Raw genomic sequence first — 72,089 nt, forward strand, 5'->3', positions numbered from 1 at the left:
TTCTGCCTCTTTCTCTCTCTCTCTCCTGCCTCTCTCTCTCTCTCCTGCCTCTCTCTCTCTCTCCTGCCTCTCTCTCTCTCTCCTGCCTCTCTCCTGCCTCTCTCTCTCTCCTGCCTCTCTCTCTCTCCTGCCTCTCTCTCTCTCCTGCCTCTCTCTCACCTGCCTCTCTCTCTCTCTCTTGCCTCTCTCTCTCTTGCCTCTCTCTCTCTCTCGCCTCTCTCTCTCCCCTGCCTCTCTCTCTCTCTCTCTCCTGCCTCTCTCTCTCCTGCCTCTCTCTCTCTCCTGCCTCTCTCTCTCTCTCTCCTGCCTCTCTCTCTCTCTCTCTCTCCTGCCTCTCTCTCTCTCTCTCCTGCCTCTCTCTCTCTCTCCTGCCCCTCTCTCTCTCGCCTGCCTCTCTCTCTCTCGTCTGCCTCTCTCTCTCTCTGCCTCTCTCTCTCTCTCTCCTGCCTCTCTCTCTCTCTCTCTCTCTCTCCTGCCCCTCTCTCTCTCTCTCCTGCCTCTCTCTCTCTCTCCTGCCTCTCTCTCTCTCTTGCCTCTCTCTCTCTCTTGCCTCTCTCTCTCTTGCCCCTCTCTCTCTCTCTTGCCTCTCTCTCCCCTGCCTCTCTCTCTCTCCTGCCTCTCTCTCTCTCTCTCCCTGCCTCTCTCTCTCTCTCTCTCTCTCTCCTGCCTCTCTCTCTGTCTCCTGTCTCACTCTCTGTCTCCTGTCTCTCTCTGTCTCCTGTCTCTCCCTGTCTCTCTGTCTCCTCTCTCTCTCTCTCTCTCCCTGCCTCTCTCTCTCTCCCTGCCTCTCTCTCTCCCTTGCCTCTCTCTCTCTCTCTCTCTCTCTCTCTCTCTCCCCTGCCTCTCTCTCCCCTGCCTCTCTCTCCCCCTGCCTCTCTCTCTCTCCCCTGCCTCTCTCTCTCCCCCCTGCCTCTCTCTCTCCCTGCCTCTCTCTCTCTCTCTCTCTCTCTCTCTCCCCTGCCTTTCTCTCTCTCTCGCTCTCCCCTGCCCCTCTCTCTCGCTCTCCCCTGCCCCTCTCTCTCTCACCTGCCCCCCTCTCTCTCTCACCTGCCCCCCTCTCTCTCCCCTGCCCCTCTCTCTCTCCCCTGCCCCTCTCTCTCTCTCTCACCTGCCCCTCTCTCTCTCTCCCCTGCCCCCTCTCTCTCTCTCCCCTGCCCCTCTCTCTCTCTCTCCCCTGCCCCTCTCTCTCTCTCTCCCCTCTCTCTCTCTCTCCCCTGTCTCTCTCTCTCTCCTGTCTCTCTCCTGCCTCTCTCTCCTGCCTCTCTCTCTCTCCCTGCCTCTCTCTCTCTCCTGCGCTCTCTCTCTCTCCTGTGGCCTCTCTCTCTCTCTCCTGCGCCTCTCTCTCTCTCCTGCGCCTCTCTCTCTCTCTCTCTCTCTCTCTCCTGCGCCTCTCTCTCTCTCTCTCTCTCCTGCGCCTCTCTCTCTCTCTCTCCTGCGCCTCTCTCTTACCTTCTTCCCTCTTCTATAAATCTAAAAAGGCTTTTTACAAAATATTGTTTGTTTATTATTCTTTACATTTAATTGCATATTTAATAAAATTTAACATACAAATAAAATTCTATATTCTCATACATTTGTGTGTGTGTGTGTGTGTGTGTGTGGTCTGTTTTTTTTTTTTCTTTTTTTTTTTTTCTTTTTCTTTTATGGTTATAGGTCAGATTATATCTAAGGTCTGTATCCCACACTCATGTTACTATAAGAATATATACATTTATTATTTCTATATCACACAAGAAAGCAAACCAAAATCTCTTGAGAGTGGAGATATATTTTTTGGTGTAAATTCATTAGTCTTTGTTGAGCACCTGGTGACACTATTTATGGCAGAAGTGTGTGGCGACAACTGATGAATAATTCAAATTTATTAAGAAACATTTAACTAAAAATTGTGTTTGAAAAAAAAAAAAATAAAAAAAAAAAAAAAATATATATATATATATATATATATTATATTATAATATAATATAATATATTTTTGTGTGTGGTTTTGGACAGATGCTCTATTCACTTTATTTATCAAAATAATGAAAATGAGTTAGATCTAAAAACGTTAATCTTTTATTTCCCCCAATTACACTGACATATAATCTTGATAAAGATGCCTAACCGGTTCCCGACCAGCGTACGTCGGCAGAATGGCATGAGCAGACAAATGGGCGTACCTGTACGTCCCTTTAAATTTGCCGCCCTGCCATCGCGAGCGCGGCGGCATGCTCGTGTGCTGGCCGGGACCTCTGCGAGTCCGGTTGCAGGTCTCACGGGCATACCCGCGATTGTTTCACGGGGCAACTGAATGAGGAAATGCCGTTGTAAACAGCATCTCCCCGTTCTGCCTAGCAACTAGTGACACTGATCTGTGCTCCATGTGATCGGAGCAGAGATCAATGTTCACTAAATTAAAGCCCAGCCCCAATAGTTAGTAACACACCCCTAGGAAGACTTAACCCCTACACTGCCACCCACTGCTTAACCCCCTCACTGCCAGTGTCATTTACACAGGAATCACTGCATTTATATAGCTGGGATTGCTGTATAAATGACAATGGTCCCAAAAATGTCTCTAAAATCTCTGATGTGTCCGCTCTAAAGTTTCACTCACAAAAATCGCTGATGGCCGCCATTACTTTAAAAAAATAAAATAAATAAAAATGCCATCAAAACATCCCTTGGTTTGTAAACACTACAACTTTTGTGCAAACCAATCAATCGCTTACTGCGTGGCCTTTTTTCTTTTTTTTTCTTTTTTTTGGACACATAAGCTGAATTACCTAATCGAGGGGTGCCCAACCGCTGGTCCTCTGATGTGGCACGCCACGTCTTGCTCTGAGATGGTGGGTCAGCATGCCCAGGTCGCTTGTTCTTGACCCGCCATCTCCGAGCATCAGCGCAAAGAACTGAGCTGTTCTTAAAGGAAATAGAACCGATGTTTCCTGTATAGCGCCAACTCCTTCACAGGCGGAGTGATACCAAATGTACTCCCGCCGGTGACAGGAAGCATCAGTTCTGCTCTCTACAGCAGCCGCATGCTTCTGCTTTCTGTCACACTAATGCATTGGAACCTGCGATTTGGACGTTGGTACCAGAGCCAACCATCAGTAACAGCCAGCAGTACAAGTACCAGTCAGTGGTATCAGCTGGCATTAACCAACAGCAGTAACAGCCAGCAGTACCAGCACCTGTCCGAAGTACCAGCCCTTGAGGACAGCCAGCAGCAGCCACCAGTTATAACCAGCTGAGGGACAGCATCAACCAGCTGCAGGAATCCTGAGGAAGAAGTGAAGATCAAGGTCAGTTGAGATGCAAGAAAACAGCCGTGCATCCATGTGAAAGCAGCCTTAGGCCCCTTTCACAGGATTAGTTCGGGTCTGCCTGTCTGTTTTTCATGAGGACCCAATCTGACCCTCCATTCACCTATATAGAGCGGCAGATGTAAACAGAGTTGTATCTGCTTACAGAAGCCTATCTGTAATCCAATTTCCTTAAATAAATAAATAAAAAGACGATCTGTCCCCTTCTGTTTGGGCAGATTGGAGGGCCCTTAGGGTAGAGCGAGGTGCGTCTGTGTCTGCTCTACATATGCAGAGTGGACACAGATCTTGCAATCCGCCTGCTATGCTCATTAGTGACTTGGTAACCAGTCACAGGCCACAAAGTGGCCCTCGCTCCTCAAAAGGTTGAGCACCCCGGCCTAATCATTCTCCATTATGGAATAAAAATTACATTTTGTTTAATCCACTCACCTTCTTACTTACTCCCGGGGTCATTAAAGATCACTTTGTGTTTTGTGCAGGCATATTTTCTCTTCCCTAATTATTTTTTCAAGATTGCAACTTCATTTACAGAAATTCTATTTTGTTATTTTTTTTTTATATAGATTAAAACGCACGATTGACGGTCAGGTAAGTGTTACATATAAAATCCAGTCACTACAGCAATATAGTCTTTATAGCTGTAGACAATACAGTTTTGATTTATGATCCAGGTGCTCTTATATTATAATTGTCAAAATGTTTATTTAATTTACATTGTGTGTTTTTTTTTTTTTCTTTTAATATTTGAGTATCAACAAGAAGAAATCATTTTGAAGACATGCATTGGTGTTTATTTACAGTTGGTGGATATCTCTATTATTAAAACCTTTGATATAACTTTCTAACTTTTTTTTTTTTGTGCTTTTATAGCTATTTAAAATTGGGACAATAACAATACTAACCTAATCGTATCAGATTGTTTTTACGTTTTTTTTTTTTTTTTTGTCATACATTTTAATAAAGTTGTAAATAAATATGGATAATGTGTTTATTTGTAATGTGTTTTACATGTGACTTATTTCATTTTTTTTTTTTTCTGTTTTAACCCTTTTTAGATATGCCTAACTGCCTCATCAAAACCTGTCGTTATGGCACTGGTCGTAATCGAAGCACAACAAATATTACATTATTTTCATTTCCCAAAAATGAGGATCAAATCAAACAGTGGCTAAGAAATGCTGGAATGCACAGCACAATGGTTGAACAATTTATACCTTTGATACTGGAAGACAAAAGAGCAGACCGATTCCGAATATGTGCTGAACATTTCGAACCAAACAGCTTTATTCTTAAAGGCTTAAAAAAAAAACTTGTGCCTAATGCTGTGCCAACCATTTTTCCACCAACAACTGAAATGCAAGTGTCGGAGAGTGCATGGAAAAAAATACTTTCCAAAAAGCCTAGATTAGAGCTCTTGAGTGGTGAACCATCGACATCCTCAACACTCAAGACTGGTGAGAGTAGATGCGGTTGCCATCACTCCATGGTTCCCACCAAAACACAATGTGACGCAAGTACACAAATAGACATCTTTGATTTTCCATCATTGGAATCCGAAGATAGTTATTTCAAAGTTGCAAGTGAACGTAGCATACAACTTGATCATTCATATTCCCAGGAAGATCTAACACCACAACATGAGTCCACTCCTCGCAGTAGACCATCAGGATCAAGTTTCAGGAGAACTATTCAGTCTCCTGAGGAAAGTGAATCTTTTTTAAGACCTTCTCCTTTGCCAAACCTTACAAATGCACCAATAGATTCTCCATGTGAAAGTGTGCTAACGGGAAGAAAACGTAAACTCCGATATGAGGATGATTCAAGTTATCAGCCCTCTGACTGTGAAACTCCGGATAAATATGAAACTAGTTTGGAGGACAATGATATAGAACAAATTGAAGAACCAACATGGGAACATCCTTTACAATTTATAAAAGAAAAAAAGTATATTGTGTTTGAAAGCTGCCTTGATGCATTATTATTTAAAATGAGGTGTCCGGAAAAAGAATGCTGTTCCCGAATTAAAAATTTAGAAAAGCAATTGGTTGGAAGCATGGTAGTGGTGTTTTCCACATGCGGCGGAAAACATTGCTGTAAGCTGTGGCAAAGCCAACCGAAGATTAAACATATTGCTGCTGGAAACATTTTAATTGCAGGATCGATAGTTCTCTCTGGATCTAGTTTCACTAAATTCAATGAATTATGTGATTTCACTGGAATTGCAATGTTTGGAAAATCCTCTTTCCACATGTCACAACAACGCTTTATTTTCCCAGCAATTGACCTACACTGGAGAAAAGATCAGCAAGAGGTCAGAAACATGTTAGCTGGCAAACCCTTATTCCTGGTGGGCGATGGACAATGTGACAGCCCAGGCTTTTCTGCAAAATATTGTACATACACGTTCATGGAGCAAAGATCTAAAAAAATTGTAGACATGGAAGTTGTGCAGGTGACTCAGAGCACTTCCTCTGTGGCCATGGAGAAATTTGGCTTCCAAAAATGCTTAGACAGAATCCGTGAAGCAAATTTGGAAGTGCATATTATAGGCACAGATCGCCACACAGGAATTTGAAAACTGTTGAAAAGTCCTGAATATGAACGTATAATTCACCAATTCGACATATGGCACTATGTAAAAAATATAAAAAGAAAACTTTTACAAATTTCCAAAAAAAAGGCATACCGGCCCCTGACGCCATGGATTCCTTCAATTGTAACCCATTTTTATTGGTGCAGTCGAAACTGCAAAGGGGACGAACATGAATTTAAAATCAGATGGGAGTCAATAATGCACCATGTCATCAATGAGCACAGTTGGAAAATTGGAGAAACAGAATACAAGTGTAAACATGATGACCTAAGCATTGATGACCAACATGTGGAATGGTTGGTAAAGGGCAGCCAAGCTTATGACGCACTATCTAGAATCGTTCTGGATGCACAAATAATTAAGGACATACCTCATCTTATATACTTTTGCAAGACTGGTGCATTGGAGACATTCCACAGCATGATGCTAAAATACAGACCGAAACGAATACATTATCGCTATGATTCGATGGAGGCCCGGACTAAAATAGCAGTGTTATGCCACAACCACAACGTTACAAGAAAACCAGCAATAATTGAAAAACAATTAGAAACAGGAGAAACTGTGCAAATGCCACGCAAGAACCTTGAATTTCCACGTGGCCGTAAAAAATGGATTGTGAGAACCGTTTATGAAAAAATGTCCTCCGATCATGTCATACCCATTTTAAGTGACATGATCAGTCTCACTGAAGGCACGGTTTTTTCGACATGGAGATCCAAAAACAAATTAATGCCACAAAATATTTCTGCAGAAGAAAGACCGCCAAAATCCACTGCCGTGGAGCTACAACGCACAAGATTTCCAGATGTGAGAAAATGATTGAGTGGTGAGTAAAATTACATATGAAAATAAAACCAAAAATGTAATATAATAAAATTTAATTTAAATACAATTAATATTCAGATATTGTGATTTGTGGATACTCAATATTTTAATTTTTTTCCCATTTTTAGATCTGAAAATAAAATAAAGTCTTAGTTTCCGCGGACAAAACTTGAATCAACAATTTGTTCACTTCAAATTAAATTTATTTCAGATTCAAGGGGAGTTGGCATTGGAATGCATTTTCTGCACTTGCACCATTCCGTATTCCCAAGACGTTGTGTTTCACCTTCCTCTAGAGTTTCTGTTGATTGCAGCGTGGAAATCTTTTGTAATGGATTACATGGAAACGCTGGATCGTTTTCTGGCTCAGGATATTGTGACCATAGTTCCTCAAGCAACATTTGTCTCTGTAGCATAAACCAAAAAAAAAAAAAAAAAGTTCTTTACATAGTTATAATTATAGGTTAATAAAGAAAATGTATTTTATTACAAATTTTCATGTAATATTTATTCTTGTTTGGCAAAAATGTATTAAATAAAGATGACTTTTTTTTTTATAATTTAACCACTTCAGCCCGGACCATTTTGCTGGTCAAAGACCAGACCACTTTTTGTGATTCGGCACTGCGTCGCTTTAACTGACATTTGCGCGGTCATGCTACGTGGCTCCCAAACAGAATTGGTGTCCTTTTTTTCCCACAAATAGAGCTTTCTTTTGGTGGTATTTGATCACCTCTGCGGTTTTTATTGTTTGTGCTATAAGCAAAAATAGAGCGACAATTTTGAAAAAAAAACGCATTATTTTTGACCTTCTGTTAGAATAAATATCCCAAAAAAATATATAAAAAACATTTTTCGCTCTATTTAGGTCGATACAAATTCTTCTACATCTTTTTGGTAAAAAAAAAATCGCAATAAGCGATTATCAATTGGTTTGAGCAAAATTATAGCCTTTACAAAATAGGGTATAGTTTTATGTAGTTTTTATTAATTTTTTTTTACTAATAATGGCGGCGATCAGAGATTTTGATTGATACTGCGACATTATGGCGGACACATCGGACATTTTTGGCACATTTTTGGGACCATTGTCATTTATACAGCAATCACTGCTATATAAATGCAGTGATTCCTTTGTAAATGACACTGGCAGTGAAGGGGTTAACCAGTGGGTGGCAGTGTAGGGGTTAAGTGTTTACCTAGGGGTGTGTTACTAACTGTGGGGGGCTAGCCTTTCATTTAGTGAACACTGATCTCTGCTCCAATCACATGGAGCAGAGATCAGCATCACTTGTTGCTAGGCAGAACGGGGAAATGCTGTTTACAACGGCATTTCTCCATTCAGCCGCCCCGTGAGACGATCGCGGGTATGCCCGCGGCGATCGAGTCCGCGGTACCCGTGACCAGATTCATGGGGGTCTTGACCAGCATGCTAGCGCGTGATGGCAGGGAGGCATTAAAGATTTGACGTACCTGTACGCCCATATGCCTGCCTGTGCCATTCTGCCGACTTACATCGGCGTGTGCTGGTCGGGAACCGGTTAAATAAATAACGTTTGATAGTAATTCATCATGGTTCATTTTTTTATTTCATTGTATAATTACACATGATATATTTCATGATACAGATACATCAAGCTATTTCTATTAATGCTTACTCTCTCCTCCCACGTAGAGTTGCTAAAACTGCTAACAGAGGGGGTTTCAACTTCAATCTGAGGCAGTATCGCATCATCCTTTACTAAAAAAGTTTTTACATTAAACGATATTTTCTACTTTTCAAGAGCATTGTCAATTTTTTAATTATTTATGGACAAACACACACACACACACATTTTAGAGATTGCACTTCTAATGCCTACAGGAATGCCTTCAGAAAATAACCCCCCCTTATCCTCCTGCATTCTCACCTACCCCATCCCTTAGATGCCTACGTCAACAAAATGAGGGCTATTTATATCAAACAACGGTTTAACTGTCTTGCTTCTTTGACCACACGTCACAGTCAACGTTGGCATGAGAAATGGTCCATCCAAAAGATTTGTCTCCCCCCTCCTCCTTTACCTGAAACATTTCCATTGTCAAAGCGCAACATGCTTCAAGCATGCACATTGGGGAACTAGCTGTGAAGTTGCAAGGCTCCAATTGGAGTTATAGCTGCACTCTGCCTTCCCACAACTGTTTTTTGACAGGTACATATTTACACTTCCATCTGTCATAGCCGAGCTTTGGTACGTCAAACGTTAGAACCCCCTCCTTCTTTGCCCCCATTACATTTGGAGTGCAGAACGATTTGCACATTAGGGATATGACTGTGAATCCAAATGGATTCAATGCCATTTTCTGATACTAGTCATGGTGGCGGCAGCTACCAACAGCTGATCAGAAAAGACATTGTGTGCTCACTGGACACGTAAGTGTCCATAGATTAAAAGTCACCAGCTACTGTATTTGTAGCTGCGTACTTTACGTTTATTTTTTTCGCACACAGTGAATAAAAAAAATTAAAAGAGAATTGTGGTGTGTTTTTTTTTTTTTTTTTAACATTATATTTACCGAGGTGGATGGAGTATGTGACCGATGCTGCATCTGTCCACCAGCGTCTCAGCGTCTGCACTGAGAATAGAACGATCAAACATCGCCGAGGGGGATCTGTGATAACAAAGCCAAGCAGAGAGCTGCTGCCTGTCAGTCAGCGGCTCTCCGCTCTGTTCCTCCATGCTCAATGGAGCACTAAGCTGTGGCGGGGAGCGGTTTTCTTAGAGGCTGAGAGGGCTCGCAGTCCAAGCACCTGGCGCATCCAGTCTTTGAGTCGGGATGACACGGTGCCTGGACTGATCTGTGTGTTATCAGCAGAGAGCGGACTTCAGACCAGCTGAAAACGAGAGAAGCCCAGCCAAACAAGCTCATGCATGACTAAAATACGAAGTACAGACATGTAACTTTTACATTATAAACATTGTAATTTTTTTATTTAAATTTAAAAAGTTACTTACCATTATTTTTTTGATCAGTAAGACCTGTTATAGCTAAGAATAAAAAAAAAAATATTGTTAGATCACAAAAAAATTACAAATTAGGTTAAATGAGAACTAAATAAAATTATAATTTGTATAGTTATTAAAAAAATGTATATATGTATAGTAACGCATATATAATAAAACAAAAACGTGTTTGTATAGATATATAAATACATACTGGACACTTTATTATGTACAGCTTTCATAGCATCGTTTTGAGTGTAGAACTGGGAGAAGCCATCAGAAGATGAGAACACTGTAGCCATAAAGGGATGGACATGGTCAGCAACAATACTCAGGTAGGCCGTGGTGATTAAACCATGCTCAATTGGTACTAAGTGGCCCAAAGTGTGGCAAGAAAAATATTGCCCACACCATTACACCACCACCAGCCTGAACCAGTGATACAAGGCAGGATGCATTTATTCATGCTTTCATTTTTTTTAATGCAAATTTAAGACCCTGCATCTGCTTGTTACAACATAAAATGAGACTCATTAGACCAGTCAACATTTTTTCAATCTTCTATTGACAAAATTTGGTGATCCTGTTACAATTGTAGCCTCAATATCATCATGTACTTAGATGACTGGAGTGGCACCCAGTGTGCCCTTCTGCTGCTGTAGCCCATCTGTTTGAAGGTTCAATGTGTTGAGCATAAAGAGATGGTATTCTGCATACCTTGGTTGTAAATAGTGGTTATTTGCGTAACTGTTGCCTTTCAGAAATCTGTACCATTAAAAACTCACATATGAAGTAGGGATTTTAACACACACATAACAAATGGTCCATAATGGTGACACGCACCGCACCCCCTATCCATGCCCCTATATCTACATGCAGGTTGATGGATGCATGGATTACAATGAGGGGGTTGTTTATTTTTGTAAGCATTTGATTAGAGCCATGGGCTCTAATAGGCTTCAAGAAAGGGTGACCATGGCGCAGAGAGCACCGTGCTCAAAGCCCAGCCACTTGTGTGATATTAGCAAATTTAAAATCGTTATTGTGACACTGATTTCCTCCTGGTCAATCATGGGCAAAGGGTCCTGAGACACAACTGGGTGGGAGTCCTAACTAAGACCTGATTGGCCATGAGGAGAAGCAAACACCAGGACTCGGGGGTGATGCAGGGGTAAGCCACTGTAGCCGTGACATGGATGGGGTAAGTGCGGGACTGACAGTCAGTCAATGGGCGAGCAAAGTGGCGATCAAACGATGTTGTGTGGGTGGAGTGAGTTTGCAAGGTGGACCACCCAATTCCCCCCCAAAAAAATAAAAAATTAAGCAAAGGGAACCAATGCACATAGATGATACTCTATGAATATTTAATGAATTTTAATGTGATTATATATCTATATAACATAGAGAAAGTTGTTTGTGCAAATAGTTGTAAATTTGCAGTTTTTTGTAAAACTACCACCATCCCATCTAACACCATAACACACCACCCCCCACCCCCATTAATTAATATGCTCAGTTTGTATATCTTCAGTACATCTAGAATAAGATGCATAAATGAATTTTGTTGCTGAGATTATTTGTTTTTATTTTTTTAATGAAAAGCTGTACAGAAAAAAGTAGACACTGGGTGTAGATATACACACACACATATATAGACACACACACATAACGAGATATATATATATAACAAGATATACACACACACTCTCTCTCTCTCTCTCTCGATGCATATATAACAAGAGATATAGATATATCTATATAGATATATACATACACACACATAACAAGGTACATATATATCTATATAAATATAGATATATACACACATATCAAGATACATATATAACAAGCTATATATCTCTTGTTATGTAGATATGTCTGCACAGAAGCAAATTATTTAGTTTACAATTAGTATATTTATAAGCCTCTTACCTTTTGCTGCTGGTGTCTGTTGTTATAAATGCAGTATATTTCCTGGTTCCTGGAGGGAGGATGCGAGGAGGGGTTTGCATAGCTATGGGGCGGCAACTTCCTCTGGCACTGCCGTTGCTATGGAAACTTGACCTGAAACCTATTTCACTGCTTGTGCAGCACTGAGCATGTGCGAGATTTGCAAGGCTGAGATCCAGGAAGAAATACAGTCTGGCTTCAGATGCCCACACCTAAGATGGCCACGGTCTGCTGCAAGTTTATAAAGTTACAAAATGCTGTAATAACCTAACAAAACGGGCCTTTGATTACAGACTAACTTTACTAGAATGCTTTAAGCTTGTGTATGATAAGTGTATGATAGGTTATTTTTATTTAAAAAGTCACATTTTGGCTGGAAAACCACTTTAAGGAATAGCAGACTGTACCGCACTCAACCCTATGTACTGTAGTACCCTATACCTTACCAGTCCTTATAAGGACCTTTGTGGAACAAGTAGGTTGTGAATGATTAGCAGACTGTGAAAGGTTATGTTAAGCATCCATCTTGTTTCTGTCAGCCATCTTAATATTCACAAACTTCCATTTTACAATATGTACAGTTTGAACACCCCTTTAATTTCTCAGATAACTGTCTCAACATGAGATTCTCCTAACTCATTTGTTCTCACACACTTATCTATAACTTTCACACATTTTCCTAGCATTGCTTTAGCTACAAAAGAAATCATGTACTGTCTCTTATCTTTTTCTCATATTATTTTAGCTAGCTTAGAACAAAGAACAATAGCGTTTTGTCTTGACCAGCTGTAATCGTCTTGATGTCTACTGCGCATGTCTTATTCTGTGTAACGTGAAATTTACTATATCAATCGCTTTGTAATAACTCAATACAATTAGTTCTCGAAGGACGCCATGGTGTGTGTGTGGTTTTATTTGTCCTTTGAGAATTGATTCCAGAGCGCTCTGAATTTATACAATACATTGGATCTAAGGTCTGAGAGGTTGAAGGGACCACCCTAGACACAGGATTAACCCTTTCAGCACTGGGGGCTTGTCCCGGGATGGATGTTTATTTACCCTTAACGGACTTGGAAAGCTACTTTTAACGGCTCGGTAAGTGAATTCTATTCTTATTGAGTGAAATTGACTTGCCGGGGTCCAGGTGTGTGACTTGGCTTCCATCCCACAGAGATTGCTGTTGGGTTATAGAACCTCTCATAAGTATAGATAAGTTGACCGGTCATGACCTTAGGGGTCATATAGTGTTTTGGGGACACTTGTAAAGGTCTCGGTGACCTTAGAAGAATAGGTTTTGGTGACCTAGGAAAATTTACAGAGTACTCTAGAGTTTTAGTTCTGTTCGGGACAGAACTGGTGACTGATGATCAATGTATTGTGTAAACTTTGTGTATGATTGTATAACTGCTTCGCTTTAAAAGTATCACGCTGAATGAATTGCGCTGAGTGTGTATATGTGGACTGCTATTTTGTTTCCAGAACCAAAAGGCATACTTGGTGAGTAGTATTCCTGGAGGTTATAAAGTTACAATTTGGGTAAAGCTATTTTGGGAAAGGTAAACAGATTAATGTACATTGCAAGTTAATTTCATAGAAGATTTAAATTTGTGTGAAACAAAACAGCAGCTCCATGAGCAAGATTGTGTGTTTATTGTATGTCTGAAATACTCTTGAACTTGTTCCAAATTTATTCTGTTACAGTCTTGAAGTGATTGTAGCTGTATTAGTATAAAAAAGTATCACGGACAGTACTGATATTTTTTGGTAAAGGAATCTAAGTTGAGGTATTGTCTAATTGTCTGATTCACACCGTTGTCTGATTGTCTGCACAGTTAGGTGGCAGTCAAGCATGATAAATTGTTTTGTTTTCATAGGAAAATTAAATGGAGCAATACCTAGTTAACCCTTGGGTGGATCATATGGCAGGATGGACAGAAAGCCGGTTTGGGCATTGTGTCAATTTTGGATCCATTATTGATCCAGACTTTCCTGAGTAATCTCAAACCCCATTTAGTGGTCCCAGTCAAACGAATGATTACTGAATGGTCAACACTTTCTAGAACTGACTTTGGCAAAGCTCTTTCACAGAAAGATGCAGCAGGTTGTTTTGATATACCAAAGCCGTCCCCTGTCTCCACACAACATTTCCAAGGGAATACGAAGGGGAACTTTAGAGGCAGAGGAAATTTTAAAGGCAGAAATGGAAGAGGGACGAGTCGCTCTAGAGACAATGGATGTTTCAATTGCGGTGCTGAGGATCACTGGGTGAGTCAGTGTCCTCACCCCACCCCTCCTCAGACTCCCGATTCCAGCTCTGTCCCTAACCAGACACAACAACCACAGGCATCCATCCAACAAGGTCCAACATTTCCAATCAAATGGGGAAATCAACAACAATGATGGGGCCCGGAGGGTAGTGTCCCAGCTTTTCCTTTTGTCTCAGATGATTTCACTGACAGTCCAATGGTTGCTATTTCAATAAATGGGAGACTCCTCCCCTATCTCGTTGATAGCGGGGCCACTAGGAGTACTATTTGTGAAGATCATTTCAGAGGCAAGTGGGAACCAGCGGAACCCTCTTTGGGAATTAATGGGATACTGACAAAAACATATAGGACTCCACCCCTACCAATAGAAGATGATGAAGGGTACACCATATGCACACACTCTTTTAGGATAATACCAAGGTGTCCTGTAAATTTGTTGGGAAGAGACTTGTTTGGGCCACTAGGAATCACAATTAGAACCAACTCAGAAGGAGGTCTAGACATTTCCTCAGATAAAATCACTATAGTAGCATGCAAACCAGGTTTTTTGATGCTGTCACAAGAAAATAGTGAAGGAGATTTTGAGGATATAGACCCCCAGGTCTGGTCTACATCAGATCTGGATGTAGGACTTGTTTCATGCACACCATACAAGGCCACTCTCAAAGAAGGTGCATTTCCTATTTATCACAAACAGTATCCACTCTCTAAAGAAAAGATGGATGGCATAGTGCCAATGGTGAAAAAGTTTCTGCAGGATGGAATCCTGGAAGAAATTATTTCTCCATACAACACACCTGTTAACCCTGTAAAGAAGCCGGATGGCTCCTTCAGATTTGTACAGGACTTGAGAGCCATAAATGACCTCATAGTCCCAATAGCACCCATTGTACCTGATGTTCCATCACTACTGTCCTCCATTCCAGCAACAGCCAAATGTTTTACTGTAATTGATTTAAAGAATGCTTTTTTCTCTGTCCTTGTAGACAAGGAGACAAGGCCACTCTTTGCTTTTACTGTGTCGATTGACCAACACAATCACCAGTTTACCTGGTGTAGAATGCCCCAGGGATATATAGACTCACCTGTGGTCTATTCTATAGTACTCCAAGCCACCCTCAGGCCTTGGACTGCCCCTCATGGTTCTGTACTGTTGCAATATGTTGATGATCTTTTGATTTGTAGTTCTTCAGAGGAGGACTGCCGAGCTGATAGACTATCCTTATTGAAATGGTTACATATGTGTGGTCACAAAGTGTCTAAGAAAAAATTACAATGGTGTAAACAGGAGGTTGAGTACCTAGGGTTTGTGCTGTCTCCGGGAGTTAGGAAAGTCAGTCACAAAAGAACTGTTGCTAGAGTGGGTCTGCCCCGCCCACTTACCAAGAAAGACCTGCTAACCTTTCTTGGAATGATTGGTTACTGCCGCCAATGGATACCTGACTGTTCTTTCTATGACAATATATTGAGACAAGCAACCCTCTCTGAAATGTCTGACATTGTAAAATGGTCTGATGAAATGTTAAATGCTTTTACCATGTTGAAAAGTGCAATGGTTACCAGCCCGAGCCTCGGCCTCCCTGATTTTAGCAAAATGTTTTACTTGTTTGCTAGGGAAAATTGCAGAACCATGGCAGGAGTACTGGCCCAGGAACATGGTGGGAGACTGCGCCCTGTAGCTTTTTTCTCAAAGGTGGTTCCAGTACAGGTGCAAGGCATGCCTGCTTGTCTCAGAGCATTGGCTTATTCTTCTATGGTTGTAGAGTTGGCAGCACCATTTACCTTGGGCCATAAAACTACTTTACACACCTCACACAACGTTACCACACTCCTCAAAACTTTACATACTCAGCATATGTCAGCACAAAGATTGAGTGGGTATGAAGTCATCCTCCTGTCCAATCCAAACCTGAAAATAAAAAGTTCAAACATAAACTCTGGCCCAGCTCCAATTTTGAATGCCTTATTAGGTCTTAAAGGAGAACAGGATGACTTACCACCACCTCATGACTGTACACAATCAATACATCAGGACACTTCACCTAGAGCAGATATGCTTTCAGTACCAATTCCTACTGCACAAACAGTTTTTGTTGATGGCTCTTGCAGCAGACCGAGTGATAATGTCTATCATGCAGGATATGCTGTTGTCCAACTGCCGGATACTGTCCTCGAGGCTAATCCAATACCCTATCAGTCTGCACAAGCTGCTGAATTGATAGCATTAACCCGTGCATGCCGGCTGTTTGCAGGAAAAGAGGTAAACATTTACACTGATTCCAGGTATGCTCATGGTGTGGTTTGGGACCATGGTGCAATATGGCTTCGCAGAGGATATGTGGCAGCAGATGGAAAGAGCATCTCACACTCTGACCTAGTCACAGCATTACTAGATGCAATTCAGTTGCCTTCAAAACTAGCTATCATGCACTGTAAGGCACATACAGGCCAAATGACTGATATAGCCAAAGGTAATGCACTAGCTGACAGAATAGCTAAAGAAGCTGCATCTACACAAAAGGCAAACATTCAAATGCTCATGCTAACACCTCAGCCATGTTCCCTGAAAGAGACACATTGGCTCACGGAACTACAGGCTTTTGCCACCCCTGATGATATTGCGCAGTGGAACTGTGATGGGATGGTACAAAAGGATCCTAAAACAGGATTAATCTGCAAAGAGGGGAAGCCGTGTATTCCTGTTGCTAGCACCCCCCCTGTTCATTGCACAATACCATAGACTGGGTCACAAGGGATGGCAGGCCACATGTGAACTTCTAGATGCAGATTTTTTCATTGCAGGATTACCTAATCTAGTCAAAGCTTTTGTAAGGAGATGTGTCACTTGCATTAGGAACAATCCAACAAACCCAAAGAAATCAAAGCATGAACATCTTGAATACCCAACAACACCATTTACCCATTTACAGATAGACTTTACATATATGCCCAAAGAAGGAAAGAAACAACAATATCTTTTGGTTATAGTGGACATGTCACACTGGCCAGAAATTTTTGTCACCAACAATGAAAATGCACAAACTGTAGTGAAGATCCTCACACAGGAAATTATTCCTAGATGGGGATGTCCATTGCAAATAAATTCAGACAATGGCCCAGCTTTCACAGCTAAAATTTGCCAAGATCTTGTAAAAGTACTAAAAATAGACTGGAAATTTCACCTCCCCTACCATCCACAGAGTTCAGGAATTGTAGAGAGAATGAATAGAACAATTAAAGACAGGATAAGGAAAGCTACGGGTGGGAATTTTGGCTAGTGGAAAAAGGTTCTCCCAGCTGTATTAGCTGAAATCAGAATGACCCCTCACAGTGTGACGGGTTTTTCCCCCTTTGAGGTACTCATGGGTAGGCCATTCCCCACACCGTGAGCTAATCAACCCTTGATGGTAGAGAAAGGTGATTTGGAACAAATACAGGAGGAATATGTAAAAAAACTGATTGAAACTCTTGATATTGTTGAAAGAAGAGTTGCTCGCACCTCTCCTTCTTCTTCACAGGTACCAACCCACCCGTTCCAGGTCGGTGATCAAGTTGTGGTCCAGAGGCTTCAGAAAGGTCGAAAGCCGCAAGAGGTTCCATTCGGACCAGTGACCAAAGTGGTAGCCGTCACCAGGACCGCCATCCTTACAGAGGAAAGTCCTACTTGGATCCATGCCAGCAGAGTAAAGAAGGTTGATCTAAGCCCAGGAATTCAAGAAAGGCTGAAAAGAGGTGAAGCAGGTGTTTTAAGTCCTCAAAAGACAAGCACAGACATAAAGGACAGTGATGTCACTCATTTCACCACAGACTTCTGGGAAGGCCTTTTGCCTTCTGGTGATGTTTCTACTTCTGATCTTTGTCCCAGTGTAGATAATAACTAACTGTATCTTTCATCCTGAAGACTTAGGTGCCTTGAAACTCATATGTGGTAAAAGCGAAATACACACCAACCATACTGACTTTCACCACAGAAATCGCAGTAAAAGAGATGTTTCTAATGAATTGATCAAAGAAACAAGTTTTTCTGGAAAAATGTTACTGTTAAAATTTAAATATGCTTACGCTAGAAAGTCAGGATATGAAAAATGCTGGATTTGTAGTAAGTTTCACCCAGAAACTGCTAAGATCCAACTTTTAGCTGTCCTTCTAAACCTCAAGTCATTATTGGAAAATACTGTAGTCTTAAGCATTAAGAATGTCTCGGAAGAGTACCGCAATCAGAGTATTATGTTTTAACTTTAGGAAAGACACATGAACCTGAGTGGTGTGTTCAGTTAGGCAATACATCCAACGGAATAGGTATGTGTTCCAAGTCTGTATTTAACATTTCAAAGGGTATTCCCTTCCACACCAGTAACATTATCATAGGTCATATGTGTAGTTACAAAAATCAATCCCTTAACAACACCATTAGTGAACTTACTACATACAGGAACACAACCTCTGGGATACTTGTGAGTAAACTTGTTAGTGCTGCATTTGAGGCTGGAACTGAGCCCCAACGTAGTTCTCTAAGAAGTTTTTCATTGGGAAACAATACATACGTATGCTGTGCTAAAATTTGTTACCCATGGATCCCCGCAGGAGTGAAAGGATGGTGTTATTTAGCACAGTTGGTACCAGTCATGTCAGCCCTAGGCCAGAATCAGGAACATCACATACAAGTGACTTCAAGTCCAGTATATAGGTAATTATGGATGGAACCCCTTTTCTAGTTTGGGTTTAGGTGGAATGTTTTCATGGTTAAATGACATAGTGATTATGATTATCATAGTACTATTGTTAGGATTGATAGGCTACCTGATTTTCAAGCTTATTCTACTTTGTATTAGCAAGTGTACTACACCATACCAACCTTCTCACGCATATACACAATATCTGCAGCTTTATGTAAATGAATATAACAAACGTAGCAAGAACCGTAGATTTCAGGAGGCTGCGGATCTGTAGAAAGTCATTCCATGACTTAAGAGGCGGTTGAAAGGTTATGTTAAGCATCCATCTTGTTTCTGTCAGCCATCTTAATATTCACAAACTTCCATTTTACAATATGTACAGTTTGAACACCCCTTTAATTTCTCAGATAACTGTCTCAACATGAGATTCTCCTAACTCATTTGTTCTCACACACTTATCTATAACGTTCACACATTTTCCTAGCATTGCTTTAGCTACAAAAGAAATCATGTACTGTCTCTTATCTTTTTCTCATATTATTTTAGCTAGCTTAGAACAAAGAACAATAGCGTTTTGTCTTGACCAGCTGTAATCGTCTTGATGTCTACTGCGCATGTCTTATTCTGTGTGACGTGAAATTTACTATATCACTATTAAACTGACTGTCCCTGCAGCACACAGCGTCCTGTCCCTCTCTCTACACTGACAAAAGACAGGCTGCTGCAAAAATCAGTATCACAGCAGTGCCTCAAACCTATATCCTGAACTACACCTTACACCTATACCAGTCCTGAAAATAACTTTTGTGGACCAAATAGCTAGCGATTTGGGTCACTGCAGTCTCTCCCTGCTCCACACAGCAACCTCTCCCTATAGTGACAGAAGAAAGAATGTAAAATGGCCGCCGGATCGGGTCTATTTATAAGTTAGGGGGAATGTCCAAGTGTCCATGTGCTGTAATGTCTCAATTGGCTGTCCTGTACCCCATGATGGATGTGTCATCATAGGTCAAAGTTCTTTTACACAGTAAACACGGAAGTCCGCCGGGCGAACGGCGGCAATAGTCCGCCGATCGGGCGGACGGCGAACAGCCGAAATTCGTCGCGAAACGACCGCCAGGCGATCTGTTCGCCATCCCTAAAGGAGACACCAGTGGAGGAAAATACAGAGACTGGTGTTTGTAGATGCCGCCCTATACACACCACTGATCCCCGAGCCTTTACATTTGCATAACATCCACCCCACTGACTGCTCTGTACACACTCAGCCCGCCCATTACATGGCACAGTAAATAGTTCCTTCGCTGTCTGCAACTTTCAGGACAGGATGATATGATATCAGCGTTCAGTTCAGCAGTTCCTGATAACCCCCGAGCTCCCGGGAATGTCCCCCCTCCCCTGATCACAGCACAGCAGGTTGGAAGCAGAGGATGTGGGTGAGTGATCAGCAGGCCCGGACTGGCCATAGGGCACACCGGGCATTTGCCCGGTGGGCCGCGGACCGCCGGGCCGCATGTCATCTCGGCACTGTGAAGCTGGTCCTGGAACAAGCTCCGCGGCCGGCTCCGCGGCCGACTCCGCGGAGACGGCCGCTTTTATTTCTGCCAGAGTCCCGGCCTGGGCTGGGCTGTGGGCTGGGCTGCTCCTTGTGCCAGCGCCGCTCACCACAGCCATCTCCACGGCCATCCGGCCAGCCTTTCACCTTAGGAGGAAGTGAAGAGGTCATGTGACCGAAGGGGGAGGAGTTGGAGGAGACCTCATCTGCCTAGTGTCGTAAAAGGACCTGCAACTGCTAGAAAGGTAAGTGACACTATTGCCCGCCTGTATATATGTATATTTCCTGACGCATCATGGCAGCACACACACTGGGTTGTGACTCCGCCTCCACAACCTGATAGGACTGGTTAGCTATAAGATTTGAAGAGGAGTCCACCGTTGCATTCTCCTTTTTTTCCTCACCTGAATAGGTCATTACCTTTTGTGATCGGTTAGCATGGAACCCCTTACCGCACTACCCCAGCTAGGTTCAGCCTCTCCTACCTGGAAGTCCCTGTCCGTACGGTCTCTAAATGAGCCATAATGCTGGGAGCCCCACTCTGGTGGTCTCAGGGGCAAAATTACAAATCAGCTGACTTTTAAGAGAAAAAACCTTAAAAAGGTTTTAATAATTGCAGCGGTCTCCCCCCTCCTATCTGTTGTGCTTCCACTTACCTCCCAGGCATGCCTCCCTTTCTGCCTACTTTCCGTTTTTAGTTTTTCAGTTTTCTTCTCTTTTTTTTCCTCTTTTTTTCCCCTCTGGGCACGCTGAGCCCTGTAGTTCCACGGCGCTGTGACCTCTCCATCATGGCGGTTCCGTTCGGACACTCAGCGCTCAGGAAGTGACGTTTTCCCCTTGCCCTCTGCATTTGCCAGCATCCAAGATGGCGCAGGACGGCGCGGCCGGCCAGTGCGCATGCGCGGCGGTGACGTCACTCCTCCGGCGACGGCGGGCTATTTAAAAAATGTCATTTTCGTTTTGGAGTGCTGTTTGTGCTTTTCACATCATCTACCATCCTGATCTCTGCACACAGCCTGCTGCCTTGCAAGACAAGTCCTTCTGATCTCTGGTAAGCCTTTTTTCTATCATCTTTATGTACTTTGCCATTAATTTCTGTGTCTGCACCTTTTGCCCATACTCTGCATTGGCTCTTACACTGAAACCCCTGGTCACAGGCGTACTCTATTCTTCCCTATGGAGACCGCTGCCTTAGTAGACCATCCTAGAACACACAAGGTAAGGGGACGTATGGATTGGTAAGTAGTGAAGAGGAGAAAAAGAGAGCACTGCCACTAATACCTTTCATTTTGGTAGCTCTGGCAGGTCATCGGGGTCACCCCATTCTAAAAGAAAGGAACGTTCCCCCTCAAGACACTCTCACTCTCGGCGAAGTCGGTCAAGGTCTTCCCGTCATCGCAGAGAAGCGTCATCCTCACACCAAGAGGAGCACCATACCCGCCCTGCGGTTAATACCTGCTGGGTCGGTGGAGCGCAAGCATTACCTAGTAAGCTTGTCTGCCAAATCTGTCTGGAGGAAGCAACTCGAGACAAGGAAGCTGACGCTAGAGAAGCCTCCAATATTATAAGAGACTCAGTTAAAGAAACAATCCTACAGGTGACAGCTTATGATCCAATCAGGTCATCTAACTCAGCCTCAACCTCTCACACCCCTCAGGATCCAGATGACTCCCCAGAGGAAGAGGATCCCCTGGCCCCTACAGTTTTCGACTTTGCATTAATAAACCCATTTGCGAAATCGGTTAAGGAGGCGATCGGTTGGGAGGAAGAGAGAGACGTCCCACCTAAGTTACGGAAATACTTCCCTAACCAAAAAAAAAAAAAAAAGACCCTGAGGTCTTCCCCTTTATTGAAGAGCTAGAGGAGCTCATAAAAGATGAAGGGCAAAAACCAGAAAAGAAGTCCGGCTTAAACAACAGATTAGCGAAGCTCTATCCCCTAAAAGAGCCAGCAGTGAACCCTCTTATCTCCGCTCCTGTGGTAGACTCCTCACTGATGCGCTTAGCGCGCCATATAACCCTACCAATAGAAGACGCCGTAACCTTTAAGGATGTGATGGATCGCAAAATCGATCTCGACCTTAAGAAAGCCTACTCAGCACAGCGGTCGGTAGAGCCATCACCTCCTGGACGTCTGGCGTTGAAAAATTAATTGTAGAAGCAGCAGACCAAGACAAAATTATTTCAGCTCTGCAGGAACTCAGCCTTGCGGGTGACTTCGTAGCAGAGGTGGCGGTGGACGTTATACGGTCCTCAGCAAGAGCAATGCTAGCCTCAGTAACTTCCAGAAGAGCTCTCTGGCTAAAACCTTGGGTTGCTGATGCAACTTCCAAATCCAGCTGGCGTAAGATCCCTTATGATGGCACTAACCTTTTTGGTTCAAAACTAGATTCCGCAATATCAAAGGTCACGGGGGGAAAATCGGGTCTAATACCGTCGGACAGAAGATCCAAGCAACAGAAAAATCCGCCCCTCAGACGTCACCTTCCAGAAAGGTACCGGGACGTAAGATCTTATAGACCCGGGAAAGAATTCAAACGGAATTGGCGAAGCACACAACCCTCTTTTGTGAGAGTCCAAAAATCAAAGACAACCATGCCAGAGACCAACAAAAATCTTTTTGATGCCACGCATGCCCAGCCCGCAATAGTAGGTGCGAGGCTGAGGCTATTTGCCCAAGTATGGATAGACAAAATAAAGGAACCCTGGGCGATATCCACCGTTCAGCAAGGTCGCAGGTGGAAGTTCAAGCGAAAACTGCCAAAAAAACACTACAGACCTACCAAACTACCCTTTTCGCGCCTGAAACGAAAGCTTTTGGTCAGATACATTATGGAGTTGCTCCAGAAGCAAGCAATCATAGAAGTTAAACAGGAACAGAGAGGAGAGGGGTTTTACTCCCCTTTTCTTGGTGTCAAAGAAAACAGGAGACCTGAGGCCCGTGTTGGATTTAAAAAAAGTTAAACCAAATGATTCTAGTCGAATCATTCGGGATGGAGAGTCTCCAATCAATATTACTAACAGGGGAGAAAGATTGGATGCTCTCGGTCGATTTGTCCGACACATTCCAGTGCATCAAACCTTTCAAAAGTACCTACACTTTGCGATAGGCAGGCAACACTTTCAATTCAAAAGCCTCCCATTTGGGATATCAACCGCACCCAGGACCTTCACAAAGGTGTTACTTACGGTTATAGCACTATTGCGAGAAAGGGGTCTAAGAGTCCTACACTATTTCGACGATATTCTCCTTCTAGCAGACAATCGGGAAACACTTCTACGACATCGTTCAATTCTGATTTCCACGCTCCAGCAATTCGGGTGGATAGTGAATTGGAGGAAGACCAGCCTGGTCCCAGTACAGAAGATGGTCTTCCTAAGAGCCGAATCGGACACCAGATCCAACACAGTAGGGCTTCCCCAGGAGAAACTTCATCCTCTTGTCCGCAAAGTGAGAAAGCTACTATCAGTAGACCACCTGTCTGCAAGAAAATGCTTAAGCGTTCTGGGCTCAATGTCATCAACCTTTCTAATGGTTCAGTGGTCTCAATGGAACTCGAGGGTATTCCAGAATTTGTTCCTAAAACAATGGAACGGGGTGTCAATGTCACAACAAATAACAATCACCAGGACAGTCAAGGAGTCAGTACGTTGGTGGACTCAAACCAGCAATTTAACACGCTGTCGTCCCATCGTTCATCCACTCCCAGAAATAGTAACGTCTGATGCCAGTTACCTTGGCTGGGGAGCGTATCATCTAGATCGGGGAGCACAGGGCCACTGGCCCTTCTGTCCACAAGGGATAGTCTCAAACGTTCTGGAACTCAGGGCTGCATGGCAAGCACTTCTAACTTTCAGTCCCCTCCTCTCAGGGAAGAGTGTCCTCCTGCGTATGGACAACACAGTGGCTGTGAATTATGTCCACAGGCAAGGGGGCACCAGAAGCAAGGTCCTAATGCAGGAGGTGCGACCTATAATCGAGTGGCCTCAAGTCTACCTGACGGATCTGAAGGCAGTATACGTACCCGCGATTCACCTTTACTCTTCTGACACGCAAATGGGGTGTTCCCGATATGGATCTGGCAGCAACTCCAGCGAATCGCAAATGCACTCGCTTCTTAGCAAGGACCGCCTATCCAGCAGCAACAGGGATCGACTGTCTCCACCATCCTTGGGAGTTTCGCCTAGGTTACATATTCCCTCTGGTGCCCTTGATAGCCAGGTTTCTGGCCAGACTGAGGACTTCGTCTTCCACGGTAATAGCAGTGTTGCCCTTCTGGCCCAGAAGACCATGGTTTCCGACCATCCTGCAATTGAACACAGAAGAGCCTCTCCCACTTCCGCTGTTCCCAGACTTGCTCTCACAAGGGAAATTTCTACACCCGTCACCAGAGCGATTACACCTGACGGCTTGGAAACTGAAAGGGAAAGGTTGCTAGATCAGGGTTGTTCATTAAGAGTAATATCCACCTTACAACAAGCAAGGAAGAAATCGACAAACAACATATATAATAAGATTTGGAAAAAAATTTCCGCAATAGCCCAACTACAGTCCTGGAACCCCCTTTCTCCATCAGTCTCTCAGGTGTTAGAATTTCTACAACTAGGTCTAGAGAAAGGTTTAAGGTCAAGCACCTTAAAAGTTCACGTCTCTGCCATATCCGCAATGACAGGAATCAAGTGGGCTTTAAACCCCCTCATCATTCAGTTTCAGAAAGCATGCCTAAAAATAAGGCCTCCTAGAAAACCAATTTTTCCGACCTGGGACCTGTCGATCGTCCTGGAAGCTTTAACAAAAGAACCTTTCTCGACGAGGGGATCAATATCCCTATGGGACTTGACACTAAAACTATCATTTCTAGTTGCAATCACATCGGCCAAAAGGGTCTCCGAGCTGCAAGCTCTATTAATCAAAGAACCACACGTAGTTTTTTCCCGGACAGGGTCGTACTCAGACCTTCGGAACAGTTTGTGCCAAAGGTAGCATCTAGCTTCCACTTTAATCCGGAGATCAATCTTCCTGTTTTTCTCAACACAGACGGAAATCCACACCCTCTGGACGTGAAGTCTGCAATATCTGCCTACCTGGAGGCTACCGCTCCATTCAGGAAGTCAGAAAACCTCCTGGTCATACCGCATGGCGCCAAAAAAGGTCAAGCGGCTTCTTCAAGGACAATATCCTCATGGTTGATTAAAGTCATCAAGAAAGCATATCTAGTTCAACACCTTCCAATACCGGAAAACCTGAAAGCGCATTCAACGAGGGCGATGGCGGCCTCATGGGCAGCGTACAGCAGAGTATCACCAGAGACTATTTGTAAGGCAGCAACTTGGTCATCAAAAACCACATTCATGTCACACTATAGAATAGACCCGGCTCAATTAACTACGGTTGAGTTCGGGAAACCAATTATTCAATCAAACTCATCCATATCTTGTACTTGAGTAAATAAAAAACTTCTGAAAGGCACCCTCCCATGTAGCGAGTTATGTCCCAGTTTGTGTGCTGCCATGATGCGTCAGGAAAACGGAAAATTGTATACTCACCTTTCCGTAATTTTTCTTTCCTGACGCATCCCATGGCAGCACACAGATCCCACCCCTCTAAGGTGATAGTTACTGAGAATGCAACGGTGGACTCCTCTTCAAATCTTATAGCTAACCAGTCCTATCAGGTTGTGGAGGCGGAGTCACAACCCAGTGTGTGTGCTGCCATGGGATGCGTCAGGAAAGGAAAATTACGGAAAGGTGAGTATACAATTTTCCGTTTTTTTAATGCATCTTTGCTGATAATGTGTTTTTTTATTTTATTTTTTAATCATGCCTGCCAATGTCTTTTTTTTTTTTTTTTTCATGCCTGCCAATGTTTTTTTTTTTTTGTTTTTTTTTATCATGCCTGCCAATGTGTTTTTTGTATCTTGGCTGATAGTGTTTTTTTTTTCATGCCTGGCAATGCTTTAAACTGATCTTAATAAAAAATAAGAGTGGTCAGTCTCTCTTAGAGATCCGTATCACACTGGTCATCTCCTATATTAGATGCGCAGTCTCTGGTCATCTCCTGTATTAGATTCGCAGTCTCTGGTCATCTCCTGTATTAGATCCATAGTCTCTGGTCATCTCCTGTAATTGATCTGCAGTCTCTGGTCATCTCCTGTTTTAGATCCGCAGTCTCTGGTCATCTCCTGTATTAGATCCGCAGTCTCTGGTTATCTCCTGTATTAGATCCACAGTCTCTGGTCATCTCCTGTATTAGATCCGCAGTCTCTGGTCATCTCCTGTATTAGATCCGCAGTCTCTGGTCATCCCCTGTATTAGATCCATAGTCTCTGGTCATCTCCTGTAATAGATCCGCAGTCTGTGGTCATCTCTTGTATTAGATTCGCAGTCTCTGGTCATCTCCTGTAATAGATCCGCAGTCTCTGGTCATCTCTTCTATTCGATTTGCAGTCTGTGGTCATCTCCTGTATTAGATCCGCAGTCTGTGGTCATCTCCTGTAATAGATCTGCAGTCTCTGGTCATCTCTTGTATATGATGACTGTGAAGGGGGAGGAGCCAAAGCAGACACCTGCTGCTGAGTCCTGGCAGAACACCGGATAACAGAAAACGTGAGTTCCGCGTCGTGCTCTGCGCTCACCCCCTTATAACCTGGATAGGAGGAGCGATGGGGGTGGCTGCATATAGAACAATCATTCTCTCCATCTTCCTCCTGCAGTATCAGAATGCCTGTGAGAGGTAGAGGAGAAGCAGGAGACTGCAGGAGGAAGATGAAGAGAATGATTGTTCTATATGCAGCCACCCCCACCCCTCCTCCTTTCCTGCTTATTACTGCTGCCCCCCCCCCCCCCCGGGCTCTCTACACCACCCATACTCTTTGCCTTCTCGTGCTCTCTGCCACCCCCCCAGTGCAATCCACCTCAACCATGCCCGCTGCATCCCCCAGTGCGATGGACCTCCCCCATGCCCTCTGCCACACCCCCCCAGTGCAATCCACCTCACCCATGCCCTCTGCCACCCCCCCAGTGCAATCCACCTCACCCATGCCCTCTGCCACTCCCCGTGCAATCTACCTCACCCATGCTCTCTGCCACCCCCCCCAGTGTGCTCCACCTCCCCATGCCCTCTGCCACCCACCCAGTGCAATCCACCTCCCCCATGCTCTCTGCCACCCCCCCCCCTGTGCAATCCACCTCAACCATGCCCTCAGCCACCCCCCAGTGCAATCCACCTCCCCATGCCCTCTGCCAACCCCCCAGTGTGCTCCACCTCCCCATGCTCTCCACCGCCCCCTCCCTATGTTCTCCACCACCCTCCCTGTGCTCTCCACCTACCCAATGCTCTCTGCCACCCTCCCTGTGCTCGCCACATCCCCCATGCTCTCCACCACCCTTCCTGTGCCCTCCATCTCCCCCTATGCTCTTTGCTGCCTCCCTGCGCTCTCCACCCCCCCCATGCTCTCCGCCGCACTTCCTGCACTCTCCACCTCCCCCCATGCTCTCCACCGCCCCCCCTGTGCTCTCCACCACCCTTGCTGTGCTCTCCACCTCTCCCCATCCTCTCTGCTGCCCCCTGTCCTCTCCACCTCCCACATGCTCTCCGCTGCCCCTTGTGCTCTTCTCTTCCTCCCTGTGCTCTTGCCCCACCCCATGTTCTCAAGATTCTTCCCTGTGCTCTCCATACCCCCATGCTCTTTCCTGGTCCCACCTCACCCCCCCCCCCCCCACACCTTTGCTGGGTTCCCCCCTCCCCTCTCTCAGGGGATTTGTCAGAGTGGAGAGTGGAGAAGGGGCCGGTTACCATGTCATGGGCTGCTCAATCCAAAATGCCCGGGCCTATCTTTTGTCCCTGTCCGGGCCTAGTGATCAGTGTCCAGCTACACAATGCTACTACTGATATCGGTACTGTACAGGGCAGTCAGTATGTCAGCTCTGTTTATGTTTCTTTCTTCTGCTGGTGACCAGGCTGCTGCCCACTACTAGTCCATTTGGATTCTCCTGGTTATTGCTGATACTAGTGCAGCATTTACTAGAACTGGGCTGTGTTTTCCTTCACTTGCAGCATCTGAAAATTTGTCTTTTTCTCCTCTCCCTTCCACCAGCAGTCAGCAGCTGCAGGAAGAAAATATAGCCAATCATTTCTAATAAATGCTGCCCCCCCCAGAGGTCTGCACACCCGCTGTGCCCATTATGAGGGGTTCCCACCATCCCTGTGCTGATTTCTGGGGTCTGTACACCCGCTGTGCCCATAATGCGGGGTTCCCACCATCCCTGTGCTGATTTCTGGGGTCTGTACACCTTCTGTGCCCATTATGAGGGTTCCCACCATCCCTGTGCCGAGTTCCCGGGTCTGTACACCCGCTGTGCCCATTATGAGGGTTCCCACCATCCCTCTGCTGAGTTCCCAGGTCTGTACACCTGCTGTGCCCATTATGAGGGGTTCCCACCGGTAGGCTGCACTGATGGAGATGGCACTGCATATAGGTATCACTCAGTGCCCATGGGCACTGATAGGTGGCACTGATGGGCCTGCACTGATTATCAGTGCCTTAAATTATCTGTGTACATATCCCCTGTACAGGGCCAGCACTACCTATAGACAAGGTAGGCGCCGGCATAGAGCACACATCAATCCGGGGTGCCGTACCGATACCCCACCACCACCTCCGGGCTCAGTGACTGACTCCACCCCCAAAATGGTAGCAATCTATAAAAAGGTGGGGTATACATGGGCAGGGCAAAAGGGGTGGAGTCAGGTGTGGAGCCAAAGGGGCGGCAAAGTGAGGTTTCGCCTAGGGTGTTAAAAATCCTTGCACCAGCCCTGGGTACATAATCACTGCTGGAGAGGTTGTAAGGAAAAGGGAACCTTCCTCCATATCTGGTGGACATGTCCCAGGATCAGGGTATTCTGGGAGGAAAGGCCCCATGGATCAAGAGGATGTCAAAGGAGCATATAGAGTTAACAAAACAACACCTTGAGGAATATACACCACACCCTAAGTATCGACACATGTAATCGAGGGGCCAGGATGGAGCGAGAGACAGTACACCTGCCTAGAGGAGATACAAACCATACCTATACTGTTTACAGTATTTTATTTAGCCTCATGAAGTACGGTGCACTGACACACCTTACACATGTGAGTACCCCGGCAGGGGGAATGTTTTTTAACTTTTCTATTAAATTTTGAAAAACGCTATTGCACTTTTAGTCTTTTTCCTTTTTTCATGCGCTTCTGAGATCATTGCATTGAGGATACTACTGATCTAGTAACAGCTGAGAACCCTATAGTGGTTCATACACGTGTTTTGACTCAGTGTAAAAGCTGGTCACACACTCTGAGGTGAGCTTATTACCATAAGGGGTTCCCAGATTTCACCTGTGCATGATTCAGAGCCACGGTTGGATGTAACAAGCATGTTAATAGTATGATCACTGAAGATCACGTCACCTGCATCTAGTCTCACATCAATCAACATTTTGTGTTTCTTATCACAGCCTAGGACAGGCTGCCACAAAGAACAGTTTTTTAATAATATAGAGCAGTGATGGCGAACCTTGGCACCCCAGATGTTTTGGAACTACATTTCCCATGATGCTCGGCTACACTGCAGAGTGCATGAGCATCATGGGAAATGTAGTTCCAAAACAGCTGGAGTGCCAAGGCTCGCCATCACTGATATAGAGACACTTGTATGGTTTATGCACTTGAACCTTTTTATAAGTTTTTTATTTATACATGTTTGCTATCACATATGTATGCATTTAGCACTTTTTTCATCCAATATTATTATTATTATTATTGATATTTTATTTCCTGGTGTGTTATTGTGCATGGCACCTTGTAACTCTAAGGGGTCCATATAACCTCACAGAGTTTTATTGGCACTTGTGCACTTTATATTTAGTTGTGCATTTTGATTGTGCGTTTACAGATTTTGTGCACATTATTTGTTTTGCTATATTTTGCACTTGCACTTTACACCAGTTGTATGTTTACTATTTTATGCACATTATTATATTCTTGTGGATCTATAACTATAGATTAAGATACAGATTATTCAGTGCATAACCATTCCAGCGCAGCATATATTCAATTTTGGTTTCGAGCATATAGAGTTAACACCGGAACACTTCTTGTTCCATGGGACTATGGTGGCTATAAGGACATATAAAAACCAGTTTAATACCACACTTATTACATGCGGTGAGGAGGTTGATACCAAGACACTGGAAAGACACTGGAGAGACACTGGAAACAAGTCACAAGACCAACATTGGGAGAATGGAAAAAGGAGCTGGATGAAATGAGAGAGGCAGAAAGGTGGATCTATAAGACCAGAGATAAACAGGATAAATTTGTGGAAAATACAGGAAGAATGGGGAAACAATGCCCAAAAGATAGAAATAAAAAACATTGCCAAAAAACAGGATTAGAGCCTAAAGAGAAATTTGATATAGAGAAAGAATAAGGAATCGAACCACAACATGAGCTTTGGTGTTTTTAATTTTATTTCCCTAGTAATATTAAGGTAAAGATGGGATTACATGATGTATGGCGGTGATGGAGGGAGGCTCCCCCCGTGGCAGCAGTCGGTGTTATCATCTTTTTCTCCCCTTACGGGTTTTTTTTTTTGCCTTAAGAGAGGGAAAAACGGATCACTATCAATAACACATATGAGCACAACATGGAAGGTTTTTGCTGTGTAAAGGGAAGAAGGGAAGAAGGAGAGGGAGGGGGGAGGAGGAGGGAGGAAATTCTTTTTTTTCCTCCTTTTTTCTCTTTTTTAATTTTTTTATTCAGGCACTTAAATAAAGACACACACGTAATACAAACCTGTAAGGAGAAGAGAGGGAAAGAAAAGGAGGGGAGGAGGGGAAGGGAAAGAAGGAAAGGGGGGAAAGAAAAAGAAAAGAAAAGGGGAGATTTATGAACTGGCACATATAAAATAATAGATGTAAATTAACAGATTTATTTTCTTCACAAACACATAAAGGAAGAAATTTGTATAGATTGCACAATTTTTTTTTCTTTTAAGGAGGGAGGGGGGAGTACGGATGGGCGAAGCTGGGGGAGCCATTCTCCAATACCCAAGATTGATATATGTTAGATGACGTGTATTGATAATTTCGTCTTACTCATTTATTATATGTATTGCTTGTATGGATATATCATGCAAACGACAAACATAATAGGGGGAAAAAATGTTTAATAAAGTTTGAATTATAAAAAAAAGAGAGGGGGGAGGGGGAGTGAGAGGGAAAGGGAGCAGAGAGAGGGAGGAAGGGGGAGAGCGAGATCTCTAGCCCCGTTCCTGTCTGCAGCCCCTCCTGTGTACCATTTCCCAGTCTGCAGTGCCTGTCTGTGGGAAGCTGTGTGTGATGCTTGGTACGGTACGTTCCATGCAAGTGAGGCTGAGAGCAGCAGAAGGGGGGGGGGCGAGAGTGTGGGAGGGCAAGAGCACTGGGGCAGTGGAGAGCAGGGGGCGGAGAGCTGGAGAGCATTAAGGGGGTGCACTGGCAAGAGTGGAGAGCCTGGCAGGGGCAGAGAGCACGAGGGGGGGGGGGTAATGGAGAGCATAGGGGCCTGAGAGTATTGGGGGAGGGGCAGAAGAGCATAGGGAGGGTTGGGGGGAGAGCACCGGGGGAGCTGGATAGCACAGTGTGGTGGAGAGCATGGGGGGGAGCCAGAGAGCACAGGGGTGGTGCGGGGAGTTGGAAAGCACTGGGGGAGCTGGATAGCATAGTGGGGTGGAGAGTATGGGGGGAGCCAGGGAGAAAAGTGGGGGATGGAAAGCACAAGGGGGAGCTTCAGAGCACTGTGGGGGCTGGAGAGCATGGGAGTAAGTTGAAAGTACTGGGGGGAACTGGACAGCAAAGGGGGAAGAGAGCACTGGGGGTGCAAGTAGAACTGAGAGGGGTTAGGGAGCACAGGGGGAACAGAGAGCTCTGGGGGGGGGCTGGAGAGCACTGTCGGGGGGAGCTAGGGAGAACGGGGGGTCAGAGAGCACTGGGGGGAGAGTATGGGGGAGACAGGGAGGACCAGAGAGCACTGTGGGGGGATATCAGTGTATCAGGGGTACGTGCAGGCGGTGAGGGCATACATAAACCACCCCAAGACAATGGAGCCAAAATGATGAATATAATTTGATAGGGACACACTACAGTGCCAATATTCGATGCCTAAAGAAAAGTTACATAAAGCAATGTATCAAAATTGAATTGATACACTAAAAAGCAAAATAACATCTATCAGAAAGAGTTGGTGGAATACTGGAGTCTATGCAAGTAACAAAACAGTGGAATGAAAATCCATACAGCCACAACCCTATGGGGTGTGGTATGTAAAAAGTAATAAACAGCAAAGACATATGCAATTCCACCAAATCAGAACAGGAACAAGAATCAGAACAGAAAAAACTGACGACTATAATGATGTATAAATTAACCTGTTTGTAGCTTGCATCAATCTTAGCAAAGGCAATTTGGCGCTGTAGAAAGATGTAACGTCTCTAATGAAAGGCTCCCCAATTGTGTCAGTGGAGGCGAATGGATACCCAACCAGCTTAAAAGTAGGGATGGCCGAACTGTTCGCCCGACAGTCGTTTTGTGGCGAATTCCGGCTGTTCGCCATCCGCCCGATCGGCGGACTATTGGCGCAGTTCGCCCGGTGGACTTCCGTGTTTACTGTGTAAAAGAACTTTGACCTATGATGACACATCCATCATGGGGTACAGGACAGCCAATTGAGACATTACAGTACATGGACACTTGGACATTCCCCCTAACTTATAAATAGACCCGATCCGGCGGCCATTTTACATTCTTTCTTCTGTCACTATAGGGAGAGGTTGCTGTGTGGAGCAGGGAGAGACTGCAGTGACCCAAATCGCTAGCTATTTGGTCCACAAAAGATCTTTTCAGGACTGGTATAGGTGTTTGGTGTAGTTCAGGATATAGGTTTGAGGCACTGCTGTGCTACTGATTTTTGCAGCAGCCTATCTTTTGTCAGTGTAGAGAGAGGGACAGGACGCTGTGTGCTGCAGGGACAGTCAGTTTAATCATTAGATGTTACTATTAGGTCCACAAAAGTGCTATTCAAGTTATTATTCCAGCAGCCTCTGTTTTGTCAGTTTAAATAGAGACAGGCAGGAAGCTGTGTGTGAGGCAGTGAGGGACAGTCAGTTTAATCAGTAGCTGTTACTATTAGGTCCACAAAGGTTCTTTTCAGGACTGGAATGGTAATAGGCTTGTACACGTATAATATTCTTTCTTCCAAATATAGAAAGAATATTATACTTGACTGCTGCCCTTCTGCTGCAGTAGTCCTTTATCAGTATAGGGACTGAGGTACAGTCTGCTAATCATTCACAACCTACTTGTTCCACAAAGGTCCTTTATAAGGACTGGTAAGGTATAGGGTACTACAGTACATAGGGTTGGGTGAGGTACAGTCTGCAATTCCTTAAGGACTGGTATAGGTCCACAATACATAGGGTTGAGGTGCACTACTGCTGACTGCTGCCCTTCTGCTGCAGTAGTCCTTTATCAGTATAGGGACTGAGGTACAGTCTGCTAATCATTCACAACCTACTTGTTCCTCAAAGGTCCTTATAAGGACTGGTAAGGTATAGGGTACTACAGTACATAGGGTTGAGTGAGGTACAGTCTGCTATTCCTTAAGGACTGGTATAGGTCCACAATACATAGGGTTGAGGTGCACTACTGCTGACTGCTGCCCTTCTGCTGCAGTAGTCCTTTATCAGTATAGGGACTGAGGTACAGTCTGCTAATCATTCCCAACCTACTTGTTCCACAAAGGTCCTTTATAAGGACTGGTAAGGTATAGGGTACTACAGTACATAGGGTTGGGTGGGGTACAGTCTGCTATTCCTTAAGTACTGGTATAGGTCCACAATAAATAGGGTTGAGGTGCACTACTGCTGACTGCTGCCCTATACTACAGCAGTCCTTTATCAGTATAGGGACTGAGGTAAAGTCTGCTAATCATTCACAACCTACTTGTTCCACAAAGGTCCTTATAAGGACTGGTAAGATATAGGGTACTACAGTACATAGGGTTGGGTGAGGTACAGTCTGCTATTCCTTAAGGACTGGTATAGGTCCACAATACATAGGGTTGAGGTGCACTACTGCTGACTGCTGCCCTTCTGCTGCAGTAGTCCTTTATCAGTATAGGGACTGAGGTAAAGTCTGCTAATCATTCACAACCTACTTGTTCCACAAAGGTCCTTATAAGGACTGGTAAGGTATAGGGTACTACAGTACATAGGGTTGGGTGAGGTACAGTCTGCTATTCCTTAAGGACTGGTATAGGTCCACAATACATAGGGTTGAGGTGCACTACTGCTGACTGCTGCCCTTCTGCTGCAGTAGTCCTTTATCAGTATAGGGACTGAGGTACAGTCTGCTAATCATTCACAACCTACTTGTTCCACAAAGGTCCTTATAAGGACTGGTAAGGTATAGGGTACTACAGTACATAGGGTTGAGTGAGGTACAGTCTGCTATTCCTTAAGGACTGGTATAGGTCCACAATACATAGGGTTGAGGTGCACTACTGTTGACTGCTGCCCTTCTGCTGCAGTAGTCCTTTATCAGTATAGGGACTGAGGTACAGTCTGCTAATCATTCACAACCTACTTGTTCCACAAAGGTCCTTATAATGACTGGTAAGGTATAGGGTACTACAGTACATAGGGTTGAGTGAGGTACAGTCTGTTATTCCTTAAGGACTGGTATAGGTCCACAATACATAGGGTTGAGGTGCACTACTGCTGACTGCTGCCCTTCTGCTGCAGTAGTCCTTTATCAGTATAGAGACTGAGGTACAGTCTGCTAATCATTCACAACCTACTTGTTCCACAAAGGTCCTTTATAAGGACTGGTAAGGTATAGGGTACTACAGTACATAGGGTTGGGTGGGGTACAGTCTGCTATTCCTTAAGTACTGGTATAGGTCCACAATAAATAGGGTTGAGGTGCACTACTGCTGACTGCTGCCCTATACTACAGCAGTCCTTTATCAGTATAGGGACTGAGGTAAAGTCTGCTAATCATTCACAACCTACTTGTTCCACAAAGGTCCTTATAAGGACTGGTAAGATATAGGGTACTACAGTACATAGGGTTGGGTGAGGTACAGTCTGCTATTCCTTAAGGACTGGTATAGGTCCACAATACATAGGGTTGAGGTGCACTACTGTTGACTGCTGCCCTTCTGCTGCAGTAGTCCTTTATCAGTATAGGGACTGAGGTACAGTCTGCTAATCATTCACAACCTTCTTGTTCCACAAAGGTCCTTATAAGGACTGGTAAGGTATAGGGTACTACAGTACATAGGGTTGGATGAGGTACAGTCTGCTATTCCTTAAGGGCTGGTATAGGTCCACAATACATAGGGTTGAGGTGCACTACTGCTGACTGCTGCCCTTCTGCTGCAGTAGTCCTTTATCAGTATAGGGACTGAGGTACAGTCTGCTAATCATTCACAACCTACTTGTTCCACAAAGGTCCTTTATAAGGACTGGTAAGGTATAGGGTACTACAGTACATAGGATTGGGTGAGGTACAGTCTGCTATTCCTTAAGGACTGGTATAGGTCCACAATACATAGGGTTGAGGTGCACTACTGCTGACTGCTGCCCTTCTGCTGCAGTAGTCCTTTATCAGTATAGGGACTGAGGTACAGTCTGATAATCATTCACAACCTACTTGTTCCACAAAGGTCCTTATAAGGACTGGTAAGGTATAGGGTACTACAGTACATAGGGTTGAGTGAGGTACAGTCTGTTATTCCTTAAGGACTGGTATAGGTCCACAATACATAGGGTTGAGGTGCACTACTGCTGACTGCTGCCCTTCTGCTGCAGTAGTCCTTTATCAGTATAGGGACTGAGGTACAGTCTTCTAATCATTCACAACCTAATTGTTCCACAAAGGTCCTTTATAAGGACTGGTAAGGTATAGGGTACTACAGTACATAGGGTTGGGTGAGGTACAGTCTGCTATTCCTTAAGGACTGGTATAGGTCAACAATACATAGGGTTGAGGTGCACTACTGCTGACTGCTGCCCTTCTGCTGCAGTAGTCCTTTATCAGTATAGGGACTGAGGTACGGTCTTCTAATCATTCACAACCTACTTGTTCCACAAAGGTCCTTTATAAGGACTGGTAAGGTATAGAGTACTACAGTACATAGGGTTGGGTGAGGTACAGTCTGCTATTCCTTAAGGACTGGTATAGGTCCACAATACAGAGGGTTGAGGTGCACTACTGCTGACTGCTGCCCTTCTGCTGCAGTAGTCCTTTATCAGTATAGGGACTGAGGTACAGTCTGCTAATCATTCACAACCTACTTGTTCCACAAAGGTCCTTATAAGGACTGGTAAGGTATAGGGTACTACAGTACATAGGGTTGAGTGAGGTACAGTCTGCTATTCCTTAAGGACTGGTATAGGTCCACAATACATAGGGTTGAGGTGCACTACTGCTGACTGCTGCCCTTCTGCTGCAGTAGTCCTTTATCAGTATAGGGACTGAGGTACAGTCTGCTAATCATTCCCAACCTACTTGTTCCACAAAGGTCCTTTATAAGGACTGGTAAGGTATAGGGTACTACAGTACATAGGGTTGGGTGGGGTACAGTCTGCTATTCCTTAAGTACTGGTATAGGTCCACAATAAATAGGGTTGAGGTGCACTACTGCTGACTGCTGCCCTATACTACAGCAGTCCTTTATCAGTATAGGGACTGAGGTAAAGTCTGCTAATCATTCACAACCTACTTGTTCCACAAAGGTCCTTATAAGGACTGGTAAGATATAGGGTACTACAGTACATAGGGTTGGGTGAGGTACAGTCTGCTATTCCTTAAGGACTGGTATAGGTCCACAATACATAGGGTTGAGGTGCACTACTGCTGACTGCTGCCCTTCTGCTGCAGTAGTCCTTTATCAGTATAGGGACTGAGGTACAGTCTGCTAATCATTCACAACCTACTTGTTCCACAAAGGTCCTTATAAGGACTGGTAAGGTATAGGGTACTACAGTACATAGGGTTGGGTGAGGTACAGACTGCTATTCCTTAAGGACTGGTATAGGTCCACAATACATAGGGTTGAGGTGCACTACTGCTGACTGCTGCCCTTCTGCTGCAGTAGTCCTTTATCAGTATAGGGACTGAGGTACAGTCTGCTAATCATTCACAACCTACTTGTTCCACAAAGGTCCTTATAAGGACTGGTAAGGTATAGGGTACTACAGTACATAGGGTTGAGTGAGGTACAGTCTGCTATTCCTTAAGGACTGGTATAGGTCCACAATACATAGGGTTGAGGTGCACTACTGCTGACTGCTGCCCTTCTGCTGCAGTAGTCCTTTATCAGTATAGGGACTGAGGTACAGTCTGCTAATCATTCACAACCTTCTTGTTCCACAAAGGTCCTTATAAGGACTGGTAAGGTATAGGGTACTACAGTACATATGGTTGGATGAGGTACAGTCTGCTATTCCTTAAGGACTGGTATAGGTCCACAATACATAGGGTTGAGGTGCACTACTGCTGACTGCTGCCCTTCTGCTGCAGTAGTCCTTTATCAGTATAGGGACTGAGGTACAGTCTGCTAATCATTCACAACCTACTTGTTCCACAAAGGTCCTTATAAGGACTGGTAAGGTATAGGGTACTACAGTACATAGGGTTGGGTGAGGTACAGTCTGCTATTCCTTAAGGACTGGTATAGGTCCACAATACATAGGGTTGAGGTGCACTACTGCTGACTGCTGCCCTTCTGCTGCAGTAGTCCTTTATCAGTATAGGGACTGAGGTACAGTCTGCTAATCATTCACAACCTACTTGTTCCACAAAGGTCCTTATAAGGACTGGTAAGGTATAGGGTACTACAGTACATAGGGTTGAGTGAGGTACAGTCTGCTATTCCTTAAGGACTGGTATAGGTCCACAATACATAGGGTTGAGGTGCACTACTGCTGACTGCTGCCCTTCTGCTGCAGTAGTCCTTTATCAGTATAGGGACTGAGGTACAGTCTGCTAATCATTCCCAACCTACTTGTTCCACAAAGGTCCTTTATAAGGACTGGTAAGGTATAGGGTACTACAGTACATAGGGTTGGGTGGGGTACAGTCTGCTATTCCTTAAGTACTGGTATAGGTCCACAATAAATAGGGTTGAGGTGCACTACTGCTGACTGCTGCCCTATACTACAGCAGTCCTTTATCAGTATAGGGACTGAGGTAAAGTCTGCTAATCATTCACAACCTACTTGTTCCACAAAGGTCCTTATAAGGACTGGTAAGATATAGGGTACTACAGTACATAGGGTTGGGTGAGGTACAGTCTGCTATTCCTTAAGGACTGGTATAGGTCCACAATACATAGGGTTGAGGTGCACTACTGCTGACTGCTGCCCTTCTGCTGCAGTAGTCCTTTATCAGTATAGGGACTGAGGTACAGTCTGCTAATCATTCACAACCTACTTGTTCCACAAAGGTCCTTATAAGGACTGGTAAGGTATAGGGTACTACAGTACATAGGGTTGGGTGAGGTACAGACTGCTATTCCTTAAGGACTGGTATAGGTCCACAATACATAGGGTTGAGGTGCACTACTGCTGACTGCTGCCCTTCTGCTGCAGTAGTCCTTTATCAGTATAGGGACTGAGGTACAGTCTGCTAATCATTCACAACCTACTTGTTCCACAAAGGTCCTTATAAGGACTGGTAAGGTATAGGGTACTACAGTACATAGGGTTGAGTGAGGTACAGTCTGCTATTCCTTAAGGACTGGTATAGGTCCACAATACATAGGGTTGAGGTGCACTACTGCTGACTGCTGCCCTTCTGCTGCAGTAGTCCTTTATCAGTATAGGGACTGAGGTACAGTCTGCTAATCATTCACAACCTTCTTGTTCCACAAAGGTCCTTATAAGGACTGGTAAGGTATAGGGTACTACAGTACATATGGTTGGATGAGGTACAGTCTGCTATTCCTTAAGGACTGGTATAGGTCCACAATACATAGGGTTGAGGTGCACTACTGCTGACTGCTGCCCTTCTGCTGCAGTAGTCCTTTATCAGTATAGGGACTGAGGTACAGTCTGCTAATCATTCACAACCTACTTGTTCCACAAAGGTCCTTATAAGGACTGGTAAGGTATAGGGTACTACAGTACATAGGGTTGGGTGAGGTACAGTCTGCTATTCCTTAAGGACTGGTATAGGTCCACAATACATAGGGTTGAGGTGCACTACTGCTGACTGCTGCCCTTCTGCTGCAGTAGTCCTTTATCAGTATAGGGACTGAGGTACAGTCTGCTAATCATTCACAACCTACTTGTTCCACAAAGGTCCTTATAAGGACTGGTAAGGTATAGGGTACTACAGTACATAGGGTTGAGTGAGGTACAGTCTGCTATTCCTTAAGGACTGGTATAGGTCCACAATACATAGGGTTGAGGTGCACTACTGCTGACTGCTGCCCTTCTGCTGCAGTAGTCCTTTATCAGTATAGGGACTGAGGTACAGTCTGCTAATCATTCACAACCTACTTGTTCCACAAAGGTCCTTATAAGGACTGGTAAGGTATAGGGTACTACAGTACATAGGGTTGAGTGAGGTACAGTCTGCTATTCCTTAAGGACTGGTATAGGTCCACAATACATAGGGTTGAGGTGCACTACTGCTGACTGTTGCCCTTCTGCTGCAGTAGTCCTTTATCAGTATAGGGACTGAGGTACAGTCTGCTAATCATTCACAACCTTCTTGTTCCACAAAGGTCCTTATAAGGACTGGTAAGGTATAGGGTACTACAGTACATAGGGTTGGATGAGGTACAGTCTGCTATTCCTTAAGGACTGGTATAGGTCCACAATACATAGGGTTGAGGTGCACTACTGCTGACTGCTGCCCTTCTGCTGCAGTAGTCCTTTATCAGTATAGGGACTGAGGTACAGTCTGCTAATCATTCACAACCTACTTGTTCCACAAAGGTCCTTATAAGGACTGGTAAGGTATAGGGTACTACAGTACATAGGGTTGAGTGAGGTACAGTCTGCTATTCCTTAAGGACTGGTATAGGTCCACAATACATAGGGTTGAGGTGCACTACTGCTGACTGCTGCCCTTCTGCTGCAGTAGTCCTTTATCAGTATAGGGACTGAGGTACAGTCTGCTAATCATTCCCAACCTACTTGTTCCACAAAGGTCCTTTATAAGGACTGGTAAGGTATAGGGTACTACAGTACATAGGGTTGAGTGAGGTACAGTCTGTTATTCCTTAAGGACTGGTATAGGTCCACAATACATAGGGTTGAGGTGCACTACTGCTGACTGCTGCCCTTCTGCTGCAGTAGTCCTTTATCAGTATAGGGACTGAGGTACAGTCTGCTAATCATTCACAACCTACTTGTTCCACAAAGGTCCTTTATAAGGACTGGTAAGGTATAGGGTACTACAGTACATAGGGTTGGATGAGGTACAGTCTGCTATTCCTTAAGGGCTGGTATAGGTCCACAATACATAGGGTTGAGGTGCACTACTGCTGACTGCTGCCCTTCTGCTGCAGTAGTCCTTTATCAGTATAGGGACTGAGGTACAGTCTGCTAATCATTCACAACCTACTTGTTCCACAAAGGTCCTTTATAAGGACTGGTAAGGTATAGGGTACTACAGTACATAGGATTGGGTGAGGTACAGTCTGCTATTCCTTAAGGACTGGTATAGGTCCACAATACATAGGGTTGAGGTGCACTACTGCTGACTGCTGCCCTTCTGCTGCAGTAGTCCTTTATCAGTATAGGGACTGAGGTACAGTCTGCTAATCATTCACAACCTACTTGTTCCTCAAAGGTCCTTACAAGGACTGGTAAGGTATAGGGTACTACAGTACATAGGGTTGAGTGAGGTACAGTCTGCTATTCCTTAAGGACTGGTATAGGTCCACAATACATAGGGTTGAGGTGCACTACTGCTGACTGCTGCCCTTCTGCTGCAGTAGTCCTTTATCAGTATAGGGACTGAGGTACAGTCTGCTAATCATTCCCAACCTACTTGTTCCACAAAGGTCCTTTATAAGGACTGGTAAGGTATAGGGTACTACAGTACATAGGGTTGGGTGAGGTACAGTCTGCTATTCCTTAAGGACTGGTATAGGTCCACAATACATAGGGTTGAGGTGCACTACTGCTGACTGCTGCCCTTCTGCTGCAGTAGTCCTTTATCAGTATAGGGACTGAGGTACAGTCTGCTAATCATTCACAACCTACTTGTTCCACAAAGGTCCTTATAAGGACTGGTAAGGTATAGGGTACTACAGTACATAGGGTTGAGTGAGGTACAGTCTGTTATTCCTTAAGGACTGGTATAGGTCCACAATACATAGGGTTGAGGTGCACTACTGCTGACTGTTGCCCTTCTGCTGCAGTAGTCCTTTATCAGTATAGGGACTGAGGTACAGTCTGCTAATCATTCACAACCTTCTTGTTCCACAAAGGTCCTTATAAGGACTGGTAAGGTATAGGGTACTACAGTACATAGGGTTGGATGAGGTACAGTCTGCTATTCCTTAAGTACTGGTATAGGTCCACAATAAATAGGGTTGAGGTGCACTACTGCTGACTGCTGCCCTATACTACAGCAGTCCTTTATCAGTATAGGGACTGAGGTAAAGTCTGCTAATCATTCACAACCTACTTGTTCCACAAAGGTCCTTATAAGGACTGGTAAGATATAGGGTACTACAGTACATAGGGTTGAGTTAGGTACAGTCTGCTATTCCTTAAGGACTGGTATAGGTCCACAATACATAGGGTTGAGGTGCACTACTGCTGACTGCTGCCCTTCTGCTGCAGTAGTCCTTTATCAGTATAGGGACTGAGGTACAGTCTGCTAATCATTCACAACCTTCTTGTTCCACAAAGGTCCTTATAAGGACTGGTAAGGTATAGGGTACTACAGTACATAGGGTTGGATGAGGTACAGTCTGCTATTCCTTAAGGGCTGGTATAGGTCCACAATACATAGGGTTGAGGTGCACTACTGCTGACTGCTGCCCTTCTGCTGCAGTAGTCCTTTATCAGTATAGGGACTGAGGTACAGTCTGCTAATCATTCACAACCTACTTGTTCCACAAAGGTCCTTTATAAGGACTGGTAAGGTATAGGGTACTACAGTACATAGGATTGGGTGAGGTACAGTCTGCTATTCCTTAAGGACTGGTATAGGTCCACAATACATAGGGTTGAGGTGCACTACTGCTGACTGCTGCCCTTCTGCTGCAGTAGTCCTTTATCAGTATAGGGACTGAGGTACAGTCTGATAATCATTCACAACCTACTTGTTCCACAAAGGTCCTTATAAGGACTGGTAAGGTATAGGGTACTACAGTACATAGGGTTGAGTGAGGTACAGTCTGTTATTCCTTAAGGACTGGTATAGGTCCACAATACATAGGGTTGAGGTGCACTACTGCTGACTGCTGCCCTTCTGCTGCAGTAGTCCTTTATCAGTATAGGGACTGAGGTACAGTCTTCTAATCATTCACAACCTAATTGTTCCACAAAGGTCCTTTATAAGGACTGGTAAGGTATAGGGTACTACAGTACATAGGGTTGGGTGAGGTACAGTCTGCTATTCCTTAAGGACTGGTATAGGTCAACAATACATAGGGTTGAGATGCACTAATGCTGACTGCTGCCCTTCTGCTGCAGTAGTCCTTTATCAGTATAGGGACTGAGGTACAGTCTGCTAATCATTCACAACCTACTTGTTCCACAAAGGTCCTTATAAGGACTGGTAAGGTATAGGGTACTACAGTACATAGGGTTGAGTGAGGTACAGTCTGCTATTCCTTAAGGACTGGTATAGGTCCACAATACATAGGGTTGAGGTGCACTACTGCTGACTGCTGCCCTTCTGCTGCAGTAGTCCTTTATCAGTATAGGGACTGAGGTACAGTCTGCTAATCATTCACAACCTTCTTGTTCCACAAAGGTCCTTATAAGGACTGGTAAGGTATAGGGTACTACAGTACATAGGGTTGGATGAGGTACAGTCTGCTATTCCTTAAGGACTGGTATAGGTCCACAATACATAGGGTTGAGGTGCACTACTGCTGACTGCTGCCCTCCTGCTGCAGTAGTCCTTTATCAGTATAGGGACTGAGGTACAGTCTGCTAATCATTCACAACCTACTTGTTCCTCAAAGGTCCTTACAAGGACTGGTAAGGTATAGGGTACTACAGTACATAGGGTTGAGTGAGGTACAGTCTGCTATTCCTTAAGGACTGGTATAGGTCCACAATACATAGGGTTGAGGTGCACTACTGCTGACTGCTGCCCTTCTGCTGCAGTAGTCCTTTATCAGTATAGGGACTGAGGTACAGTCTGCTAATCATTCCCAACCTACTTGTTCCACAAAGGTCCTTTATAAGGACTGGTAAGGTATAGGGTACTACAGTACATAGGGTTGGGTGAGGTACAGTCTGCTATTCCTTAAGGACTGGTATAGGTCCACAATACATAGGGTTGAGGTGCACTACTGCTGACTGCTGCCCTTCTGCTGCAGTAGTCCTTTATCAGTATAGGGACTGAGGTACAGTCTGCTAATCATTCACAACCTACTTGTTCCACAAAGGTCCTTATAAGGACTGGTAAGGTATAGGGTACTACAGTACATAGGGTTGAGTGAGGTACAGTCTGCTATTCCTTAAGGACTGGTATAGGTCCACAATACATAGGGTTGAGGTGCACTACTGCTGACTGTTGCCCTTCTGCTGCAGTAGTCCTTTATCAGTATAGGGACTGAGGTACAGTCTGCTAATCATTCACAACCTACTTGTTCCACAAAGGTCCTTATAAGGACTGGTAAGGTAGAGGGTACTACAGTACATAGGGTTGGGTGAGGTACAGTCTGCTATTCCTTAAGGACTGGTATAGGTCAACAATACATAGGGTTGAGATGCACTAATGCTGACTGCTGCCCTTCTGCTGCAGTAGTCCTTTATCAGTATAGGGACTGAGGTACAGTCTGCTAATCATTCACAACCTACTTGTTCCACAAAGGTCCTTATAAGGACTGGTAAGGTATAGGGTACTACAGTACATAGGGTTGAGTGAGGTACAGTCTGCTATTCCTTAAGGACTGGTATAGGTCCACAATACATAGGGTTGAGGTGCACTACTGCTGACTGCTGCCCTTCTGCTGCAGTAGTCCTTTATCAGTATAGGGACTGAGGTACAGTCTGCTAATCATTCACAACCTTCTTGTTCCACAAAGGTCCTTATAAGGACTGGTAAGGTATAGGGTACTACAGTACATAGGGTTGGATGAGGTACAGTCTGCTATTCCTTAAGGACTGGTATAGGTCCACAATACATAGGGTTGAGGTGCACTACTGCTGACTGCTGCCCTCCTGCTGCAGTAGTCCTTTATCAGTATAGGGACTGAGGTACAGTCTGCTAATCATTCACAACCTACTTGTTCCTCAAAGGTCCTTACAAGGACTGGTAAGGTATAGGGTACTACAGTACATAGGGTTGAGTGAGGTACAGTCTGCTATTCCTTAAGGACTGGTATAGGTCCACAATACATAGGGTTGAGGTGCACTACTGCTGACTGCTGCCCTTCTGCTGCAGTAGTCCTTTATCAGTATAGGGACTGAGGTACAGTCTGCTAATCATTCCCAACCTACTTGTTCCACAAAGGTCCTTTATAAGGACTGGTAAGGTATAGGGTACTACAGTACATAGGGTTGGGTGAGGTACAGTCTGCTATTCCTTAAGGACTGGTATAGGTCCACAATACATAGGGTTGAGGTGCACTACTGCTGACTGCTGCCCTTCTGCTGCAGTAGTCCTTTATCAGTATAGGGACTGAGGTACAGTCTGCTAATCATTCACAACCTACTTGTTCCACAAAGGTCCTTATAAGGACTGGTAAGGTATAGGGTACTACAGTACATAGGGTTGAGTGAGGTACAGTCTGCTATTCCTTAAGGACTGGTATAGGTCCACAATACATAGGGTTGAGGTGCACTACTGCTGACTGTTGCCCTTCTGCTGCAGTAGTCCTTTATCAGTATAGGGACTGAGGTACAGTCTGCTAATCATTCACAACCTACTTGTTCCACAAAGGTCCTTATAAGGACTGGTAAGGTAGAGGGTACTACAGTACATAGGGTTGGATGAGGTACAGTCTGCTATTCCTTAAGGACTGGTATAGGTCCACAATACATAGGGTTGAGGTGCACTACTGCTGACTGCTGCCCTCCTGCTGCAGTAGTCCTTTATCAGTATAGGGACTGAGGTACAGTCTGCTAATCATTCACAACCTACTTGTTCCTCAAAGGTCCTTACAAGGACTGGTAAGGTATAGGGTACTACAGTACATAGGGTTGAGTGAGGTACAGTCTGCTATTCCTTAAGGACTGGTATAGGTCCACAATACATAGGGTTGAGGTGCACTACTGCTGACTGCTGCCCTTCTGCTGCAGTAGTCCTTTATCAGTATAGGGACTGAGGTACAGTCTGCTAATCATTCCCAACCTACTTGTTCCACAAAGGTCCTTTATAAGGACTGGTAAGGTATAGGGTACTACAGTACATAGGGTTGGGTGAGGTACAGTCTGCTATTCCTTAAGGACTGGTATAGGTCCACAATACATAGGGTTGAGGTGCACTACTGCTGACTGCTGCCCTTCTGCTGCAGTAGTCCTTTATCAGTATAGGGACTGAGGTACAGTCTGCTAATCATTCACAACCTACTTGTTCCACAAAGGTCCTTATAAGGACTGGTAAGGTATAGGGTACTACAGTACATAGGGTTGAGTGAGGTACAGTCTGCTATTCCTTAAGGACTGGTATAGGTCCACAATACATAGGGTTGAGGTGCACTACTGTTGACTGCTGCCCTTCTGCTGCAGTAGTCCTTTATCAGTATAGGGACTGAGGTACAGTCTGCTAATCATTCACAACCTACTTGTTCCACAAAGGTCCTTATAATGACTGGTAAGGTATAGGGTACTACAGTACATAGGGTTGAGTGAGGTACAGTCTGTTATTCCTTAAGGACTGGTATAGGTCCACAATACATAGGGTTGAGGTGCACTACTGCTGACTGCTGCCCTTCTGCTGCAGTAGTCCTTTATCAGTATAGAGACTGAGGTACAGTCTGCTAATCATTCACAACCTACTTGTTCCACAAAGGTCCTTTATAAGGACTGGTAAGGTATAGGGTACTACAGTACATAGGGTTGGGTGGGGTACAGTCTGCTATTCCTTAAGTACTGGTATAGGTCCACAATAAATAGGGTTGAGGTGCACTACTGCTGACTGCTGCCCTATACTACAGCAGTCCTTTATCAGTATAGGGACTGAGGTAAAGTCTGCTAATCATTCACAACCTACTTGTTCCACAAAGGTCCTTATAAGGACTGGTAAGATATAGGGTACTACAGTACATAGGGTTGAGTTAGGTACAGTCTGCTATTCCTTAAGGACTGGTATAGGTCCACAATACATAGGGTTGAGGTGCACTACTGCTGACTGCTGCCCTTCTGCTGCAGTAGTCCTTTATCAGTATAGGGACTGAGGTACAGTCTGCTAATCATTCACAACCTTCTTGTTCCACAAAGGTCCTTATAAGGACTGGTAAGGTATAGGGTACTACAGTACATAGGGTTGGATGAGGTACAGTCTGCTATTCCTTAAGGGCTGGTATAGGTCCACAATACATAGGGTTGAGGTGCACTACTGCTGACTGCTGCCCTTCTGCTGCAGTAGTCCTTTATCAGTATAGGGACTGAGGTACAGTCTGCTAATCATTCACAACCTACTTGTTCCACAAAGGTCCTTTATAAGGACTGGTAAGGTATAGGGTACTACAGTACATAGGATTGGGTGAGGTACAGTCTGCTATTCCTTAAGGACTGGTATAGGTCCACAATACATAGGGTTGAGGTGCACTACTGCTGACTGCTGCCCTTCTGCTGCAGTAGTCCTTTATCAGTATAGGGACTGAGGTACAGTCTGATAATCATTCACAACCTACTTGTTCCACAAAGGTCCTTATAAGGACTGGTAAGGTATAGGGTACTACAGTACATAGGGTTGAGTGAGGTACAGTCTGTTATTCCTTAAGGACTGGTATAGGTCCACAATACATAGGGTTGAGGTGCACTACTGCTGACTGCTGCCCTTCTGCTGCAGTAGTCCTTTATCAGTATAGGGACTGAGGTACAGTCTTCTAATCATTCACAACCTAATTGTTCCACAAAGGTCCTTTATAAGGACTGGTAAGGTATAGGGTACTACAGTACATAGGGTTGGGTGAGGTACAGTCTGCTATTCCTTAAGGACTGGTATAGGTCAACAATACATAGGGTTGAGGTGCACTACTGCTGACTGCTGCCCTTCTGCTGCAGTAGTCCTTTATCAGTATAGGGACTGAGGTACGGTCTTCTAATCATTCACAACCTACTTGTTCCACAAAGGTCCTTTATAAGGACTGGTAAGGTATAGAGTACTACAGTACATAGGGTTGGGTGAGGTACAGTCTGCTATTCCTTAAGGACTGGTATAGGTCCACAATACAGAGGGTTGAGGTGCACTACTGCTGACTGCTGCCCTTCTGCTGCAGTAGTCCTTTATCAGTATAGGGACTGAGGTACAGTCTGCTAATCATTCACAACCTACTTGTTCCACAAAGGTCCTTATAAGGACTGGTAAGGTATAGGGTACTACAGTACATAGGGTTGAGTGAGGTACAGTCTGCTATTCCTTAAGGACTGGTATAGGTCCACAATACATAGGGTTGAGGTGCACTACTGCTGACTGCTGCCCTCCTGCTGCAGTAGTCCTTTATCAGTATAGGGACTGAGGTACAGTCTGCTAATCATTCACAACCTACTTGTTCCACAAAGGTCCTTTATAAGGACTGGTAAGGTATAGGGTACTACAGTACATAGGGTTGGGTGGGGTACAGTCTGCTATTCCTTAAGTACTGGTATAGGTCCACAATAAATAGGGTTGAGGTGCACTACTGCTGACTGCTGCCCTATACTACAGCAGTCCTTTATCAGTATAGGGACTGAGGTAAAGTCTGCTAATCATTCACAACCTACTTGTTCCACAAAGGTCCTTATAAGGACTGGTAAGATATAGGGTACTACAGTACATAGGGTTGAGTTAGGTACAGTCTGCTATTCCTTAAGGACTGGTATAGGTCCACAATACATAGGGTTGAGGTGCACTACAGCTGATTGCTGCCCTTCTGCTGCAGTAGTCCTTTATCAGTATAGGGACTGAGGTACAGTCTGCTAATCATTCACAACCTACTTGTTCCACAAAGGTCCTTATAAGGACTGGTAAGGTATAGGGTACTACAGTACATAGGGTTGGGTGAGGTACAGTCTGCTATTCCTTAAGGACTGGTATAGGTCCACAATACATAGGGTTGAGGTGCACTACTGCTGACTGCTGCCCTTCTGCTGCAGTAGTCCTTTATCAGTATAGGGACTGAGGTACAGTCTGCTAATCATTCACAACCTTCTTGTTCCACAAAGGTCCTTATAAGGACTGGTAAGGTATAGGGTACTACAGTACATAGGGTTGGATGAGGTACAGTCTGCTATTCCTTAAGGACTGGTATAGGTCCACAATACATAGGGTTGAGGTGCACTACTGCTGACTGCTGCCCTTCTGCTGCAGTAGTCCTTTATCAGTATAGGGACTGAGGTACAGTCTGCTAATCATTCACAACCTACTTGTTCCTCAAAGGTCCTTATAAGGACTGGTAAGGTATAGGGTACTACAGTACATAGGGTTGAGTGAGGTACAGTCTGCTATTCCTTAAGGACTGGTATAGGTCCACAATACATAGGGTTGAGGTGCACTACTACTGACTGCTGCCCTATACTGCAGCAGTCCTTTATCAGTATAGGGACTGAGGTACAGTCTGCTAATCATTCCCAACCTACTTGTTCCACAAAGGTCCTTTATAAGGACTGGTAAGGTATAGGGTACTACAGTACATAGGGTTGGGTGAGGTACAGTCTGCTATTCCTTAAGGACTGGTATAGGTCCACAATACATAGGGTTGAGGTGCACTACTGCTGACTGCTGCCCTTCTGCTGCAGTAGTCCTTTATCAGTATAGGGACTGAGGTACAGTCTGCTAATCATTCACAACCTACTTGTTCCACAAAGGTCCTTATAAGGACTGGTAAGGTATAGGGTACTACAGTACATAGGGTTGAGTGAGGTACAGTCTGCTATTCCTTAAGGACTGGTATAGGTCCACAATACATAGGGTTGAGGTGCACTACTGTTGACTGCTGCCCTTCTGCTGCAGTAGTCCTTTATCAGTATAGGGACTGAGGTACAGTCTGCTAATCATTCACAACCTACTTGTTCCACAAAGGTCCTTATAATGACTGGTAAGGTATAGGGTACTACAGTACATAGGGTTGAGTGAGGTACAGTCTGTTATTCCTTAAGGACTGGTATAGGTCCACAATACATAGGGTTGAGGTGCACTACTGCTGACTGCTGCCCTTCTGCTGCAGTAGTCCTTTATCAGTATAGAGACTGAGGTACAGTCTGCTAATCATTCACAACCTACTTGTTCCACAAAGGTCCTTTATAAGGACTGGTAAGGTATAGGGTACTACAGTACATAGGGTTGGGTGGGGTACAGTCTGCTATTCCTTAAGTACTGGTATAGGTCCACAATAAATAGGGTTGAGGTGCACTACTGCTGACTGCTGCCCTATACTACAGCAGTCCTTTATCAGTATAGGGACTGAGGTAAAGTCTGCTAATCATTCACAACCTACTTGTTCCACAAAGGTCCTTATAAGGACTGGTAAGATATAGGGTACTACAGTACATAGGGTTGAGTTAGGTACAGTCTGCTATTCCTTAAGGACTGGTATAGGTCCACAATACATAGGGTTGAGGTGCACTACTGCTGACTGCTGCCCTTCTGCTGCAGTAGTCCTTTATCAGTATAGGGACTGAGGTACAGTCTGCTAATCATTCACAACCTTCTTGTTCCACAAAGGTCCTTATAAGGACTGGTAAGGTATAGGGTACTACAGTACATAGGGTTGGATGAGGTACAGTCTGCTATTCCTTAAGGGCTGGTATAGGTCCACAATACATAGGGTTGAGGTGCACTACTGCTGACTGCTGCCCTTCTGCTGCAGTAGTCCTTTATCAGTATAGGGACTGAGGTACAGTCTGCTAATCATTCACAACCTACTTGTTCCACAAAGGTCCTTTATAAGGACTGGTAAGGTATAGGGTACTACAGTACATAGGATTGGGTGAGGTACAGTCTGCTATTCCTTAAGGACTGGTATAGGTCCACAATACATAGGGTTGAGGTGCACTACTGCTGACTGCTGCCCTTCTGCTGCAGTAGTCCTTTATCAGTATAGGGACTGAGGTACAGTCTGATAATCATTCACAACCTACTTGTTCCACAAAGGTCCTTATAAGGACTGGTAAGGTATAGGGTACTACAGTACATAGGGTTGAGTGAGGTACAGTCTGTTATTCCTTAAGGACTGGTATAGGTCCACAATACATAGGGTTGAGGTGCACTACTGCTGACTGCTGCCCTTCTGCTGCAGTAGTCCTTTATCAGTATAGGGACTGAGGTACAGTCTTCTAATCATTCACAACCTAATTGTTCCACAAAGGTCCTTTATAAGGACTGGTAAGGTATAGGGTACTACAGTACATAGGGTTGGGTGAGGTACAGTCTGCTATTCCTTAAGGACTGGTATAGGTCAACAATACATAGGGTTGAGGTGCACTAATGCTGACTGCTGCCCTTCTGCTGCAGTAGTCCTTTATCAGTATAGGGACTGAGGTACAGTCTGCTAATCATTCACAACCTACTTGTTCCACAAAGGTCCTTATAAGGACTGGTAAGGTATAGGGTACTACAGTACATAGGGTTGAGTGAGGTACAGTCTGCTATTCCTTAAGGACTGGTATAGGTCCACAATACATAGGGTTGAGGTGCACTACTGCTGACTGTTGCCCTTCTGCTGCAGTAGTCCTTTATCAGTATAGGGACTGAGGTACAGTCTGCTAATCATTCACAACCTACTTGTTCCACAAAGGTCCTTATAATGACTGGTAAGGTATAGGGTACTACAGTACATAGGGTTGAGTGAGGTACAGTCTGTTATTCCTTAAGGACTGGTATAGGTCCACAATACATAGGGTTGAGGTGCACTACTGCTGACTGCTGCCCTTCTGCTGCAGTAGTCCTTTATCAGTATAGGGACTGAGGTACAGTCTGCTAATCATTCACAACCTACTTGTTCCACAAAGGTCCTTATAAGGACTGGTAAGGTATAGGGTACTACAGTACATAGGGTTGAGTGAGGTACAGTCTGCTATTCCTTAAGGACTGGTATAGGTCCACAATACATAGGGTTGAGGTGCACTACTGCTGACTGCTGCCCTTCTGCTGCAGTAGTCCTTTATCAGTATAGGGACTGAGGTACAGTCTGCTAATCATTCCCAACCTACTTGTTCCACAAAGGTCCTTTATAAGGACTGGTAAGGTATAGGGTACTACAGTACATAGGGTTGGGTGGGGTACAGTCTGCTATTCCTTAAGTACTGGTATAGGTCCACAATAAATAGGGTTGAGGTGCACTACTGCTGACTGCTGCCCTATACTACAGCAGTCCTTTATCAGTATAGGGACTGAGGTAAAGTCTGCTAATCATTCACAACCTACTTGTTCCACAAAGGTCCTTATAAGGACTGGTAAGATATAGGGTACTACAGTACATAGGGTTGAGTTAGGTACAGTCTGCTATTCCTTAAGGACTGGTATAGGTCCACAATACATAGGGTTGAGGTGCACTACTGCTGACTGCTGCCCTTCTGCTGCAGTAGTCCTTTATCAGTATAGGGACTGAGGTACAGTCTGCTAATCATTCACAACCTTCTTGTTCCACAAAGGTCCTTATAAGGACTGGTAAGGTATAGGGTACTACAGTACATAGGGTTGGATGAGGTACAGTCTGCTATTCCTTAAGGGCTGGTATAGGTCCACAATACATAGGGTTGAGGTGCACTACTGCTGACTGCTGCCCTTCTGCTGCAGTAGTCCTTTATCAGTATAGGGACTGAGGTACAGTCTGCTAATCATTCACAACCTACTTGTTCCACAAAGGTCCTTTATAAGGACTGGTAAGGTATAGGGTACTACAGTACATAGGATTGGGTGAGGTACAGTCTGCTATTCCTTAAGGACTGGTATAGGTCCACAATACATAGGGTTGAGGTGCACTACTGCTGACTGCTGCCCTTCTGCTGCAGTAGTCCTTTATCAGTATAGGGACTGAGGTACAGTCTGATAATCATTCACAACCTACTTGTTCCACAAAGGTCCTTATAAGGACTGGTAAGGTATAGGGTACTACAGTACATAGGGTTGAGTGAGGTACAGTCTGTTATTCCTTAAGGACTGGTATAGGTCCACAATACATAGGGTTGAGGTGCACTACTGCTGACTGCTGCCCTTCTGCTGCAGTAGTCCTTTATCAGTATAGGGACTGAGGTACAGTCTTCTAATCATTCACAACCTAATTGTTCCACAAAGGTCCTTTATAAGGACTGGTAAGGTATAGGGTACTACAGTACATAGGGTTGGGTGAGGTACAGTCTGCTATTCCTTAAGGACTGGTATAGGTCAACAATACATAGGGTTGAGGTGCACTAATGCTGACTGCTGCCCTTCTGCTGCAGTAGTCCTTTATCAGTATAGGGACTGAGGTACAGTCTGCTAATCATTCACAACCTACTTGTTCCACAAAGGTCCTTATAAGGACTGGTAAGGTATAGGGTACTACAGTACATAGGGTTGAGTGAGGTACAGTCTGCTATTCCTTAAGGACTGGTATAGGTCCACAATACATAGGGTTGAGGTGCACTACTGCTGACTGCTGCCCTTCTGCTGCAGTAGTCCTTTATCAGTATAGGGACTGAGGTACAGTCTGCTAATCATTCACAACCTACTTGTTCCTCAAAGGTCCTTACAAGGACTGGTAAGGTATAGGGTACTACAGTACATAGGGTTGAGTGAGGTACAGTCTGCTATTCCTTAAGGACTGGTATAGGTCCACAATACATAGGGTTGAGGTGCACTACTGCTGACTGCTGCCCTTCTGCTGCAGTAGTCCTTTATCAGTATAGGGACTGAGGTACAGTCTGCTAATCATTCCCAACCTACTTGTTCCACAAAGGTCCTTTATAAGGACTGGTAAGGTATAGGGTACTACAGTACATAGGGTTGGGTGAGGTACAGTCTGCTATTCCTTAAGGACTGGTATAGGTCCACAATACATAGGGTTGAGGTGCACTACTGCTGACTGCTGCCCTTCTGCTGCAGTAGTCCTTTATCAGTATAGGGACTGAGGTACAGTCTGCTAATCATTCACAACCTACTTGTTCCACAAAGGTCCTTATAAGGACTGGTAAGGTATAGGGTACTACAGTACATAGGGTTGAGTGAGGTACAGTCTGCTATTCCTTAAGGACTGGTATAGGTCCACAATACATAGGGTTGAGGTGCACTACTGCTGACTGTTGCCCTTCTGCTGCAGTAGTCCTTTATCAGTATAGGGACTGAGGTACAGTCTGCTAATCATTCACAACCTACTTGTTCCACAAAGGTCCTTATAAGGACTGGTAAGGTATAGGGTACTACAGTACATAGGGTTGGATGAGGTACAGTCTGCTATTCCTTAAGGACTGGTATAGGTCCACAATACATAGGGTTGAGGTGCACTACTGCTGACTGCTGCCCTCCTGCTGCAGTAGTCCTTTATCAGTATAGGGACTGAGGTACAGTCTGCTAATCATTCACAACCTACTTGTTCCTCAAAGGTCCTTACAAGGACTGGTAAGGTATAGGGTACTACAGTACATAGGGTTGAGTGAGGTACAGTCTGCTATTCCTTAAGGACTGGTATAGGTCCACAATACATAGGGTTGAGGTGCACTACTGCTGACTGCTGCCCTTCTGCTGCAGTAGTCCTTTATCAGTATAGGGACTGAGGTACAGTCTGCTAATCATTCCCAACCTACTTGTTCCACAAAGGTCCTTTATAAGGACTGGTAAGGTATAGGGTACTACAGTACATAGGGTTGGGTGAGGTACAGTCTGCTATTCCTTAAGGACTGGTATAGGTCCACAATACATAGGGTTGAGGTGCACTACTGCTGACTGCTGCCCTTCTGCTGCAGTAGTCCTTTATCAGTATAGGGACTGAGGTACAGTCTGCTAATCATTCACAACCTACTTGTTCCACAAAGGTCCTTATAAGGACTGGTAAGGTATAGGGTACTACAGTACATAGGGTTGAGTGAGGTACAGTCTGCTATTCCTTAAGGACTGGTATAGGTCCACAATACATAGGGTTGAGGTGCACTACTGTTGACTGCTGCCCTTCTGCTGCAGTAGTCCTTTATCAGTATAGGGACTGAGGTACAGTCTGCTAATCATTCACAACCTACTTGTTCCACAAAGGTCCTTATAATGACTGGTAAGGTATAGGGTACTACAGTACATAGGGTTGAGTGAGGTACAGTCTGTTATTCCTTAAGGACTGGTATAGGTCCACAATACATAGGGTTGAGGTGCACTACTGCTGACTGCTGCCCTTCTGCTGCAGTAGTCCTTTATCAGTATAGAGACTGAGGTACAGTCTGCTAATCATTCACAACCTACTTGTTCCACAAAGGTCCTTTATAAGGACTGGTAAGGTATAGGGTACTACAGTACATAGGGTTGGGTGGGGTACAGTCTGCTATTCCTTAAGTACTGGTATAGGTCCACAATAAATAGGGTTGAGGTGCACTACTGCTGACTGCTGCCCTATACTACAGCAGTCCTTTATCAGTATAGGGACTGAGGTAAAGTCTGCTAATCATTCACAACCTACTTGTTCCACAAAGGTCCTTATAAGGACTGGTAAGATATAGGGTACTACAGTACATAGGGTTGAGTTAGGTACAGTCTGCTATTCCTTAAGGACTGGTATAGGTCCACAATACATAGGGTTGAGGTGCACTACTGCTGACTGCTGCCCTTCTGCTGCAGTAGTCCTTTATCAGTATAGGGACTGAGGTACAGTCTGCTAATCATTCACAACCTTCTTGTTCCACAAAGGTCCTTATAAGGACTGGTAAGGTATAGGGTACTACAGTACATAGGGTTGGATGAGGTACAGTCTGCTATTCCTTAAGGGCTGGTATAGGTCCACAATACATAGGGTTGAGGTGCACTACTGCTGACTGCTGCCCTTCTGCTGCAGTAGTCCTTTATCAGTATAGGGACTGAGGTACAGTCTGCTAATCATTCACAACCTACTTGTTCCACAAAGGTCCTTTATAAGGACTGGTAAGGTATAGGGTACTACAGTACATAGGATTGGGTGAGGTACAGTCTGCTATTCCTTAAGGACTGGTATAGGTCCACAATACATAGGGTTGAGGTGCACTACTGCTGACTGCTGCCCTTCTGCTGCAGTAGTCCTTTATCAGTATAGGGACTGAGGTACAGTCTGATAATCATTCACAACCTACTTGTTCCACAAAGGTCCTTATAAGGACTGGTAAGGTATAGGGTACTACAGTACATAGGGTTGAGTGAGGTACAGTCTGTTATTCCTTAAGGACTGGTATAGGTCCACAATACATAGGGTTGAGGTGCACTACTGCTGACTGCTGCCCTTCTGCTGCAGTAGTCCTTTATCAGTATAGGGACTGAGGTACAGTCTTCTAATCATTCACAACCTAATTGTTCCACAAAGGTCCTTTATAAGGACTGGTAAGGTATAGGGTACTACAGTACATAGGGTTGGGTGAGGTACAGTCTGCTATTCCTTAAGGACTGGTATAGGTCAACAATACATAGGGTTGAGGTGCACTACTGCTGACTGCTGCCCTTCTGCTGCAGTAGTCCTTTATCAGTATAGGGACTGAGGTACGGTCTTCTAATCATTCACAACCTACTTGTTCCACAAAGGTCCTTTATAAGGACTGGTAAGGTATAGAGTACTACAGTACATAGGGTTGGGTGAGGTACAGTCTGCTATTCCTTAAGGACTGGTATAGGTCCACAATACAGAGGGTTGAGGTGCACTACTGCTGACTGCTGCCCTTCTGCTGCAGTAGTCCTTTATCAGTATAGGGACTGAGGTACAGTCTGCTAATCATTCACAACCTACTTGTTCCACAAAGGTCCTTATAAGGACTGGTAAGGTATAGGGTACTACAGTACATAGGGTTGAGTGAGGTACAGTCTGCTATTCCTTAAGGACTGGTATAGGTCCACAATACATAGGGTTGAGGTGCACTACTGCTGACTGCTGCCCTCCTGCTGCAGTAGTCCTTTATCAGTATAGGGACTGAGGTACAGTCTGCTAATCATTCACAACCTACTTGTTCCACAAAGGTCCTTTATAAGGACTGGTAAGGTATAGGGTACTACAGTACATAGGGTTGGGTGGGGTACAGTCTGCTATTCCTTAAGTACTGGTATAGGTCCACAATAAATAGGGTTGAGGTGCACTACTGCTGACTGCTGCCCTATACTACAGCAGTCCTTTATCAGTATAGGGACTGAGGTAAAGTCTGCTAATCATTCACAACCTACTTGTTCCACAAAGGTCCTTATAAGGACTGGTAAGATATAGGGTACTACAGTACATAGGGTTGAGTTAGGTACAGTCTGCTATTCCTTAAGGACTGGTATAGGTCCACAATACATAGGGTTGAGGTGCACTACAGCTGATTGCTGCCCTTCTGCTGCAGTAGTCCTTTATCAGTATAGGGACTGAGGTACAGTCTGCTAATCATTCACAACCTACTTGTTCCACAAAGGTCCTTATAAGGACTGGTAAGGTATAGGGTACTACAGTACATAGGGTTGGGTGAGGTACAGTCTGCTATTCCTTAAGGACTGGTATAGGTCCACAATACATAGGGTTGAGGTGCACTACTGCTGACTGCTGCCCTTCTGCTGCAGTAGTCCTTTATCAGTATAGGGACTGAGGTACAGTCTGCTAATCATTCACAACCTTCTTGTTCCACAAAGGTCCTTATAAGGACTGGTAAGGTATAGGGTACTACAGTACATAGGGTTGGATGAGGTACAGTCTGCTATTCCTTAAGGACTGGTATAGGTCCACAATACATAGGGTTGAGGTGCACTACTGCTGACTGCTGCCCTTCTGCTGCAGTAGTCCTTTATCAGTATAGGGACTGAGGTACAGTCTGCTAATCATTCACAACCTACTTGTTCCTCAAAGGTCCTTATAAGGACTGGTAAGGTATAGGGTACTACAGTACATAGGGTTGAGTGAGGTACAGTCTGCTATTCCTTAAGGACTGGTATAGGTCCACAATACATAGGGTTGAGGTGCACTACTACTGACTGCTGCCCTATACTGCAGCAGTCCTTTATCAGTATAGGGACTGAGGTACAGTCTGCTAATCATTCCCAACCTACTTGTTCCACAAAGGTCCTTTATAAGGACTGGTAAGGTATAGGGTACTACAGTACATAGGGTTGGGTGAGGTACAGTCTGCTATTCCTTAAGGACTGGTATAGGTCCACAATACATAGGGTTGAGGTGCACTACTGCTGACTGCTGCCCTTCTGCTGCAGTAGTCCTTTATCAGTATAGGGACTGAGGTACAGTCTGCTAATCATTCACAACCTACTTGTTCCACAAAGGTCCTTATAAGGACTGGTAAGGTATAGGGTACTACAGTACATAGGGTTGAGTGAGGTACAGTCTGCTATTCCTTAAGGACTGGTATAGGTCCACAATACATAGGGTTGAGGTGCACTACTGTTGACTGCTGCCCTTCTGCTGCAGTAGTCCTTTATCAGTATAGGGACTGAGGTACAGTCTGCTAATCATTCACAACCTACTTGTTCCACAAAGGTCCTTATAAGGACTGGTAAGATATAGGGTACTACAGTACATAGGGTTGAGTTAGGTACAGTCTGCTATTCCTTAAGGACTGGTATAGGTCCACAATACATAGGGTTGAGGTGCACTACTGCTGACTGCTGCCCTTCTGCTGCAGTAGTCCTTTATCAGTATAGGGACTGAGGTACAGTCTGCTAATCATTCACAACCTTCTTGTTCCACAAAGGTCCTTATAAGGACTGGTAAGGTATAGGGTACTACAGTACATAGGGTTGGATGAGGTACAGTCTGCTATTCCTTAAGGGCTGGTATAGGTCCACAATACATAGGGTTGAGGTGCACTACTGCTGACTGCTGCCCTTCTGCTGCAGTAGTCCTTTATCAGTATAGGGACTGAGGTACAGTCTGCTAATCATTCACAACCTACTTGTTCCACAAAGGTCCTTTATAAGGACTGGTAAGGTATAGGGTACTACAGTACATAGGATTGGGTGAGGTACAGTCTGCTATTCCTTAAGGACTGGTATAGGTCCACAATACATAGGGTTGAGGTGCACTACTGCTGACTGCTGCCCTTCTGCTGCAGTAGTCCTTTATCAGTATAGGGACTGAGGTACAGTCTGATAATCATTCACAACCTACTTGTTCCACAAAGGTCCTTATAAGGACTGGTAAGGTATAGGGTACTACAGTACATAGGGTTGAGTGAGGTACAGTCTGTTATTCCTTAAGGACTGGTATAGGTCCACAATACATAGGGTTGAGGTGCACTACTGCTGACTGCTGCCCTTCTGCTGCAGTAGTCCTTTATCAGTATAGGGACTGAGGTACAGTCTTCTAATCATTCACAACCTAATTGTTCCACAAAGGTCCTTTATAAGGACTGGTAAGGTATAGGGTACTACAGTACATAGGGTTGGGTGAGGTACAGTCTGCTATTCCTTAAGGACTGGTATAGGTCAACAATACATAGGGTTGAGGTGCACTAATGCTGACTGCTGCCCTTCTGCTGCAGTAGTCCTTTATCAGTATAGGGACTGAGGTACAGTCTGCTAATCATTCACAACCTACTTGTTCCACAAAGGTCCTTATAAGGACTGGTAAGGTATAGGGTACTACAGTACATAGGGTTGAGTGAGGTACAGTCTGCTATTCCTTAAGGACTGGTATAGGTCCACAATACATAGGGTTGAGGTGCACTACTGCTGACTGCTGCCCTTCTGCTGCAGTAGTCCTTTATCAGTATAGGGACTGAGGTACAGTCTGCTAATCATTCACAACCTTCTTGTTCCACAAAGGTCCTTATAAGGACTGGTAAGGTATAGGGTACTACAGTACATAGGGTTGGATGAGGTACAGTCTGCTATTCCTTAAGGACTGGTATAGGTCCACAATACATAGGGTTGAGGTGCACTACTGCTGACTGCTGCCCTCCTGCTGCAGTAGTCCTTTATCAGTATAGGGACTGAGGTACAATCTGCTAATCATTCACAACCTACTTGTTCCTCAAAGGTCCTTACAAGGACTGGTAAGGTATAGGGTACTACAGTACATAGGGTTGAGTGAGGTACAGTCTGCTATTCCTTAAGGACTGGTATAGGTCCACAATACATAGGGTTGAGGTGCACTACTGCTGACTGCTGCCCTTCTGCTGCAGTAGTCCTTTATCAGTATAGGGACTGAGGTACAGTCTGCTAATCATTCCCAACCTACTTGTTCCACAAAGGTCCTTTATAAGGACTGGTAAGGTATAGGGTACTACAGTACATAGGGTTGGGTGAGGTACAGTCTGCTATTCCTTAAGGACTGGTATAGGTCCACAATACATAGGGTTGAGGTGCACTACTGCTGACTGCTGCCCTTCTGCTGCAGTAGTCCTTTATCAGTATAGGGACTGAGGTACAGTCTGCTAATCATTCACAACCTACTTGTTCCACAAAGGTCCTTATAAGGACTGGTAAGGTATAGGGTACTACAGTACATAGGGTTGAGTGAGGTACAGTCTGCTATTCCTTAAGGACTGGTATAGGTCCACAATACATAGGGTTGAGGTGCACTACTGCTGACTGTTGCCCTTCTGCTGCAGTAGTCCTTTATCAGTATAGGGACTGAGGTACAGTCTGCTAATCATTCACAACCTTCTTGTTCCACAAAGGTCCTTATAAGGACTGGTAAGGTATAGGGTACTACAGTACATAGGGTTGGATGAGGTACAGTCTGCTATTCCTTAAGGACTGGTATAGGTCCACAATACATAGGGTTGAGGTGCACTACTGCTGACTGCTGCCCTCCTGCTGCAGTAGTCCTTTATCAGTATAGGGACTGAGGTACAGTCTGCTAATCATTCACAACCTACTTGTTCCTCAAAGGTCCTTACAAGGACTGGTAAGGTATAGGGTACTACAGTACATAGGGTTGAGTGAGGTACAGTCTGCTATTCCTTAAGGACTGGTATAGGTCCACAATACATAGGGTTGAGGTGCACTACTGCTGACTGCTGCCCTTCTGCTGCAGTAGTCCTTTATCAGTATAGGGACTGAGGTACAGTCTGCTAATCATTCCCAACCTACTTGTTCCACAAAGGTCCTTTATAAGGACTGGTAAGGTATAGGGTACTACAGTACATAGGGTTGGGTGAGGTACAGTCTGCTATTCCTTAAGGACTGGTATAGGTCCACAATATATAGGGTTGAGGTGCACTACTGCTGACTGCTGCCCTTCTGCTGCAGTAGTCCTTTATCAGTATAGGGACTGAGGTACAGTCTGCTAATCATTCACAACCTACTTGTTCCACAAAGGTCCTTATAAGGACTGGTAAGGTATAGGGTACTACAGTACATAGGGTTGAGTGAGGTACAGTCTGCTATTCCTTAAGGACTGGTATAGGTCCACAATACATAGGGTTGAGGTGCACTACTGTTGACTGCTGCCCTTCTGCTGCAGTAGTCCTTTATCAGTATAGGGACTGAGGTACAGTCTGCTAATCATTCACAACCTACTTGTTCCACAAAGGTCCTTATAATGACTGGTAAGGTATAGGGTACTACAGTACATAGGGTTGAGTGAGGTACAGTCTGTTATTCCTTAAGGACTGGTATAGGTCCACAATACATAGGGTTGAGGTGCACTACTGCTGACTGCTGCCCTTCTGCTGCAGTAGTCCTTTATCAGTATAGAGACTGAGGTACAGTCTGCTAATCATTCACAACCTACTTGTTCCACAAAGGTCCTTTATAAGGACTGGTAAGGTATAGGGTACTACAGTACATAGGGTTGGGTGGGGTACAGTCTGCTATTCCTTAAGTACTGGTATAGGTCCACAATAAATAGGGTTGAGGTGCACTACTGCTGACTGCTGCCCTATACTACAGCAGTCCTTTATCAGTATAGGGACTGAGGTAAAGTCTGCTAATCATTCACAACCTACTTGTTCCACAAAGGTCCTTATAAGGACTGGTAAGATATAGGGTACTACAGTACATAGGGTTGAGTTAGGTACAGTCTGCTATTCCTTAAGGACTGGTATAGGTCCACAATACATAGGGTTGAGGTGCACTACTGCTGACTGCTGCCCTTCTGCTGCAGTAGTCCTTTATCAGTATAGGGACTGAGGTACAGTCTGCTAATCATTCACAACCTACTTGTTCCACAAAGGTCCTTATAAGGACTGGTAAGGTATAGGGTACTACAGTACATAGGGTTGAGTGAGGTACAGTCTGCTATTCCTTAAGGACTGGTATAGGTCCACAATACATAGGGTTGAGGTGCACTACTGCTGACTGCTGCCCTTCTGCTGCAGTAGTCCTTTATCAGTATAGGGACTGAGGTACAGTCTGCTAATCATTCACAACCTTCTTGTTCCACAAAGGTCCTTATAAGGACTGGTAAGGTATAGGGTACTACAGTACATAGGGTTGGATGAGGTACAGTCTGCTATTCCTTAAGGACTGGTATAGGTCCACAATACATAGGGTTGAGGTGCACTACTGCTGACTGCTGCCCTCCTGCTGCAGTAGTCCTTTATCAGTATAGGGACTGAGGTACAATCTGCTAATCATTCACAACCTACTTGTTCCTCAAAGGTCCTTACAAGGACTGGTAAGGTATAGGGTACTACAGTACATAGGGTTGAGTGAGGTACAGTCTGCTATTCCTTAAGGACTGGTATAGGTCCACAATACATAGGGTTGAGGTGCACTACTGCTGACTGCTGCCCTTCTGCTGCAGTAGTCCTTTATCAGTATAGGGACTGAGGTACAGTCTGCTAATCATTCCCAACCTACTTGTTCCACAAAGGTCCTTTATAAGGACTGGTAAGGTATAGGGTACTACAGTACATAGGGTTGGGTGAGGTACAGTCTGCTATTCCTTAAGGACTGGTATAGGTCCACAATACATAGGGTTGAGGTGCACTACTGCTGACTGCTGCCCTTCTGCTGCAGTAGTCCTTTATCAGTATAGGGACTGAGGTACAGTCTGCTAATCATTCACAACCTACTTGTTCCACAAAGGTCCTTATAAGGACTGGTAAGGTATAGGGTACTACAGTACATAGGGTTGAGTGAGGTACAGTCTGCTATTCCTTAAGGACTGGTATAGGTCCACAATACATAGGGTTGAGGTGCACTACTGCTGACTGTTGCCCTTCTGCTGCAGTAGTCCTTTATCAGTATAGGGACTGAGGTACAGTCTGCTAATCATTCACAACCTTCTTGTTCCACAAAGGTCCTTATAAGGACTGGTAAGGTATAGGGTACTACAGTACATAGGGTTGGATGAGGTACAGTCTGCTATTCCTTAAGGACTGGTATAGGTCCACAATACATAGGGTTGAGGTGCACTACTGCTGACTGCTGCCCTCCTGCTGCAGTAGTCCTTTATCAGTATAGGGACTGAGGTACAGTCTGCTAATCATTCACAACCTACTTGTTCCTCAAAGGTCCTTACAAGGACTGGTAAGGTATAGGGTACTACAGTACATAGGGTTGAGTGAGGTACAGTCTGCTATTCCTTAAGGACTGGTATAGGTCCACAATACATAGGGTTGAGGTGCACTACTGCTGACTGCTGCCCTTCTGCTGCAGTAGTCCTTTATCAGTATAGGGACTGAGGTACAGTCTGCTAATCATTCCCAACCTACTTGTTCCACAAAGGTCCTTTATAAGGACTGGTAAGGTATAGGGTACTACAGTACATAGGGTTGGGTGAGGTACAGTCTGCTATTCCTTAAGGACTGGTATAGGTCCACAATACATAGGGTTGAGGTGCACTACTGCTGACTGCTGCCCTTCTGCTGCAGTAGTCCTTTATCAGTATAGGGACTGAGGTACAGTCTGCTAATCATTCACAACCTACTTGTTCCACAAAGGTCCTTATAAGGACTGGTAAGGTATAGGGTACTACAGTACATAGGGTTGAGTGAGGTACAGTCTGCTATTCCTTAAGGACTGGTATAGGTCCACAATACATAGGGTTGAGGTGCACTACTGTTGACTGCTGCCCTTCTGCTGCAGTAGTCCTTTATCAGTATAGGGACTGAGGTACAGTCTGCTAATCATTCACAACCTACTTGTTCCACAAAGGTCCTTATAATGACTGGTAAGGTATAGGGTACTACAGTACATAGGGTTGAGTGAGGTACAGTCTGTTATTCCTTAAGGACTGGTATAGGTCCACAATACATAGGGTTGAGGTGCACTACTGCTGACTGCTGCCCTTCTGCTGCAGTAGTCCTTTATCAGTATAGAGACTGAGGTACAGTCTGCTAATCATTCACAACCTACTTGTTCCACAAAGGTCCTTTATAAGGACTGGTAAGGTATAGGGTACTACAGTACATAGGGTTGGGTGGGGTACAGTCTGCTATTCCTTAAGTACTGGTATAGGTCCACAATAAATAGGGTTGAGGTGCACTACTGCTGACTGCTGCCCTATACTACAGCAGTCCTTTATCAGTATAGGGACTGAGGTAAAGTCTGCTAATCATTCACAACCTACTTGTTCCACAAAGGTCCTTATAAGGACTGGTAAGATATAGGGTACTACAGTACATAGGGTTGAGTTAGGTACAGTCTGCTATTCCTTAAGGACTGGTATAGGTCCACAATACATAGGGTTGAGGTGCACTACTGCTGACTGCTGCCCTTCTGCTGCAGTAGTCCTTTATCAGTATAGGGACTGAGGTACAGTCTGCTAATCATTCACAACCTTCTTGTTCCACAAAGGTCCTTATAAGGACTGGTAAGGTATAGGGTACTACAGTACATAGGGTTGGATGAGGTACAGTCTGCTATTCCTTAAGGGCTGGTATAGGTCCACAATACATAGGGTTGAGGTGCACTACTGCTGACTGCTGCCCTTCTGCTGCAGTAGTCCTTTATCAGTATAGGGACTGAGGTACAGTCTGCTAATCATTCACAACCTACTTGTTCCACAAAGGTCCTTTATAAGGACTGGTAAGGTATAGGGTACTACAGTACATAGGATTGGGTGAGGTACAGTCTGCTATTCCTTAAGGACTGGTATAGGTCCACAATACATAGGGTTGAGGTGCACTACTGCTGACTGCTGCCCTTCTGCTGCAGTAGTCCTTTATCAGTATAGGGACTGAGGTACAGTCTGATAATCATTCACAACCTACTTGTTCCACAAAGGTCCTTATAAGGACTGGTAAGGTATAGGGTACTACAGTACATAGGGTTGAGTGAGGTACAGTCTGTTATTCCTTAAGGACTGGTATAGGTCCACAATACATAGGGTTGAGGTGCACTACTGCTGACTGCTGCCCTTCTGCTGCAGTAGTCCTTTATCAGTATAGGGACTGAGGTACAGTCTTCTAATCATTCACAACCTAATTGTTCCACAAAGGTCCTTTATAAGGACTGGTAAGGTATAGGGTACTACAGTACATAGGGTTGGGTGAGGTACAGTCTGCTATTCCTTAAGGACTGGTATAGGTCAACAATACATAGGGTTGAGGTGCACTACTGCTGACTGCTGCCCTTCTGCTGCAGTAGTCCTTTATCAGTATAGGGACTGAGGTACGGTCTTCTAATCATTCACAACCTACTTGTTCCACAAAGGTCCTTTATAAGGACTGGTAAGGTATAGAGTACTACAGTACATAGGGTTGGGTGAGGTACAGTCTGCTATTCCTTAAGGACTGGTATAGGTCCACAATACAGAGGGTTGAGGTGCACTACTGCTGACTGCTGCCCTTCTGCTGCAGTAGTCCTTTATCAGTATAGGGACTGAGGTACAGTCTGCTAATCATTCACAACCTACTTGTTCCACAAAGGTCCTTATAAGGACTGGTAAGGTATAGGGTACTACAGTACATAGGGTTGAGTGAGGTACAGTCTGCTATTCCTTAAGGACTGGTATAGGTCCACAATACATAGGGTTGAGGTGCACTACTGCTGACTGCTGCCCTCCTGCTGCAGTAGTCCTTTATCAGTATAGGGACTGAGGTACAGTCTGCTAATCATTCACAACCTACTTGTTCCACAAAGGTCCTTTATAAGGACTGGTAAGGTATAGGGTACTACAGTACATAGGGTTGGGTGGGGTACAGTCTGCTATTCCTTAAGTACTGGTATAGGTCCACAATAAATAGGGTTGAGGTGCACTACTGCTGACTGCTGCCCTATACTACAGCAGTCCTTTATCAGTATAGGGACTGAGGTAAAGTCTGCTAATCATTCACAACCTACTTGTTCCACAAAGGTCCTTATAAGGACTGGTAAGATATAGGGTACTACAGTACATAGGGTTGAGTTAGGTACAGTCTGCTATTCCTTAAGGACTGGTATAGGTCCACAATACATAGGGTTGAGGTGCACTACAGCTGATTGCTGCCCTTCTGCTGCAGTAGTCCTTTATCAGTATAGGGACTGAGGTACAGTCTGCTAATCATTCACAACCTACTTGTTCCACAAAGGTCCTTATAAGGACTGGTAAGGTATAGGGTACTACAGTACATAGGGTTGGGTGAGGTACAGTCTGCTATTCCTTAAGGACTGGTATAGGTCCACAATACATAGGGTTGAGGTGCACTACTGCTGACTGCTGCCCTTCTGCTGCAGTAGTCCTTTATCAGTATAGGGACTGAGGTACAGTCTGCTAATCATTCACAACCTTCTTGTTCCACAAAGGTCCTTATAAGGACTGGTAAGGTATAGGGTACTACAGTGCATAGGGTTGGATGAGGTACAGTCTGCTATTCCTTAAGGACTGGTATAGGTCCACAATACATAGGGTTGAGGTGCACTACTGCTGACTGCTGCCCTTCTGCTGCAGTAGTCCTTTATCAGTATAGGGACTGAGGTACAGTCTGCTAATCATTCACAACCTACTTGTTCCTCAAAGGTCCTTATAAGGACTGGTAAGGTATAGGGTACTACAGTACATAGGGTTGAGTGAGGTACAGTCTGCTATTCCTTAAGGACTGGTATAGGTCCACAATACATAGGGTTGAGGTGCACTACTACTGACTGCTGCCCTATACTGCAGCAGTCCTTTATCAGTATAGGGACTGAGAGTTTTGTCACAGGGTCATTTAAAAAATGACAGGCAGAGGAAGAGGCAGGCCCTTCTGCAGGGGTGGTAGGGGTAGGGCAGGAGCAACAGGCTTGAGCCAAAGTGGGAAGTTGCAGAAGGTGCGTTCAATTACTTTAAAGGACGCACCAGACTTGGTTGAGTGGCTCACTCAGCCTTACTCTTCTGCACCCTCCTCATCCTCTCGATCTGCACCCTCTTCTTCACGCTCTGCTATGTGCACCCCCAAAGACACTACCACCAACAACACCACCACATACCTTCCGCTTGAGTCACAGGAATTATTTTCCGATCCATATCAAGACATTTCTGATGCGCAGCCACTCTTGGTATTGGATCAGGAAGAGGAGGTAGCAACAACCGCCACTCAGCAATCTGACGACAGTACCCAGATCAGCCCAAGAAGGAGGTTGGTCCCCGCTGTTGCTGCCTACTCCGAGATCTCTACTTATAGTGGTGGGGAAGGTGACGTCAATGATGACGTGTCTAGTGATGTTACGTGGGTGCCCACAAGAGAGGAAGAGGAGTGGAGTTCAGAGGGAGATATGGACCAGCAGATAGGGAGGAGAAGCAGGAATAACTTACATTGCACAGGAGGGACAAAGCAGACTGCAAATGTATCAGGAGCAAGTCATCGACCATGTACGGTCACATCTGGCGCTCCCAGGACACCGGTACATGGCTCTGCAGTGTGGGGTTTTTTAACGTGTCCGCTGCTGACAATAGCGTTGCTATCTGCAATCTTTGCAGTCAACGCATTAGTCGCGGTAAGCCCAACACTCACCTAGGGACGACCGCCTTAAGAAGGCACATGAGCAGCCATCACCGAGCCCAGTGGGAGCAAAGGAAAACACAAAGCCACACTCCAGGCTCTCACCGTCCTGCCTCGTCTTCTACTTCTCCTTCTCCTCTCTCCTCACAATTGTCCTCCACTCCACCTTCCATCACGCCAAGCTCACGTTTTTCTGCAAAAAGGCAGGCTACCGTGGGCCTAATGTTTGAGTGTAAAAAAATGATGACGCCGGATAACCCTCTTGCCCAACGGTTGACGGCTGGCTTGTCAGAACTCATAGCCCGCCAACTACTGCCATATAAACTGGTGGACTCGGAGGCCTTTCGCAAATTTGTGGCCATTGGAACACCACATTTGAAGGTCCCAGGAAGGAAGTATTTCTCACAGAAGGGCATCCCATAGCTATATGACCATGTTCAGCGGCAAGTGAATGTATCTCTGGCACACAGTGTCGGTGCCAAGATACATCTGACCACAGACACGTGGTCTAGCAAACACGGGCAGGGAAGGTATACAACTTTTACTGCCCACTGGGTGAACCTTCTGACGGCCGTCAAGCATGTAACCCGTGGCACCCGTGTAGATTTGGTTTTACCGCCACGGATTGCATGCAGGCCTGCCTCTTCTTCTCCTCCTCCTCCTCCTACTCCATCCTCCTCCCTCTCCTCCTCGGCTGACTCCGCCCAAGCTCCCTAGAACCTATTCGACATGTCAGGTGAGATGTTGCCATGCCGTGCTGCGTCTGTTGTGCCTGGAAGCCAAGAGCCACACTGGCCCGGCACTCCTTTCAGCTTTGCGTTCACAGGCAGGTCAGTGGCTAACACCGCTCAATTTGACAGTTGGTAAAGTGGTGTGTGACAACGGTGCCAATCTGCTTAGCGCATTGAAACAGGGCAAAATTACGCACGTGCCATGCATGGCACACGTCTTAAACTTGGTCGTGCAGTGATTCGTTGTCAAATACCCTGGGTTCCAGGACATCTTGCGGCAGGCAAGGAAAATCTCGGACCATTTCAGAAGATCTTATACGGCCATGGCTCGCCTTGCTGACATTCAGCGGCGACACAATCTGCCAGTCAGACGTCTTATTTGCGATTGCCCGATGCGATGGAACTCAACCTTCTATATGCTTGATAGGCTGCTCCAGCAGAAACGTGCAGTTAACGTCTACCTGTATGAACTCTGCGGTAGAACAGGTTCTGGGGAGCTGTTTTTTTTTTCCCCGCTCCAGTGGCTGCTCATGCGCGACGCATGCAGACTTCTGCGCCCATTTGAGGAGATCATCAAACTGGTCAGTCGCAGCCATGGCGCCAACAGTGACATGGTACCTTATGCCTTCTTTATGGAGCGTGCATTGCGTCGTGTCATTGATCAAGCTGTGGAGGAGCAGGAGCGGGAAGATGAGGAAGTCGCAATGCTGGATGAATTCCCAGGGGGGGCTACTCTATCTGAGACAAGTGAACAACAGGAGTCTGAAGAGGAGTCAGAGGAGGATGGTGCCAGGGCGGATGAGGAGGAGCAAGAAGAGCATGCTTTAAACCTTTCTGGGATCCCTGTTGTTGTGCTTGGATGGGGAGAGGAGAATGAAGAGGACGACATTATCCTGGATGATGAGCAGGAGCCAGGCCACCACACCGCTTCCAGTTTAGTGCAAATGGGGGCCTTCATGCTCCAGTGTTTTAATAGGGACCCCCGTATAAAAAGCATAAGGGTCAAGGACCAGTACTGGGTTGCAACGTACTTAGACCCCCCGGGAAAAACACAAAATGGCGGAAATGTTACCGCTGTCACAGAGGGCCGGCAGAATGGAGCACTTCCAGGCCTTGCTTCGAGAAATTCTGCATTCTGCTTTTGCGTGCGCTGGCAGAGGAGCAATTCCCACTCCCAGAGAAGCAGTTGCGGGTATCAATCCAACAGCGCCTGCAAGAAGAGGCCGGTTTGAAGATGTGTTGGTGACTTCGGATATGAGGTAATTCTTTCAGCCGACCCATCGACAGGTGTCATCTGGATATAGCATCAGGGAACGCCTAGACCGTCAGGTGTCCGACTACATCGGGTTAACGGCCGATGTGGACGTTCTGAGGAGTGATGAACCCCTGGACTACTGGTTGGGCAGGCTTGACCTCTGGCCAGATTTTGCCCAATTTTTTATTTTTTTTTGAAAATATTTTTTATTGAGTTTTAGACAGACAAACGAACATTCAACAAAAAACAGTGACATGCCACAGTATTATGGTTAGACCCACGCAGGGGCCGTCAAGCGATTCTAACAGATTAATCGACACCTGTAGCACATCCACAACAACAACCACTAACTTAGTGCTAGGTTGGCTCCCGCTCCATATAACAACTTAGGACCAAATTCTGCAGTCGGGCCGCAAGGGGCACCAGAATAAGTGAACTAGGCTCATAGGATTGGTTACACTAAAAAACATAAGACATTGAAGTGGAGCAATGCCAGGGACCCACCCCAACCACACTCCCATCTTCCCTCAGGATGACATCCCGGACATGTTAATCTGTAGTCACTGTGGAGGCATCAGCCAGCCACTTAGACCACACTTTCATGTATTTTTTGGGGCAACCCCTGTTATGATATGTTTCCTTATAATGTGGTAAGACTTTATTGACATGGGATTTCCACAGTTGTAATGACGGCGGGGCCTGCTTTTTCCAGCATAAGGTGATCATTTTCCTGGCATAAAAGAGTAGAAGTCCTATCAGGGTTCTGTCTGCTATCCTGGGGGCCACCCCCTCCACCAATCCTAGAAGGCATATCCGCGGGGTCTGGGCTACATCTATTCCCACCACTTCATGAATTATGGATAGTACCTGTGACCAGTAACGCTGAATTACCGGGCAGGACCAGAAGATGTGTATAAAGTCACCCGGATCCCCAGTACATCTCCAGCATTCCGAGGACAGGGAGGTTCTCACTTTATGTAATCTATACGGGGTAATATATGCCCGGTGTAGAATTTTGTATTGTATGAGGCGGTCACGAAGGGAGACCAGGATGGTGAAGGGAAAGTCCCACATGTCCTCCCAGTCCTCGGAATCCAGATCCGATATGTCTTGAGTCCATCTCTGCCGGAGCTTTGACAGATCTGGAAAAGAGACCCTAATAAGGTGCGCATATAGGACCGAAGTCGGCTTCCTAGTACATTCAGATCTTGTAACCTTTTCCAGGGCGGATTGCACAATTTGCATGGTATTGGGTACCACTTGGGCCTTGAAAGCATGGGATAGCTGCATATAGCGGAATAGATGCGAGAGGGGTACATTATTGCGAGATACCAGGTGATTAAAGGGGTGTATAGTCGTACCGGACGTGAGGTCAGATAAGAGTTTTATGCCACATCTGGCCCAAATTTTGGGGTCTGGTAGTGAGTAGAGGTGAGGTAAGGTAGGATTATTCCATAGGGGGGTGTGTGGGGAGATTGCAGTCCCCGGAAACCCCTCCAGTCACAATCCCGCCCGCCAGGCCCTTAGAGTTGTGTGCATAGAGGGTGTCAGGTCATAGGGGGCTCTGGGACCCCGCAGGGGTAAGTGTGTCAGGGCCTCCACGGATCGGACCACCGCAGCCTCCAGAACCAAGATTTTGCCCAATTTGCAATCGAACTGTTGGCTTGCCCCTCGTCCAGTGTCCTGTCAGAAAGGACGTTCAGCGCAGCAGGGTGGATCATGACCGATAAGTGTACTCGCCTAGCTCACGACAGTGTTAACTACCTCACATTTCTAAAAATAAATGAGGCATGGATCTTGGAGGAATTCAACACATGTGACCAGTAGACCATGTATATGTCTAGAAACGATTTTTTTAATCGAGCACACAGACCTTCTTTCTTCATTTGGCTCACTTCCTTGTCCAAAAAAAGCACACCGTACTATATGCCCGTACCCTCCTGTTTGAAGAGGTTGAGCGGTGTCATATTTCTACTGGGGCTGCTTATTATGAGGGGCTCCCACCATCCCTGTGCTGTGCTGACTTCCTCCTGGGGCTGCTTATTATGAGGGGCTCCCACCATCCCTGTGCTGCCTTCCTCCTGGGGCTGCTTATTATGAGGGGCTCCCACCATCCCTGTGCTGTGCTGACTTCCTCCTGGGGCTGTTTATTATGAAGGGCTCCCACCATCCCTGTGCTGTCCTGCCTTCCTCCTGGGGCTGCTTATTATGAGGGGCTCCCACCATCCCTGTGCTATGCTGACTTCCTCCTGGGGATGCTTACGTTGCAGGTGTCAGTGCTGTATATCACGGTGCTGGTGTCAGTGCTGTATATCACGGTGCTGGTGTGAGTGCTTTATGTCGCGCTGCTGATGTCAGTGCTCTCTATCACGGTGCTGGTGTCAGATCACTCTATCACTGTGCAGGTATCATTGCTGTATGTCACGCTGCTGATGTCAGTGCTCTCTATCACGGTGCTGGTGTCAGTGCTGTATATCACGGCGCTGGTGTCAGTGCTGTATGTCACGCTTCTGATGTCAGTGCTCTCTATTACGGTGCTGGTGTTAGATCACTCTATCAAAGTGCAGGTGTCAGTGCTGTATGTCACGCTGCTGATGTCAGTG

At 45.1% G+C, this 72,089-nt stretch overlaps 1 long non-coding RNA gene across 2 annotated transcripts; it reads right to left on the minus strand.

Moving 5' to 3' along the window:
* Nucleotides 1–6,891: 6,891 nt before the first annotated feature.
* Nucleotides 6,892–9,763, minus strand: LOC143926996 (uncharacterized). Of its 2 annotated transcripts, none has more exons than XR_013262192.1 (3): nt 9,289–9,336; nt 8,391–8,468; nt 6,892–7,139 (listed from the first exon to the last, which is right to left on the minus strand). It is a non-coding gene; the product is annotated as an uncharacterized LOC143926996 (long non-coding RNA). The 2 variants fall into 2 exon arrangements; XR_013262191.1 differs by lacking the exon at nt 9,289–9,336 and adding an exon at nt 9,729–9,763 and having other exon boundaries at nt 6,893–7,139.
* Between the last annotated feature and the right edge of the window lie 62,326 nt (nt 9,764–72,089).

This window comes from Lithobates pipiens, unplaced genomic scaffold, assembly GCF_037356315.1.
Source record: "Lithobates pipiens isolate NorthernLeopardFrog02 unplaced genomic scaffold, aLitPip1_a1.2 Scaffold_23, whole genome shotgun sequence".
Lineage (NCBI taxonomy): Eukaryota > Metazoa > Chordata > Amphibia > Anura > Ranidae > Lithobates > Lithobates pipiens.